This window comes from Malaya genurostris, chromosome 1 (genome assembly GCF_030247185.1).
Source record: "Malaya genurostris strain Urasoe2022 chromosome 1, Malgen_1.1, whole genome shotgun sequence".
Lineage (NCBI taxonomy): Eukaryota > Metazoa > Arthropoda > Insecta > Diptera > Culicidae > Malaya > Malaya genurostris.
In genome coordinates, this window is record NC_080570.1 from 72,755,990 (window position 1) to 72,822,696 (window position 66,707).

The following is a 66,707-nucleotide window of genomic DNA, read 5'->3' on the forward strand; positions in this document are numbered from 1 at the left end:
GCTTTGCTTGACTTTGCTAAATAATTTTGGTTCTCTTGTGGTTTGTATTGGCCAAGTGAAAATTTATATCCAGTTCTCCTTCTTCTTTATATTCTGATTCCGAAGTTGGTTCTGGTGGGGACTCTTCACGATATAGGTTCTTTGTCGTCTCGTGATTGTTTATGGTTCTCTTATTAATGTTTAATCGGCTCCGAGTGGAACCGGTTTCCATAGGTTCCAATTCGTTTAATTGGATTTCTAGTTTAATTTGTTTTTTATTCTGGTTAAATATGTTTGTTCCGGGATTTTGGTAATAGTCTTTGTAAAGGGTGATTTTTTAAGAGCTTGAGAACTTTTTTAAACAATAAAACGCATAAAATTTGCAAAATCTCATCGGTTCTTTATTTTAAACGTTAGATTGGTACATGACATTTACTTTTTGAAGATAATTTCATTTAAATGTTGACCGCGGCTGCGTCTTAGGTGGTCCATTCGGAAAGTCCAATTTTGGGCAACTTTTTCGAGCATTTCGGCCGGAATAGCCCGAATTTCTTCGGAAATGTTGTCTTCCAAAGCTGGAATAGTTACTGGCTTATTTCTGTAGACTTTAGACTTGACGTAGCCCCACAAAAAATAGTCTAAAGGCGTCAAATCGCATGATCTTGGTGGCCAACTTACCGGTCCATTTCTTGAGATGAATTGTTCTCCGAAGTTTTCCCTCAAAATGGCCATAGAATCGCGAGCTGTGTGGCATGTAGCGCCATCTTGTTGAAACCACATGTCTACCAAGTTCAGTTCTTCCATTTTTGGCAACAAAAAGTTTGTTAGCATCGAACGATAGCGATCGCCATTCACTGTAACGTTGCGTCCAACAGCATCTTTGAAAAAATACGGTCCAATGATTCCACCAGCGTACAAACCACACCAAACAGTGCATTTTTCGGGATGCATGGGCAGTTCTTGAACGGCTTCTGGTTGCTCTTCACTCCAAATGCGGCAATTTTGCTTATTTACGTAGCCATTCAACCAGAAATGAGCCTCATCGCTGAACAAAATTTGTCGATAAAAAAGCGGATTTTCCGAATGGACCACCTAAGACGCAGCCGCGGTCAACATTTAAATGAAATTATCTTCAAAAAGTAAATGTCATGTACCAATCTAACGTTTAAAATAAAGAACCGATGAGATTTTGCAAATTTTATGCGTTTTATTGTTTAAAAAAGTTCTCAAGCTCTTAAAAAATCACCCTATATAAGTTTTTTTTGTCGTGATATTCTGTTTGTATTTTGTGTGCTGCGATCTCTTGAGATTTAAGCTTAAAAGGGCGTATTAGGTTTTTTTACCGTCACTGCTAACCTCAATCGGGAGAGCACATTTTGACAATTCAACGGTACTGTTTGTAAACAGAGTTTTTTGTTTTTTTTTGTCTGTTGACAAACGGATGCGAACGTTAACGGTCCATATCGCCTAAATAGAGTTTCAAAACATTTGTTAACGATTCGTTTCAGAGATTTATTGAACAAAAGTGGCTAGTTGTGAAGTGTAAAGATGATTGTTTGATATGTGTTCCTCGATTTTGTTTAAGCTTGTTTGTAAACAGTACCGCTGAACTGTCAAGGATGAATTCTTGTTCATCTGTGATGTCACGATAAAAAATCTAATTCGTCTTCTATTCTGGCGTGGTGTGCATAGCCAAAATAGGGCACGTCATGCCGGATATAAATGCTGTCAGAGCATCTTCGTCGATAACGGCTCCCTGTCACGACGCCATCTTGATGAGATAAAAATCGGAACTTCAAAATCAGCTGATTGCAACGTAAACAAACAAACAGTAATACTTTTGTTTACGCGTTTACCTTGTTTAGTGCACGAAAATTAGTAAATTTTGGGTCGACTCTCTCACAATAACTGGTCGGTTTACCTAAAATACAGCAGACAGTGTTTTGGGATATCAAGTGGAGATAATTTTCACAATTTGAGAGTCGCGATGAATATCAAAACATCGCAATGTTTGGGGCTCGAAACGCGAGGGGCTCGACGTAATCGGTATACTTTCAAGTGGCTGGTGCTCACATACCGGTGTCAGATGGGTGGTCGATAAAGTCGTTTATTGTGTCCCAGCTGTTTTTTGCCGTTTTTCATTGAAAGACACTGGTGACGTGGGTTGGTGTGGTTTTGCACTTTCGAGCAGAAATGCAGTATTCTGACGGTGTTTTATTGCCATTTCTGTTCTAAAGTGCTAAACCAGAACAATCCACGCCACCAATGTTTTTCAATGAATAACGGCATTTGTGTCGTTTGTTTCGATTGCTATCCGAGCAACCAGAAGTTCCACAATTACTTGAAAAAATCCACTATCTTGGTGCTTAAAAGTACAGTGTTCTTGCTGCTTAAAAGTACTTTTGAGAACTTGAAAGTATTAGGTTTTGCACGATGACCACTCGAATGAACTACCAATGAACTGTCGATAAATCAAGTTCACCTTTTGACAGCTATCAGTGGTTTGTTTACATATCTATTAGGTTTTGCACGATGACGACACAAATAAACTGCCGATGAATCAAGTTCATCTTTGACAGTTGAGGTGTATTTGTTTTGTTTTTCGACTGCAAGTTAAAAATTGAAAAATGACGGAAAAGTGCCTGTTAAAATCGTATTCCACAGTGAAAATAACTAAAAAGATTGCGCTGTATGTGTTTCCAGCATCAAGGAGCGATTTATGTATGAATCTGTTGAGTGTGAGGCGACTTGCAATTTTTACATTCCAACGATGAACTTCTGATGAACTTTTAAACTGTAAACAAGTACACCTCGACTGTCAAAAAAAGTTGATTCTGTTCATTTTTGTGAGGTTATGTCACGTTCGTGCAAAACCTAATTAACACGTATTCAAATTAGAATGAACGCAATGAACACATAAACAAACCACTGATAGCTGTCAAAAGGTGAACTTTCATGATTCATTTTGTTCATTTTTGTGAGGTTATGTTATATTAGGTTTTGCACGATGACGACACAAATAAACTGCCGATGAATCAAGTTCATCTTTGACAGTTGAGGTGTATTTGTTTTGTTTTTCGACTGCAAGTTAAAAATTGAAAAATGACGGAAAAGTGCCTGTTAAAATCGTATTCCACAGTGAAAATAACTAAAAAGATTGCGCTGTATGTGTTTCCAGCATCAAGGAGCGATTTATGTATGAATCTGTTGAGTGTGAGGCGACTTGCAATTTTTACATTCCAACGATGAACTTCTGATGAACTTTTAAACTGTAAACAAGTACACCTCGACTGTCAAAAAAAGTTGATTCTGTTCATTTTTGTGAGGTTATGTCACGTTCGTGCAAAACCTTATTCGTGCAAAACCTAATAGATCAAGTTCCGCGTGAACTTTCTAGCTGCTTAAGAAAACACGTGACAATTTTTGACAGTTCGAAGTACAGAACAAGTTCTTCCGAACAAGATGAACAATGTATTCTAGAAGCAGCTAAGAAGTTCGTTCGGTTGCGTCGCCCAACTTTCAAGTGTGGATAATCACTTAAAAAGTGGGCTGCTTAGGGCATATTCAGTAGTGTTCTAGTTCTAGATAAACTGGCAGCCCCAGCAGTGTTTTACTCGTGTTTCAAATATACAAAAAATAGAACGGCGTCGTAGACCAGTTTTAAATTTGACAGAAGAACTGGTCGAATGAATAAAACTAGAACGGCTTGCTGGAGATACGTTTGTTCCAGTTTCTGCTCTATTATAGATCTTCCATATAGAACTTCTAGCTGCTGAATTTGCTCTTAGGGCATGTTCAGGAGTGTTCTAGTTCTAGATGCATAATTTATGTCAGTTACAAAATTTTAATCTGGATTTTATAACAAGAAAAACTGGCAGCCCCAACAGTGTTTTACTCGTGTTTCAAATATACAAAAAAAATAGAACGGCATCGTAGACCAGTTTTAAATTTGACAGAAGAACTGGTCGAATAAATAAAACTAGAACGGCTTGCTGGGGACACGGGACTTCATAAGTTGACATGGAATTCCAATATGCAACGACCAGTGAGGTCATACAACTCTAAGTCCGACAATAAAGTTTCATGATGACATGATTTCCTTGAATATTAGTGCAAATTGGTATCAAATTATAATATAAATGTATTTCAGAGTTTATCATTAAACATCTGCACAAGAGATTTCCATTCAAATTTGTTATTTGTCCATTGATTAATAAACTTTTATCTCGTCATTGTAATCAAATACTAATAGATAGCTCAGACGGAAAGTTTGATTTTTCTATCTTTTTTAAAATCTGTATTAAATTTAGGAAATCTGTATAAAATCTGTACTCTATATTAAATCTGGCCTGACTGTCTCTCTATAAAAGTGGCCCTGCTGCAGACATACTTTTTGTTTTGATTAACCTTTTAACGGACCGGTCCATTCGAGTCCGTAGACATACTTTTGTTGCAAACTTTTTTTTAAATTACTAAAATAAAGTTGCGTCATTTATTTCATTTGCTCGCTAAACCAGTTCCGTGCATCATTCTTTATACAAAACATGAAATCCGCAGGCTCTTTTCTGAGTTTACAGAGATTTACAACCCTGCCTGAAGATATTTGAATTTTCGCCTGGCATCTATAGCGGCCCTTACACGAGCATTAAAAATGTAATTTTAAATTATGACTAAGTAATAGCGGCCCTTACACGAGCATTAAAATTGTCATTTTAAATGATGACTAACTAATGATGTAATTCAAATTTGTTTGAAATTTCGTCATTAGTGCACCATTACACGTTCATTAAAATGATATTATTTTTTATTAATGACATTTTTAATGACTCGTGTAAGGGCCGCTAATGATGTATTTCAAATTTGTTAGAAATCTCGTCATTAGTGCACCATTACACGTTCATTAAAATGATATTTTTTTTAGTAATGACATTTTTAATGACTCGTGTAAGGGCCGCTTATGAATAGAACTGAAACCGATGCGAACCGTTCCCTTGCTTCCGAAGAGAATAGAAAACTTAGGTTAGTGAAAAATATAAATATTATGAGTATTGATGAAATATAAAAAAAATGTACGTAACTTTGGAATCTTTGGAAGATTGGTCGCATCATGAGATATGAAGGGGTATCTTTAGAAATATGATCTAAGTACATCAGTTGGTACGTACATATATTAACACCAGCGTAGTGAAAGTAATGTTAATGTGCGAATGCGCTGCATCTTCTAAGGTGTAGTAACTAGCTTTCAATAGATCCAGCAATGAGCCGGTTAAAAGTTGGTGCACAAGAGGCCGCCGTTTTCGATTGGTCTTTGGATCGGACTGCATCACTTTGACGGCTTTGAACGGCCGAGGTTCCAAATTTTCAATTTAAGTAGCCTCATGTGGCTGTTTTGACTAGCACGTGAAGAAAGTTTCATTGTACTTGCATTGTTGTGTACGGGTAACCGATAACCATCTATTGCTCTTTATAAGCGCAACTTTTACTGAGGTTGCGTTAATACGCAAGCTTCCTCCAGTTTACCAGAGTATAGTTTACTGATGTTTTCAAAGGAAAAAAATTGCTAGAAATTTAGATTTGTGGACATCCCTAGTATCGTGAATTCATTCACTAATACTAATGTTACCATATGAGGCGTTATCATCTTGTGTAGTGTTATTTGGTGTTCATCGCTGTCATAACACACATCATGTCAAAGTAGTCAATAATAAGGATAATCTTTTCTGGCAGAGGTCAAGTTTGAAGTTAGGCTCTATTTGCCTGAATTCTCGACGTTCGCGAGTATTTTTCCCAGTTTAAACTTCAATTCTCTATCATAGCCATGAGTAACTTAGAAACTCGACAATTCGAGGAAAATTTAGAACTAGCTCTCGCAGGTTTAGATAAGCTCGATATCAGGTAACGTTGATATTACTGATTTATGATTTGATTAATGAGAGTCTTCATACCCGGAAGGGTTCCTAATTCACTATTAGAAATAATTCAAAAATGTTATTTTGGACCTAGCGAGATATACCTATGCAAAACAATCGATGTTTGATAAATAAAAGATAACAATATAATTGAAAAGTTCCAAACGACTGTCTATTGTAAACGTATTTTTCTGTATTAATTCAATAACATATTTCAGTACTTCCAACTACCATGACTTCAAAAACCAGTCAGATGAAATACTGCGAATTTTCTTCAGCAACTATAAATCGAATGATGATTCCCAAATAGAAATTAGCCTTAAATGCCTCAAACTGCTGAAACAATCTTGTGCCATGGGTGAATCGTTTCAAAATGAGCTGATGTCAAAGGAAAACCTTCTGGGTAAACTAAAATTAATTCTTCCAGACGAGTCGGTACAAGAAAATATCCGAATAAATTGTCTCCAGTTAGCAGCTAATTTATGTGTTCAGAATAAACCCAACCAAGAGATGGTATTGAAGGAATTGAAAGAATTTCTTCTACAAAGTATTCAATGCAACTCTAGGTTCGCGAATGCATCGACGATGCTTGTTTACAATTCATTCATAACCAAAGCAGAGCACAGCTTAGATGCTCAGGAATCACTGGAAATATTGTTACTCAACGTAGAAAAGGCTCGATTAACACAAAATGATCTACCTGAATTTGTTAGTATATTTATGGAATATTTGATATGTAAGACTGCCGAGATCCTTGAAGGATATGAAAAGATCGATGTCGAAAGACGACTTCAATTTTTACGTTATTTGATAGAATATATTCGTATGGATGATCGGCAAAGTCCACCGATAAACAAAGAACTGTTCCATCATTTGATGATTGATTTCAACAAAAAATGTGACGTACTTTTGAATGCCAAAACTTGCATCGATTTAGATAACTCGGAAGAATTATTCACACTACTGATGCTCTTATCGGACGCAACATGCGTGTATCCATATGGACAATTCTTGCAGTTATACAAAACAGTTTTCCTGAACATGGGTTGTAAGTATGTTAGAGTAAATCGTGATCAGTATTTAGCACCTACCCTTGTTTTGTTTGTAAATGATAAGAAATACTGAACTCAACGAATTAAATTACTTGTAATTTTCTACCGACAGATCTTCTGCGCCAACTGCATGAGTTAGGAAAAAGCGAGAACGTAAACATGTTCACACCAGTTCAGAAGATAGAAGAGATTCTCAAAACAAAACAAGGCAAAAGTCAAATCAAAATCGAAGAGGATATTTCCTTTTCACTAAAATCTTCATTAGTGAAGGCACTAGCAAACTTACTATATCAAAACAAAACCAATCAAGATTTGGCACGAGAGACAGGATTAATACAAATTATTCTCGAATGCACCAATTTAGATGCGAGAAATCCACGTAAGCTAGAACTCATCCTAAACATTCATTATAAGATCCTTGTTTCTCATTTCAGTTATAAAAGAATGGACCATTCTTACCATCCGCAATCTGTGTGAGGAGAATGTGGAGAATCAAAAGTTTATTGCTTCTCTATCGAAAATAGGGGACGCAGATAACACGATTGTTACTGATTACACTTCAGGAGGAGGAACAATTAGAATTACGTCCAGGTCGTCCCAAAAATAGATATAAACATTTTTGTTGTTAAGTTTTTTAATACTTCCTCTGCCTAACACAAATGAACCTTACAAAAACAATTGACTAGGAAACTGTTCGTAGAACAACGCTGGAATAGGCCTGCTAATTGTTTTTCGTTCGAATCTAAAAAATTTATATTTAATGTTTTTTGTTTTGTACTAATATTTCCTACTTACTGATCGTATGGAATTGTTGATAATGTAACATTCATTACGCCTGCTGATATTTCAGTAGGCCTGATGGATCCGAAAAAATCTGTTATTGGTACTTTATAAGGATCCTTCGGGTACAGATCTTTCCGAACACCAACCGTTGAAATACAAACGCGTTTCGGGCAAACGGACAACTTAAATAAACGTATGTATTATACATTTTGGAATGAACTTTAGAACAGATACTACTTACGAATTCTCCCATAGTTTTCTTACTATTAACCTGCACTCCTTCTAAAAATTCCAGTGCGTAGTAGGTGTATCGATCAATTATATAAACCCCGATGGCGGGATCTACATGATGTGATAGTGAATCTTCTCCCACTAGACTACTAGCTACTGCTAAAATATTAGGCGAATAGAATTTTTCATACATTGAGGCCGCTTGACATGTATCAATCATGAAAAATAATTCATTGTATCGTTGCTTCTGCCACATCTGCTCAATTGCATCGGCCAGTTCTTGATTAGTTATCTCTTCCGAGTCTTGAAATTTCAGAAATCCGTCTCCTCCGTGACCGGTTAGATAAATCAATACATTGCTTCCTGCGTCTGTGAGCAATCGTTTCGATCTTGCCGTGCCATTTTCATTTCTACCAGTCAGCAAACGAACAAAATTTTCTACCGTAACTTCGTAACCTCGGTAGTCAACCTCCACATCTGCTCCGTAAACATTAATATGTTGATTAGCATTGTTGAACACCGTAGCTGGACGAGGATTTCGTGGATTGCAAGCCATGTCATCGGCAATCATTAAGAGTATCTGACTATCCGGAATACCAAGCCGTTTGACAGAACGGTAGACAGACAGTACATTTGCGATGTGCCGGTAGTTAAACCAAAATCTGGACGTATCAACCAGTACAGCCCAATTGTTGGTGTGCGAACTGCTTGCAACAAAATCTTTCGGAAGCTATAATTATAAAAAAAATGTCTTCATACAAATTGAAAGTAGTAGTAGAAGATAATTACTTCAATTTCATTGCCAGCACAAAAAGCACAAAAAATTAAAATAGGAATTATCACAGCTAATTTCCAAATATGGCAAATTTCCAGCATTTTGAACTGTCAATAACTCTGATCAGTCTTAGTGACAATTTGTATAATGATAAGTCGACGTGAACTTTTTAAATGGGCCTAAAAGCTCATGACAGCTTCTTTTTGCTTACTATCTTTTCTGTTAATTGTAGACGAACATAAGAAAAGGTCCCAAGTGCGAATGACAGTTTCTCGTTGTTTACTTTCTCATTCGATTATTATATTGATAAAAATTTGCACGGTCGATTCATATGCGAACAGCACTTCAATTTAAAATTCTCTTTCATTTCAATACATAACCAATGCCATTTGTTTTAAGATTTCATGTGCAAATCTATAAAAGATGCAAGATTAGATTATTTTCCACTTAGCTTTGATGTGTTTTTACTTTGGATGTGATGTGTTTTGCTATTGAATCGAACTACATGTGTTAAACACTTAATTTTATAGTGGAAAAGAGTACAGCACAGATGTATGTGTCAAACACTTGATTCGGTCAACCGTGTTTTCTATTGAAAACTGTATGGAAAACAATGTGACATTGATATGAAATTTATCGAGAATCTAGAGATAACGATATATCTTATCGTTTTCATGTGCATTTCAGATAAATTTAACATGATTTTCACTAAATATCAACTGTTTTTACACTCATTTTATCAGTTAAGTGTATATGTTCTTGAATTTCATGTGTTCTACATGTAGTGACAGTTCAAATGCTTTGCACATGATACTAGCGAGCAAATTATTTTCTGTGTACGATCCAATCAGCAATCCTGTCATCTGAAGGTCAATTCGCACTTGGCCGATCAGACCGACTTGATATTCGTTTTTCCCTCTTACCCAGTCAACTATGATCTGGAGTTCGATTTGGAATTCTATATCATTTCCAAATGGATTCTGAGTCTGATACAATAACCGATTCCTCACCGATCATAGCATCTGATTCGGAATCCATTTGGAAATCATACAGAAAACAAACAAGTTTATTTTGCACCGTAGCAACTAGCATAAAGCGTTGCCAGGAACGATCTCCTTCCACATTTTCAAACTATCGCAATGAAAGAGAGTAATTTGCTAGGCTCACTTGTTTAGGCTGTGAACCAAACATTGGCGGTTCGTTTGTATGGGACTTAGGGGTATTATTATTTGTATTTGTTAAAACTCCAAATTCAAGAAAATTTTGAAACCAGCTTTACGATCAACATTAAATTTATTCGGATGAGATGAATTCTGCTATGAATAAACTGTCGTTTTGATAATATTTTTCTTGAATATGTGTTTGTCATGTCTGCTTTGAATGCAGTCAGTAAGAATATATTAGATTTCATTTTCGAGTTTGAGAATTTTTCCGAACGTAGAAACTTCATGCGCTTTTATCGTGAATGTATGAATAAAAACAAGAATTATAACTAATCGCCTTGAAATAAATACGGTTTTTGCGAAAGTCTCCATGATATATGAAAATTATTTTCGGTGATTCATCGTCATTTTTTTATAAAACTATTTCGTGGCGTTAAAACTTGTGCATACGTTCTGAAAATGAATCACGAAAGTCCATCATATTTCCTCGTTTTTGCATTTTGAAGTTTATTTGATGTCAATACAGGCTACGGCAAAGAACATCATAATGGCGGCCATGAAATTTTCTTCAATGCAAATTACACTTAACCTAAGAAGCAATAATTCAAATAGCCCACCACAAATGTGTCATAAATGTACTTTAGAACCCTCAAATTTGTTAGGAGTGCAACGGTTCCCTCGTTCCTATAATGTATTTGTTATACCTGTATATATTACTCACTAATCTGGAAACCCTGTATTGAATTAACTCTGATCAAAACTGTCATTACTAATAAAAGTTGTTCCAAACGTGCCACGGGTTTTTTATACAGTTTTTTCCGTCGTATCCATTAATTCCCCTATCGGTTTCTTTCCTGCGGTCGGCGTAGTCCACTGTAAATCTGCTCTGCTAAACCCACAAAATTTGCTCTTAATGAAACTGTCATCCAATGAACACTCACTCACACACAAAACTAGATTTATGAAAAAATTTAACTGTCAATAATGTTCTGAAGTAAATGTTTTTTATGCAATATTAAACTTATTTTAGTTGTCAAAAAACAGGTAGTGCTTAGTAGTGCTTAACCATAAGGCATTCGAACTGTTACTTGGGATACCCAGTCAAGTCGTTTGGAATTTGATTCAGAATTCAATATGATTTCCGAATGGATTCCGAATGAGATGCAACAACCGGTTCCGACTCGGATCGGTTCGGAATCTGTTGTTGCGTCTGATTCGGAATCCATTGAAAAATCATACAGGATTCCGAATCAAGTTCACACGAGTTGACTGGGTAGTGATAAGCAGCCCTTACACGTGACAATATTATTGTCAATCCAAAGTATTGTCAATACCGTCAATCCAATTGACCTGGTAACTTGAGTCCGCATTTTTCGAGAAAATCAAGCGTTTGGTACTACAAATATTGCAAATGAACATTAGCGACCCTTACACGAGTCATTAAAAATGTCATTACTGAATTATTAATGAACGTGTAATGGTGCAGTAATGACGAGATTTCTAACAAATTTGAAATACATCATTACTTAGTCATCATTTAAAATGACATTTTTAATGCTCGTGTAAGGGCCGCTATTGAAATATTGAGAGATGGGTTCGTTGCACATATTTGACAGTTTCCTCTCTGGAGAGAAAGTATTGTCGGATTGATGAGCAGTTTTGATTTTTTGACAATATTTTCGTCAATCCGATGAAGTTTCGACTACACGATCAAAAGTATTGTCAATACTCCTTGTATTGACAATAATATTGTCTCGTGTAAAGCGGCCAGGTGTTGCGAATAGTCTTAAGCAGCCCTTACACGTGACAATATTATTGTCAATCCAAAGTATTGTCAATACCTTCAATCCAATTGACTTGGTAACTTGATTCCGCATTTTTCGAGAAAATCGAGCGTTTGGAGCTTCAAATATTGCAAATGAACATTGAAATATTGAGAGATGAGTTCATTGCACATATTTGACAGTTTCCTCTATGGAGAGAAAGTATTTTTGGATTGATGAGCAGTTTTGATATTTTGACAATATTTTCGTCAATCCGATGAAGTTTCCACTACGCGATCGAAAGTATTGTCAATACTCCTTGTATTGACAATAATATTGTCTCGTGTAAGGGTCGCTTTATAATCTGTTTTTTTTTTTTTCATCATTCCTGATTTTCCAAAGTAGCTCGTCTGTACCAATATGTCTGTGAGGTTTACAAATGTCAACAAACTTTTCTCTTTATTTTCTTCCTATCGTTTTGTTTCTTCCATTCAATCACCAACACTACGTTGAGCATGCATTCAGTGGAAAGAGTGTGTACGTAAGATAATCGAATTTTGAAGAAGTGGTAGAAGAGTAGCGACTGTCAAGTCAAAAAGTAAAGTTGGAGAAAAAATGACTACCTCTGTCGTTTCGTCGTCGCGTAAAATTTGGTTCTAGATTGACTGATTATCCGGTATCAGACAAGTGAAAAGTGCTTTTGGCTTTTTTAAACAACTGTCTATCGCAAGCATCAACGACCGTGGCGAATATTAGACCGCGAAAGGAAACCAAAATCACAACAGCAAAAGATGTTCGAAGGTGATTTGCGCCCGGAACATAACGAAGGGAAATTCTGTCGACTATGCTTCAACAAATCCAACGATTTGTGTCCGCTATTTCCACCAGCCAGCATTCCGAACAAAGCTCTGCTTCATAAAATTTTTGACTGCACCACCATAACGGTAAGAGTCGTAGAAGTGTTCCGGCAGGGAAACGTAAGAAGTGCAGTGGACATATCAAGTGGGCCTAAGTTTTTTTGGGTGGGGGACAATTGAGAAGGAAGAGACATGATTCCTCAGTGCTGCCAGCATGTCATTGTAACAGGGCAAGTGTAGAGGTGGAGTAGGGGCAGAAGCCCGGAAGTTTACGAGTTTTTGTGAAAAGCTATAATAATTTCTGTACAGGAAAATGAATGCGCTGTGAACTTTTATGTGTCTGTTTTCTAAATTATGCTTGAAGTTTTTACTCCGCAATTTATTCAATATCGATTCAAGCGAGTATTTGTATTAGTAAGTAAAATCGACGTTACTTATGTATGTATTTATGAACTAGTTGGGAAAGAAGTACATATTGATAATTCAAAAAGTTTTATGAAAATGTTCACCTACTAAATACCATTGATATTCGGAACTGCTGCTTAGCTCTGTACACATACGTTAACATGTATTCGTTATGGTTGTCTAAATCATACACGTACTTAGTTCTTTTTTTTTTTATTGGTAAAACCATTGCGACCTTTTTTAATTGAATAATTTAAAATACAAATTCTTTTTCTCGGAAACCATGGCAAACTTGCTGCTGATTCGTTCATCGGCTATTCCGTTTTAAAATTGTATGAAATTGAAGACATGTTGAGCTATATTCATATATGTATCATGCATTTATATATCATACCTATATTTATAATACGTTAAAATAAATCCGCTATCCTACATATATACCGTTTTAATCTTACTAAAGGCTTAATTAGATCTTTTGGTCATTGAAACCCAATATAACGGATATCTCATCACGATGTAGAAGACTATGTTCTCGATCTAGTGGACCGAAATTATCTCTCTAATTTTTCTAATTTATTACGAAATTAGACAAAGCATTTGCAATTAACATATCTTGTAAACATTGTGTAATAATTTACGTCACATTGATTGTTTTTGTAAAAATTCAACTGTTGTGTTTAACTGTTTATCAGTTTGTGATTTGTAGATTTCAATCTCAGCCCGGTGTGAATTATTAAAAATCTATTATAATAAAAGCAGAAAAATTCAGAATTCAGGTGCAAAAAATGTCTGATATGGTTTACTTTGATGCGTCAAAGTCCTGGCATTACATTCCTTTTGTGGTATTTGGCCTTTTTGTTTTAACAGACTTCGCAGCCAATTCTTGGCGTACAGATTCATTGCATGGCTAGTACTTTGAAGCATGCGCTGCCCAATTCACACAATCGTTTGTTCCTAACTAAGGCAAATGTACCAAGCGTTAGGTGTTACATATTTGTATGTAAGAATCCGCCGCTTCCAACTGGTAACCGAGATTGCCTTGTCCTCACAATGAAATTCAATTAAGGATAAAGGAAGGAGAGATTTTGTCTTTACTAGTTCAATTACTGCCTTTACACGTTCAATAAAAATGACCTCGTGTAATGCCCCCTTAAGGCATACCTATTAGCTTTGAGTAAATCGGGCAAACGGGAGTATTACTGGATTGTTTACGAAAGGCCGCTACCTACATTAGCAAGATTTCGGTTACTCAAGCATACTGTGTTAGCCGCTTTTTTTCTTGTGCCCTGATAACGGATAAGTACCAGAATTGGCATAATGTTATAACCAATCTACTTTATGGAGGAACAGAACAAACAAAAAATCAAAAAGAACTGTCTACCCTAGGTCACCTATGTTTTCCGTTTCGAAAGATTTTCTCTGATACTATTATTGTACACAACTCGAAACTAGAGATGGTCGGGTAAGCATTTTATCAAACACGTACCGAAAATTAAAAAAAACTTATCGTTACCCGACCCGAACCCGAGACAAATGTTTCTTCCAAAACTGAGCCTAAACCGCACGAATCTTATAACCCGAACCCGATACATGTTCGTTGAAAATGAAAAATCGACACTCTTCCTCTCACGTATTTTGTTCTCGGTGCTTTTATAGCCAGTCCGATACGTATAGCTTCAGCTTTAAGTCCAATACATATTTCCATCATCTTCTCAAGGGTACGTGTCACAATACTTCGTCAGCGAAGCCAGACAGCTTTACGGACTTTCGGAAGATCGTACCACTCGTGTCGATCCTCGCTCTTCAAATCACACCTTCATTGGCCAAAGAAATACTGTACGAGAGTCAAGAGAGTCCATCACCTTACCGTAGCCCTTTCCGAGATTCGAAGGAACTCGAGAGCATCCTAAATACTCGGTCGCAGCACATCACTCTATCCATCGTTGCTTTGACCAATCGCGTTAGTTTACCGTGCATTACGTGTTTACCGCATTCGTGCATAATCTGCCATAGCTGTTCTCGATCGATTGTGTCGTATGCCGCTTTGAAGTAAATGAATTGGTGATGCATAGGTATGTTGTATTCACGACACCTCTGAAGTACTTGTTTTATCGCGAATATGTGATCCGTAGTGGCCCAGTAAATCCCGCTTGGTTCGGTCCTACGAATTCCTTTGCTTTTGGTGATAGACAACAGCAAAGGATTTGGGACAGTACCTTGTATGCGGCAAATGCACATCGACCTGAAGAAAATTATCGAGATTCAGTTCAACAAAGCGAATAATGCATTACGTTACGTAGTATATGAAAACGTGAAGTACAACATACCGGTGTATGGGGAAGATAGTGCAATCGAAGCGCACGTGCATGATCTCGCACCAGAGGCTGGAGAGAAATTCATTAGAAACAATCTGTCGCAATACGGAGAAATTTTCTCCATCGAAAGTAGACAATGCACAGTGGTCCGAAACGGGAAATTAGCGAGACAAAAATATATTTTAAAGTAGGGTGGCTTCTAAAAAATCAACTAACTTTTTCGTGAGCAGTTTTTCAAGAAAATTGTCTTTCGAAGAGTTGACAGGCTAACTATTGCGCACAATTTTGCCCAGTTGAGTTTTTCAATGTAGGCTACCATTATGAAAATTTTTCAATCAAAAACTAGACAACCTTCCTATATCAATATTCAACAGATGCCAAATCGTTAAAAACTAATCTTATACTTATATTATTATTATCAGGTGAACAACTTTGCTTCCGCCGTTTTCCGATAGGTGGCTGTACCGGCTGAGGCTGGTGATAATACCTTTAAAGTTAGTGTGTACAGTGCCTAACGAATTGTCATCGCCGTTTCAGTGACAGTTGTTCTTGTTTTCGTATTATTCACGCTCAAAAATGTCTGTTTATGTGCCCAATTTTCGCCATTTGCGGGAAGTTTTACTTTTCTGTTACAATTCGGAAAAAAATGCAGCTGAAGCGCATCGAATGCTCTCAGAAACTTACGGTGATGCTGCTCAGAGTGAAAAAACGTGTCGGGAATGGTTTCAACGTTTTAAAAATGGTGATTTCGATGTCGAAGACAAACATGATGATGGAAGAGAAAAAACCTTGAAAGATGAACAACTAGAAGCATTGCTGGATGAAGATTCGTGCCAAACCCAAGAAGAGCTTGCCGAATCGTTGGGAGTGAGTCAGCAAGCCATTTCAAAACTACGAGCTCTTAAAACTGGGTGAAACCATCACAGGAGATCGCTACCGAACGCAGCTGATGCGCCTTAGTCGCGCGCTAAAAGAAAAGCGGCCACAATATCAAAAGCGACATGACAAAGTCATCCTCCAACACGAAAATGCTTGGCCTCACGTCGCAAAAGTTTTCCAAAAAGTACCTGGAAACGCTGGGAAGTCTTGCCCCACCCGCCGTATTCCCCAGATGTCGCCCCTTCTGACTTCCACCTATTCCGTTCGATGGCACACGGCCTGGCTGATCAACATTTTCAATCCTTCGAAGAGTTGGAAAAATGGATTGCTTCATGGATAGCGTCAAAAAAGGACTCCTTTTTTCGAGCCGGGATCCGAAAATTGCCGGAAAGATGGGAGAAAGTTGTCGCTAGCGACGAACAATACTTTAAATAATACATCTGTAAGCACTTTTTCGCAATGAAGCTTTTAATTTTGGAAAAACGGCGGAAGCAAAGTTGTACACCTGATATTGTGCGCAATAATTAGCTCCGGGAGACGATATTCTCGTAAAATTGCTCACAAAAAACTTAAAACAAAAAAAGTGATCTTTCAAGAGCTACCCTATTTTTACTCCGAAAAATTGATGAAACTCAATCAAATGAGGAGCTAGAAAGGTGACTTCTTCAGCAAAGTTGCTCAGAATTGAATGTACGACAATTTTGTTGTGCAGTGCAATAATTTCTTAATTTTTTCCGGGTTTTAACGATATAAAACTAACTAGAGATTATAAGAAAAGAAAGAATATGAAATTATAGAGCCATAGTACTCAAGGAAGAGCAAGGATGTGAAGAATACAGTGCGGAAAAGTGAGACGTGACAAGGGTCATTTTAAGTAAGCAGAAGGCTTCTCGTAACTAAACTTTTACCTTCTACCAGAGGAGTCGAACTTAGGCATCTTAGCGATACGAGTCATCCGAGTCTCTGATATGTCAGAAAGTAAAGGCAAAGGTTGTTTGCACCCTGGGACTCATAGCCATACGTTGTGTGAGAAGCCGTCGTGGGCAGAATGTGACAACTTCTCGTAACTTTACTTTTGCCGGTTCGGATAGTGAATGGCAAACGACCTTTGCCTTTACTTTCTGACATATCAGAGACTCGGATGACTCGTATCGCTAAAATGCCTAAGTTCGACTCCTCTGGTAGAAGGTAAAAGTTTAGTTACGAGATGCCTTCTGCTTACTTAAAATGACCCTTGTCACGTCTCACTTTTCCGCACTGTATTCTTCACATCCTTGCTCTTCCTTGAGTACAATAGCTCTATAATTTCATATTCTTTCTCTTCTTATAATCTCTAGTTAGTTTGATATCGTTAAAAAACCGGAAAAAACTAAAAATTACTGACTGACCAGAAGTCATAAATAAAAAAGTAAAAAAAATAATAATTTCCTAATTCAATGAGGAAAGTTAGATTCCAGATTTCAATCCAAACATGCACCACCCCAATGACTTTTTACATAAGAAAATGCGTCAGCTGATTACAAACAACTTTTGTGAAGACACCAACTACAAAATGTTTTATGTATTGTAAAAACTATTTTACTCTCGCTAATTTACCGCTTCGGACCACTGTGCAATGGAAGAACTTTTTTCCAGGTGTTCTGAATGGTGTACGGGTCTCACGCACGCACTTAACGAAATTCCATCTTATGTGATTTTCGAATTCGTCGGGAGGTGATCATGTAGATCGCTGGTCACGTATGACGGCCAGCAGACCACGCGTCAATATTGTCAGCAAGCCGTTCACTATGGCAAGCCGTGTGAGAAAATGGAAAATCTAAAGACAATAAGACTTTTTTTTTATTCGAACTACAAGTAACCCCAATACACTGAGGTTTTTTTACGCGGTTTCTTTTTACGCGGATTTTCCAAGTTACACGGTTTTCTTGTTTCGTCTTAAAAATGCATGAGACGTCGAGATCTTGTGTTATCCCGAAATTTTGTTTAAGTCAACTCTTTGACATTGATTTTCGATTTAAAAACCTGTTTTAATCCACCTAGTGGTGTAATGATGCCTTTCTCATATCAATCATACTATCATATATAATACTGTGGTATTCTTCAACATTATTTTTCTTCGATTCTTGAAAGAATAACCGAAATAGATTTGTTTGACCGTCTACTGATAAAAACTATCAATTGGAAAAGATTTGAGGTCGATTTAGAAAACTTTTTACGGTTTTTCGCTCTTTTCAGTGATGGTATAAAATTTTTAACACACTTTACCCTATATTTCCGGATCCGAAAGTCGGATCCTGATGAAATTCAGGAATTACGTATGGGACCACAAGACCTTTGATTTGAATCTAAGTTTGTGAAAATCGGTTCAGCCATCTCCGAGAAAAGTTAGTGCAAAAAAGTTACATACACACATACACACACATACACATACATACACATACACATACACACAGACACACAGATATTTTGAGTACTTGACGAACTGAGTCGAATGGTATATGACACTCGGCCCTCCGGGCCTCGGTTCAAAAGTCGGTTTCACAATGATTGCATAACCTTTCTATATGAGAAAGGCAAAAAAATATTTCTTCGATTCTAAAAAAAATAACCGAAATTGGTTTGTTTGACCGTCTACTGATAAAAACCATCAAATTGGAAAAGATTAAAGGTCGATTTAGAAATTTTTTTAAGGTTTTTACCCATTTTCAGTGATGATATACAATTTTTAACACACTTTACCCTATATTTCCGGATCCGAAAGTCGGATCCGCATGAAATTCAGGAATAACGCATGGGACTACAGGACCTTTCATTTGAACCTAAGTTTGTGAAAATCGGTCGCGCCATCTATGAGAAAAGTTAGAACACATTTTTTCTTCTTTTTGCACATTTTACCCCATAACTCCCGAACCGGAAGTCGGATCCAAATAATATTCAGGAATTTTTTATGGGACCACAAGACCTTTCATTTGAATCTAAGTTGGTGGAAATCGATTCAGCCATCTCTGAGAAAAGTTAGTGCACTTATTTTCACAATTTTTTGCACATTTTACCCCATAATTCCGGAACCGAAAGTCGGATCCAAATAATATTCAGGAATTTTGTATGGGACCACAAGACCTTTCATTTGAATCTAAGTTTGTGAAAATCGGTTCAGCCATCTCCGAGAAAACTTAGTGCAAAAAAACGTTACATACACACATACGCACATACACACACACACACACACATACACACACAGACATTTTGCGTACTCGACGAACTGAGTCGAATGGTATATGACACTCGGCCCTCTGGGCCTCGGTTCAAAAGTCGGTTTTCACAGTGATTGCATAACCTTTCTATATGAGAAAGGCAAAAATGTTCAGATTACATCAGATCTCGAGGTTTCATGCATTTATAAGACATTTGGCATAGAACAAATTTCCTTTATTTTGCGGTTTTTTTTTCTACGCGGATTTCCAAAGTTACGCGGTCTCAAGTCCCAAAGTCGATAACTTCGAAAACGACAAAAAGAGCCGCATAAACCTGAAGAATACGCCCTGCGTAATCACTACGTGCAGATCAATCAATTATACAGGAAAACTGTCAAGCGTTGCCATATCAACTACTTGAAAAATGTACAACGGAAATTGAAATCCAATCCGAAGGCTTTTTGGAAATACCTGAACGAGCAAAGGAAGGAGTCTGAGTTGCCTTCTATCATGAAGTTTGGAGAGTTGACTGGTTCGTGTAAGCGGGAAATCTGTCAGATTTTTTCGGAACAATTTTCTTGTGTCTTTAAAAACGAAACCTTAAGCCCGCAACAAATTACACTCGCTGTACTTAACGTTCTAGAGTCTAATAATTCATTAAATTTCATGCATATTGACTAGGATTCTATTCGGACGGCAATCGCTTGCATGAACTCTTCTGCCTCCTCTGGCCCTGATGGCTTACCGGTAGTTATATTGAAGAATTGCTCGATTGGTGTAATTGCTCCCCTTTGTCGACTATTTCGGATGTCACTCTCAAAAGAAGTTTTTCCCAACTTCTTTTATGTTCCCAGTGTATAAGAAAGGTGACAAAAATTGAAAATTGAAAAATTGAACAATTAACGTGGCATCACATGGCTTAGTGCAGTTCCTAAACTGTTTGAAAAGGTTATTCTGACACCGATTTTTAACTACTGCAAGCAATTTAATGTCGACACTCAACATGGTTTTATGCCTAAGCGCTCCACAACCACCAACCTGTTGTCATTCATGTGCTACGTGACTGATGGTATGTCAAAAGGCTTACAAACAGACGCTATTTACACCGATCTCTCTTCTGCCTTTGATATAATAAACCACAACATAACAATTGCTAAATTGAAAAGACTTGGATTCGGCTCTAACATCCTTCGATGGCTGCAATCACATCTTGTGGATCGTCGTTTAGCAGTGAAACTCGGCGATCACGTTTCCAATGAGTTTAATGCTTCGTTCGGAATTTCGCAGGGTAGCCATCTCGGGCCTTTAATATTTTTACTGTACTTCAACGACGTCAACTTTACTCTAGAGGGCCCTCGTCTATCGTTTGCCGATGACGTTAGGATCTACTATTACATTCGAAGTAGATGCAAGTTTTCTACAACGACAGTTGTTGAGCTTCGCCGAGTGGTGTAAAGTAGACCGAATGAAATTGAATCCTGACAAATGCTCGACCATTACGTTCTCGAAGAAGAAAGAGCCATTTCATTGTGATTACTTTCTGGAAGGATCCCCGATATTCAGCACGACGTGTGTTAAAGACCTTGGTGTCTTCCTCGATGAGCAACTGACATTCAAGCAACACATCAGTTATATCGTTTCTAAAGCTTCTCGCAACCTAGGATTTGTAATGAGGATGGCTAAACATTTTACAGACGTGCACTGTTTAAAATCTCTGTTTTGCTCGCTTGTTCCTTCATCCTTGGAGTACTGTTCTGTCGTTTGGAACCCTCACTACATAAACGGAGCTCATAGAATCGAGGGCACAGAAGTTCAATGGCTGTAAAAACCACTGTTTCGTAAAACCATACCTACCCAAAATTGAATACAACGGGTATTACGACATTTTGGGTAAATATGCTTCTCGAAAAAATTGAGTAGATATTACTCCCTTTTGTTGATATTTGTAAATGAGTATAAAGTACCAAAGACATTGGAAATCTATTCATGCTTCACAGTGTATTTATATGTTAACAAGCATTTTAATGTATTTTACTTACCAACTAGAGCCTGATACGGCTCGCTATCTAAAACACTTTATTTTTTCCATCTTGAATTTTGGTAAAATTTTTACTACTCATTCGGGACGGGTACGGGTACAGGTAATTTTCAATCGGGTACGGGTAAATTTTTGTATTTTTTCTCGGGTACGGGTAATTTTTTTTTATTGTTGATCGGGTACGGGTAAATTTTTTTAATTTTTTATCGGGTACGTGTAAATTTTTTTGCTGATCACACGGGTACGGGTCGGGTACGGGTCGGGTACGGGTATAAGAATTTCTATACCCGACCATCTCTAGTTTTGACCGATAAGATTGACTGCCCTTCTTTGCTCCGCGAAATTAATATCAACGTCCGACTCCGTGCTCTTCGCAACAGTGCATTTCTTCGACTTCCTTTACGACGAACTAACTACAGTGCTAACAATGCTATTATAAGCTTGCAGAGATCATTCAATCGCGTTTCATTAGGATTCGACTTCAATCTATCACGCAGTAGGATACTTGGAAATTTTTTGTATATTACTAGAAAGTATCATTAGGACCATATTGTGTCTGTTGATTATGCCTAAATAAATAAATAAATAAATTTCAAGATAAAAAAAATTCAAGATCAGCAAAATGTCTCGCCAGAAGAGCAATTATAAATCCATTTTCATGTATGTTGTTGATGAACTCAATGCTAGAGATGTACTTTAAAGAATATAGAAATACTATCACTTCATTTCAACAAGAGTTTTTAAACGGTTCGGCATATACTGATCAAAATTTGAAATAGCTCAAGGCGGCTCTACGTCTTAATAAGACAAAACACATCATTTAAAGTTAATAAAGACTGTCCCAGAAAGTATGGACGCACTTTGATTTCGCTGTAAATAATTCACAAGTGTTAGATATTCAAATTTTATTCGATATACTGATAATATTAGACTAGAACAACAGAATATTATTCTCAACATTTTCTATTTAGCCATTGTAGACTAGCTGGCGCACCTTCTTGCGAACGTTCCTCATCAAATTCCGTACAGACTTCTTGGCGACAAGCTTTGACACTTTTTTCCAATCTTTTTCGAACTGTTGAATGGTTTCGGCTGCCGAGACATGTTTCCTAAGATGTGCCTTCGTTAATGTCCAAAATTCCTCAATTGGTCGAAGTTGTGAGCCATTTGATTTGATTCATGTCTTTTGGGACGAAAGTGACATTTTTGGTAGTAACATATACCATTCTACCGTTGATTTCGAGTGTTAGTGGCAATAAGCAAGATCTGGCCAGAATACAACAGGATTCTTGTGGCTTCGAATTATGGGTAGAAGTCGTTTTTGTAAACATTCCTTGATGTTTATTTCGCTGTTCATTGAAGCAGTGGTGATGAAGGGTTTCGAAATCTTACCGCGGCTACAAATTGCTTGCCAGACCATAGCTTTCTTACCAAATTTTTCGACTTCAATCGATGTCTCGGACTGGTTTTACACTTGCCCTTCTCGCACCGTATAATATTGTGGTCCCAGCAAGGATTTGTAATCGAGTTTCACGTATCCTCACCGAGCTTTCTGATTGCATTTCGCTCGGCTTTTTCAACTACTTCTTCCATTTTTGCTATCTTTCTCAGTGACAGTCCGCGTTCTGTGCACCATTTGTACACAATTTTTCGACGTTGTTCTGCTGAAAGTCCACGCATTTCGAAACAAACTAATGAAAACGAATAAACAACTGCACAAGTGGTTAGAGAAGAGTTAGAGTGCCTATAACCAGAGTGACGACAGCTGCTCGTTTGGAATGACAGCTTTATTCCAAACGAGCAAACGACCTGTCAAATACAATGTTAATGCTAACGAAACTGCCAACATTTCGAATTAAATATTTTGAATTGTTGCCAACATTAAGAATGAAATGTCGTCACTCTGGTTATAGGCACTCTAAGAAGAGTGTAAACAACAGGACGAAGTCATAAAAATTGAGAGATTCTGAACCGTTGCGAAATGGCAGCGGTTTTTGGTTGCGTCCATACTTTCTGGGACAGTCTTTAGATGTTTGATTTGTCTTTCAATATAAGTGTACGATATCATAATCGTCAACGCTGCGACCATACATCAACTGAGATCATCATATAGATGATGACACTGATGGCAGCAAAAGAGATATCGACAGTCCCACGACAAAACGGCCTAACTGCAAATGACAGTTTCTCTTTGTTTACTTTTTCTTTCACGATTTATCGCATTACTTTTATATTTGACGCCTAACTCTTCGCAAAACTTTCAAGGTAAACCCACAAGCTTTCGATTCATATTGGAAACTTTGGATAAATTGCAGTAATGGCTCCGTAATAACCAAAAGAGAAAGTAAACAAAGAGAGGCTCTCATTTGCAGTTAGGCCCTTTTGTCGTGGGACTATCGATATAAACAAAATCTCAACTCAGTGTATGACGGCAAAGCGGAGAGTGAAAATAGACTTGCGATGCAAACGTGTAATGATTGCTGTCGGAGTGGTTGCCGTGGGGTCATGACTACAACTAAACTGCGTGGCGACCGAGTACGGCTGAACATGTTCGGTTCTTCTGTTCAATTGGGCTATTTCTGGTGTGTTTCACGTGCAGGGTAGTTTCATTGGCGAAAACAATTTGCTCGGATAGGAGCTAGCTCGAGGGTTCGAGTCCTGTATCTGCGGTATCTTTCTCGCAGTTTTATTTTCATAGTTGTATTCGCATGTCATTTTTCACATCGGTTTACTCGTTAGATTCCGGAATTGCAGTACTCGTAGATGAAATTAAAAATTTATATTGCAGATATATTTATTTTACACAATGAAAACTTGTTTTAAAATTAATTCTTATGTTGTTTCATATAATTTCACTTACATGAAACGGCAAGTGCGTAAATGACATAGATGATGTTCAATTGCCATTTAAAATTTTCAACATAAAACGTTTCTGGTGAAATGAAAAGGATTTTTGTTTTGCGTTTTACTTTCTTCATTCTCAGTAAACTGACAGCATTCGAGAAAGGCAGAAGAAAGAAACAGCCTAAATGGTTATTGAAAAAATCAACAGATTGGTTAGTTAAGTCAATAGCGGCCCTTACACGAGAATTTTTTTTGTCATTTTTAATGATGACTAAGTAATGATGTATTTCAAATTTGATAGAAAACTCGTAATTACTGCACCATACACGTTCATTAAAATGATAATATTTTTTAGCAATGACTCTCAACGGGTGAGCACGTTGTATCGTGTTAGTGCGAAGAAATTCTGGGGGTTCTCCTTGTAGTGAGAGGCTCAAAATTGAGAGTAAATAACACAGGACCCATTTCAGAAAATGCTGTAAACCTTTGCTTAAAAAACTGGCACAACGGAAACTTAGATATCTGACGTTAGAGGTACTTTCGTTAGATATCTTAGCTGGTGTTACAGAAGCTTTCTGTACTTGTAGGCAGTGTTGGTGATTGCCGAAAATTTGACAGAAGCTGCTATATTGCTATCTATATTGTATACAACATTTTCAATCCGGTAGAAGATGCTACAAGAACTCGAGTCTCTCAATGCATTAACCGTGAGAGAATTTTGCTACATTTATTCGCTCCACTTTATACTCTGAGTATTTCACGCCCTTAAAAAAATTTACTGTCTGATAATGATCGTTGCTGTGTGGAATTTCCCAAGAGAGAACCGCAAGTTGACAATTATCGCAGAAAACCGAATCGATGATTCGACTTGATGATTCTTATACTAGGTTGCAATATTTCAAAACCCTCGTGTGGAGCATTCACAGACATTTTCATAGACACAACTTATACAAAGGTTATATGCACATACTTAGAATAAGCGGCAATAGTTCTATCGCAATTATCAACTGCCTGTATAGAATCGGATCGTGAAACGAGAATAAGCGATCGTTTGTTGCTTCAGAGAGGATCCCCACAGCAGCGTGCTAACCTTTGATTCTCAGAAATGTCATCGAGAGAAATTCGCTCTCGCACTGGTGTCGATTCTATATTAAATAAGCCATGCCGGGTTTTTGTTGTTGCGATGATATCCGTCTCTCTTTGATGGCACTGATTCAATCGTGTGAAAAGTTGCCAGTGAGCGTTCTTTGATGCGATAAAAGCCATCCTTGCTTGTAGGCTTAGAAACAGCTGTTAGGTATATCGAAAAATAATGTCTACAATAGAACGTAACGGCAACTTCTTACTTCACGTCTATATGAAATGCTGCGATAGTGGCGAATGGACATATATGAAATTAAATTGGTTTTTCTTTTTCAGCTAAGTTTTCGAGATGATCACAATGCCCAAATTTGCTCCAGTTGCATTGTCAGTGTTGAAGCCTTCTTTAAGTACAAAATTAAATGCGTTGAGAATGATAAGTTGTTGCGAAAACGAAGAACTAATTTTTTCTCTGGACTCGGCCTCACCGCGGACCCTGTCTCAGTACGGGCCAGCGGAATATTGGATGATGAGGAAAAACAGCTGACAAAATCGGATTCCAACTCAAAATCAGACGATGGCACTAATAACTTGCAAGTTAAACAGGAAGTGGTCGATGAGGATGATGAAGGCGGATTTTTCAATCCAGATCAATTTCTCTCACAAGAGACCCAAATTGGCGACAAACAAATCGACCAAGCTTCACTGAATGGAAATGATCAACCCAATTTTGGGTCCGGTAATAGTAGTTTTGAACGAGGTTGGAGAACAACAGAATTTTCCCCTCAACCTGGCAGTTCTGGGTTGAAACCGCTTAAAATAACGGACTATTCTAATCTGACAGGCAAACGGGGACGACCTCAAAAATTTATAACGACCGTACCTACGGAGCGACTTCTTGCGCGCCCAGGTATGCATCCCAATCCATTCCACACTTCGTCCCCATTACCACCTCAAGCTCGTGGCTTTGAAAGTGCCTATCGCCAGCACCTGAACATGAGCAATGGCGGAAAACTTTCTATCCATCCACCGATGCCAATAGGAAGCCGTTACGACCCCTTCTTAGTGAATACAGTTGAACAAACGAGGAAAGTTCAAAAATTCCTTGATGATGGTCTACGAGATCTGATACTCAATGCGGGTGCACCAAATCCAAATTTCGTGGTGGTAAGTAAACTGTTTTATATATCCGTTGATTGATTCGTTAGTTGTTCGGAATTTCTGTTTTCCATTATTTTTTAACTAAAACTAATTCGATTTATTCACGCAGGACGGAGGCTATACCAGCTTCAAGGTGGTGAAAGCACGATGCAACTCATACAATCTGATTTTTGAGGCAAATCGTTTTCTGCGACGAAACAAATCCTGCAGTGGATTACCCAAATGGTACTGGGCATGCAGTATTAATGGATGTCCGGTAAAGGTTTGCAGCTATAAAGGGCGACTGTTTAAAACGAACGACAAAATAAACCATATTCATCCTCCAACTGAGACGGATGACAAACAGCATGAGGCAATTCTGCCAGAACATGCGGACGAAGCTGCGTTGCAGCAAGAACACCAATCGCCTACTGTTTCACCGCACCCACAATCGCGACAGCAACCGGCAAGACTTATGAGCAAATCGCCGTTGACGGCGAAAATTGATAGCGTAACCGAGTCTCTTAAGGAAGAGGAATTCCTTGAGGATACGGATGCTTATAAAATTCTGAAAGGCGAAGACGGTGATGAAGAAAGCCTACTGTACAAAAATCACAAGCACAAATTAATAAAGATCGAAAAGAATGCTGTGAAGGTATGGGAGTGTATCAGTAAGACCGAAAATGATGAGAAATGTAAAGATATCATTTATCAACTGCACAATGGAAAAATCAAGCTGGAAAGTAAAATCAAAAAGGAAGGCTTGAGCGAAGAAGAGGATGAGGCTGCAAATGATGATGAGGCTGACGGTGGCAAGCGAAAAAGCAGAGCCCCGAAGGTAGCTCTCTATGAGGGTTATCAATATAAATATTGTCATGCTAGACCGGAGGGATCACTGTACTGGAGATGTATGATGAGGCAGGAAAGCAACTGTCAGGCTTCCTTACATACGAAGGCTACATTTGAATTCATCAATTTCAATGATCAAGCACACAATCATGACCCACCAGATCCAACTGTTCAGATTGAGAATGTAATTATATGCAACGTGATAGCACCACAGAAGGTTCCGTCTACGCCACCAACAGGATCGACGGATTTTCAGCTTGTTAAAAGCGGACAAAAACGAGAATTTCTCATTTATCAGGGCTATCGTTACTATTTCCAATACGAATCTAAAAATGGCAAGCGCTCTTATCGGTGCACCATGTTTCGTAATTGTCCAGCAGGAGCATTTTTAATGCCAGACAACACAATTGCAGAGGCTAAAAATTTTGTTCACACTCATCCTCCGACGGAAAACTTGGAAAAGTACGTCACCAAGGATAGTTTAATAACGAGTCCCATCAAAGACGCCGATGGTCAACCAAGAAGACAGCAGCAAACAGTTGCCGAAAGTGGCCAATTCCCAATGTTATCTGATCCCGTTGTCAGTGCTAGCAGCAATGAGGATGTCGCTCGCGCGAATGGATATAAAATTATACTGAATTACAAAAACAAAGAAATTCTCATATACAATGGTTGGCGATACTTTGTCGATTATAAGAAAAAAAACGGAGGACAAGTCTGGCGCTGTTCATCGCATCGACTCTGTCGTGGTGCTGTACATCTTTTCCCGGATGGGTCGATTAACTTTGCCAAACTTGTCGACCACAATCATATGCCTCCGAAGCGAAGCCTTAGTACACCTAATTCCGCAATGGACTCTAGTAGAATGGGGGATAGTTCAAATAACAGCAGCTTTGGTAGCGGGCTATTGCTCGATACGTCGGCCAACGCGTATGCTCCTCCGTATCATCGGTATATTGTGCACAATGGCCACCGATTCCGGTTTGCGACTCGTAAGCGCGAGGGTACGATTTATTGGCGTTGCGCCATGAGGCTAGATACCAAGTGCCCGGTTTCGTTCCATACGAAGGAAGATACGTACGAATTAGTAAGCATGAGAAACCACGAACACAATCACGAAATACCAGCAGTCTGGCCCGAGGTAGCTGGTGGTCAAATTGAGGAGGAGCTTCCAACAGTGAAGCTACCTCAGGAGGAAATAGGAACATCCGATTACATATTGGCAAAAAATTCAAAAGGGCGGGATGTGATATTGTATCAGAATGGCCGGTACTATCTCGATTATTCGAGGAAGGATGGAAAAATCGTCTTTCGGTGTTCATCAGTTGCGGGTAAGTGTACTGCTGCCAAATTGAATATTTGGTGGCACTGCTTATATAGAAAAATAAAAATATCATTAAAAACATAAACTTTTCCGACTTCTAGGCTGTCGTGCTACTGTCTTTCTACTACCTAATAAGACATTACAAGTCCCCCGCGATCTGGTGCATACTCACGGTGCAACATCGATGATGAATAATCTTTTGAATCGACCCAATGCAAACATGCTCGATCAAAGTGGAGGCTCAAAGTCGGATGATGAAGTCCAATTGATTGCCACTCCGGATCCACTTAGCATAGATTTAGATCAGTCCATGGAACCAACATCCTCTTCATCCGCGTCATCGTCGCTACTACTGCCCAAGTTTATTGTTCACCATGGATATCATTACAAATATGTCTCTAAAAATATGAATGATCAGACGGCATTTTGGCGATGCTCGAATTATGAAGCGAAAATGAATTGCCAGACTTCGTTGTATACAACACTCAGTGGACAAGTGATACGTACTAACAATATTTTACATAATCACAAAGCAGAAGACTACAATAATGCTTCTGCCAACAATAGCTTAGCTAAAAGGAAAAATCTTATTGGATCACGCGATTATAAAATTGTGAAAAATTGGAAAAACCGTGACGTGTTGGTATTCCAACAATGCCGTTACTTTTTGCACTATGTCAGAAAGGATGGTCGGAAAGTGTGGCGTTGCTCTGCGATACGAAGTTGTCACGCGGCAGTGTATCTGGGCGCAGATGGTCGCGTGGACCAGGTTAAAGGAGAACATGTACACGATGTGCGCTTGGAAGGAGAGCCGAGAAGAAGGCGTCCCAGGAAACCACATTTGGAACTCACACCATCAGTTGGTACTCCTGGCGGTAATGGATCAGTTCATCCTGGCAATGGAAACGAATGGATCGACTATAGTGACTATGGCATGCAATTAAATAGCAGTAACGACAACAATTCCCTGTGGGATAACTTTAATCCTCATCAGATGGCAGCCGGATTAGCTGGTGATAATGGAGGAAATTTCGATTTCAGTTATCATTCTGTTTTCGGCAATCAGCCTAACTTTGGAGATAGTTTTGGAATGCTGGCAGATGATGCTGATACAACTGGACTTGATGATGATGATGAGGGTCTTCCTCTGGAACCCGATGTCAGCTTTCACGAGAATGATTCCTATGAAAATTTGCAAAACGAACAAGATCTCGTGCCATTGGTACAGATGGATGGTGTCGAGTAATTATTTCATTTTTAATTGAAACTGTTGTTTTGAAGCGTTAAATATTTAACACTTGTTTTAGAGAAAGAAGCCTAGTTTGTACCTCGTATCGTCCCGCAATTTTACCTGAACAAAAAATTGTTTATTTCGATGAAGCATCTTCTTCGACAAAAATTGCTGAAGAGATTTAACTCATAAACGCAAACAAGTATTGTTTTTTCATAAATGTCAAATGTATAGACTTTTTCAAAGTCGAATGCAAGAGTAAAGATAGCGATAAGCAGGGAAAGATTAGGAAAGAGAATGTTGAGTGATACCACCTGTCGCGCATTTAGCGACCGCTGGAATGCAGCATATATCCAGATAAAGATACTATGTCTCCATGTTTCCCTGTTTGGGTGGCGTAGTGAGCTAAAGAACATATTCCTATATATATTATTTTAATTTGTAAAAGTCGTATCATTTGTTTTTCCAAACTCACAAAAACACACTCGACCTAAAACAGCACATACTAAAAATGGAAAATTAAAAGGAACTGCAATTTTACAAGCCCCTTTCCACGATTAAGTACTACATTATTCATATGATGCAAATATATTAATAAAATTATATATGGTATTTATTATTAGCTAGATCAAAGGACTTTCATATTTCAATTATCACATTCTAACCTAGGTATCAATTCATTTTGAATGAGCTTCAATATTACTCTCTCCAAACAAGTATGTGGAGATAATGCTCGTGAATGTAGCAGCACTGTATGCTCACAAGTAAGTGATACATTTGACACAATATGTTGAATGTCCTGCCGTGCGATGGCGTTGAAAAAATGACGAAGACTTTCGCTCCAAGCTAACCGGGTCTGCCTCTGAACGTATCTTTTTCCAAACAATTATCTTTTCTGTGTTTCACTCATTTGACGTTTCTTCAATCTATGTTTCCTCTCAGTCATTAAGCATTAGCAACCATAATCAGTAAGAAATGTTGAATCGTTGCGGTCTTATGTCCAAAGAATCGTTCAATACGAGACCTGAGAGATATAAACGATTTTTTATTTCGATAATAGAGGGTTTAACCTTAAGGTCATTCACATTTTCGGATCCGAAAAACGCTGATTCAATTTACGGGAGTGGGAAATGGAGCCCAGGCAGCTGCGTGAAAGGTCTCGACCTTCAGATCACGTTATACATAATTTTTTAATTAAACGTACTACATGGAATGAAAAGTCCCGGGTATCTCATAGAAAAGACGTGAATAGTTTCGAACCGTGTATATTTTTTGTTGAGAACAGACCTCTAGATGGTCCGATACCAAATTTCATGGCGAGTGTGTGCATAACAGGTGATCGTGTCAAACGAGTTCTACTTTTCATCAAGCTATGGAAAAAGACGTGTTTGGTGTCCTGATGAATGTTTTGCGGTACGGATTGATCCACCAAACCCCCGTATTCTTCAGACCTGGCCCCCAGCGACTACTATCTATTTCCAAATCTGAGAAGGTTTCTCCAGGAAACAAATTTACGTCGAATGGTGAGGTCATTGCAGGAACGGAAGCTTATTTTGAAGGCCTTGACAAACCTTTTTTTTTTCAAAGGGCGGTTATACAGAAGAATGGCGATGATACTGCAGAATAAAATAACTTTCACGATCAAAAATGGACTTTTTTTGTTAGGCCCGGGACTTCTCATTCCATGTAGTATATCTCATTTCAATCATACTATTATATAATGATGTTGTATTCTTCCGAATAATTTTCTTCGATTCTTGAAGGAATAACCGGAATCAATTTGTTTGGCCGTGTACTGATAATGACAACTAATTGGAGTAGTATTGATGTCGATTTAGTTTTTTTAACGTTTTTGTTTCGCTCCTTTAAGTGATGGCATAAAAATTTGAACACACTTTACCGTATAATTCTAGAACCGGAAGTCGTATCTGGATGAAATTTAGAGATTCCGTATGCGACCAAAGGAATCATTTGAATCCAAGTTTGTGAAAATCGGTCAAACTATCGCTGAGAAAATTTCCGGTACCTCCAGAATCGGAAACTGGGAACCAGGGTAGTTTAGCTATCTACTGATAATGAATATCAAACGAAGTAGTTTTGAGGCCAGTTTATATATTTTATTGAAGTTTTTAGTTTCGGTTCTTCAAGTGGTGGTGGGCCAAAATATATGAAGTGGCTAAAATACCTCTGTTATCCTACTAATCAAGGATTCCAATTCGCAATTTTATGAAATCGTTGTATCTGGAATTGTATCTGGATGTGACAACTTATAATGAAATCCGGTTGAACCGAGCTCCACAAATGTTCAGATTGTGATTCATTTTTCAATCTTGACAATCTGGTATTTAAAGACTGTACCAGAAAGTATGGACGCACTTTGATTTCGCTGTAAATAATTCACAAGTGTTAGATATTCAAATTTTATTCGATATACTGATAATATTACACTACAACAATCGAATATTATTCTCAACATTTGTTACTTAGCCATTGTAGACTGGCTGGCGCACCTTCTTCCGAACGTTCCTCATTAAATTCCGTACAGACTTCTTGGCGACAAGTTTTGACACTTTTTTTCAATCTTTTTCGAACTGTTGAATCTCTCGGCTGCCGAGACATGTTTCCTAAGACGTGCCTTCGTTAATGCCCAAAATTCCTCAATTGGTCGAAGTTGTGGCAATTTGGTGGATTCATGTCTTTTGGGACGAAAGTGACATTTTTGGTAGTATACCATTCTACCGTTGATTTCGAGTAGTGGCAAGAAGCAAGATCGGGCCAGAAGACAACAGGATCCTTGTGGCTTCGAATCATGGGTAGAAGTCGTTTTTGTAAACATTCCTTGATGTATATTTCGCTGTTCATTGAAGCAATGGTGATGAAGGGTTTCGAAATCTTACCACAGCTATAAATTGCTTGCCAGACCATAGCTTTCTTCTTTTTTCAACTTCAATCGATGTCTCGGACTGGTTTAACACTTGCCCTTCTCGCACCGTATAATATTGTGGTCCCGGCAAGGTTTTGTAATCGAGTTTCACGTAGGTTTCGTCGTCCATGATTATGCAGTTCAAATTTCCAACAAGAATAGTATTGTACAGCTTTCGAACCCTCGGCCTGATCGATGCTTCTTGTTTCGGACTACATTTTGGTTGTTTCTGCTTCTTATAGGTTTGAAGATTTAAACGTTCTTCAGCACGAAGAACATTTGACTTTGAAGTGCCCACTTCTTTGGCCACATCCCGAACTGAAACCACTCGAACACCTTCAGTACACGTTTATCCAACTGAGGGTTAGCAGGACCTTTTTTTCAACCCGTTTTCGGTTTATCCTCAAAGGTGTTCTACTCACCGAACTTCCTGATTGCATTTCGCACGACTTTTTCACTTGCTCCTTCCATTTTCGCTATCTTTCTCAGTGACAGTCCGCGTTCTGTGTACCATTTGTACACAATTTTTCGACGTTGTTCTGCTGAAAGTCCACGCATTTCGAAACAAACTAATGAAAACGAATAAACAACTGCACAAGTGGTTAGAGAAGAGTGTAAACAACAGGACGCAGTCATAAAAATTGACAGATTCTGAACCATTGCGAAATGGCAGCGGTTTTTGATTGCGTCCATACTTTCTGGGACAGTCTTTATACCGCGAGAAAGATAATCAAGGAAGAAATAACAATTAGGGTAACAGAGGTATTTTGGCCCACTTTAGGATTGATTTTATTTTGGCCCACTTAGTAAAAATATCCGCCAAATGTTGTAATATCTTTGAAAAACTCTTCCGCAATAGGTAATTTAATGTGATAAGCTTCAAATTAATGCAACATGGGTTACTTAACATCGATAAAATCCGAGAAAACCGATAAAGTTTTTCAGGTGGGCCAAAATATATGAAGTGGCCAAAATACCTCTGTTACCCTAGCAAACCAAAAAGGACTTAAATTGGCAATTTGGTATATGGAGCAGTGAATCGTTCGGCTTTTCATGCTGCGACCAAATACTTCTCGAGTAGCTACGAATTTAATTTAGAAGAAAAAGGAAAGGAAAATGGCAAACGAATGTTATATCTAATAGTAAGTCGATCAAATAAGTAATCAATCGAGGTTAACATTCAGCTAACGACGGATTCCTAGTTTCTAATCTATCAGCGATACGTGATAAGATCGATAAGCTGATGAACCATAGATCTGCTTACAATAATTACATATTAGATGAGATATTTAAATATGAGCATAATTTGCAAGATTTAGGGGGGTAGGTTCTAAACGATGAAAAAAATCATCATTTTTACAATTTTTTCCAGAACTATCGTTCAACAACATAAATTCAAATGTTTTGCATGATAAAAAGCATCATTCGAACAACATATTGTAATTTTTTCGTGGAAAAATATTGAGGAATAAATCGGTAAAGAGGTATTTTTGAGGACGCTTCTAAAAAATCATGATTTGCGGTGTCCACTGTATCTCAGCGCAGACTAAGTAAACAAATGAACACTGCATAGTTAGAGAAGAAGTTTTTTTAGATCCCAACGTTTCTGTTTGATTTTTTTAACTTTTTTAATTTTTGGTGGTTGTTCGAAGTGAAAACTATGATTTTTCACGAAAAAATCCGCCATTTTGTAGCTGTTAAACCTCCCCAAAGTAACAAACAACGAAAAGAAAAACGTTGGGGTCTAGTTTTTTATATGTAGAAAGTGTGTTCAAAATTTGAAAAAAAATTGTGCAGTAATTTTTTATTGACGATGGACACGGACTTTCAAAACCTGCTTTCGAGAAAAACGCGTTTAAAGTTTTTTGTCTATAAAATCAATGGAAACAAATAATTACTCCAGGAAGCTCGTAGGGTCTAACATTTTCAAAAAATCATATTTTTTCTTTTATAATTTATTAAAATGAAACATTTCAAAAATGTTATGACAAGTTTTAAAGTCAATCGAAGTAGAAATCTTGGGCCTGTGCGCCAAGCTCTTGCTTTTTCGTAGAATGAGATAGCCATAGATGAAGGTCCACAACTTCCAGAGTCTCGTTCCAAGAGGCTTGAAAATTTCACAAAAAATTCTTGAAATGTTTTACTATAAGAAAATATAATGAAAATAATAAATGAATTTTCAAAAGTGTTAGACCCTGTTAAAAAAAATATTTGTTTTCAGAAGCAAGTTTTCATGCCTTACTTTCAGAAATCAGATTCTAAAACCTTAGCTTTAGACATTTTTATTCGAAATATGCTCCCAATGAGCAGACAAAGCTGCATAAAATTGTAATGGTGAATATAGGAGTTTACAATTAATAGTAATGAGCAAGATTATTATTTATGATTGTGAAAAACTAACAGTACAATAGAATGCAACTGAGAATGCACGTATAGTTTCACAAAAAATCTATGAGTCAAGCTGCAACACAAATTCATATCCTTCATTTCAAAGTGGAGGATTTTGCTACTGCATTGCAAATTATGTAGGGGAAGGTGTTCGGTTGCCGGCAGTGTTCGGTTGTCGGCACCCCACCGTAACTTTTGACAGAAAGCAGACAGCGTCATTCCGACAAATGTCATGTGTGTGTGTGTGCGTAATAGCTCCGGCTAAGAAAAAACGTGGAAGACCGGCCAAATCAACACCAAAGGCGCCACCATCCAAATCATCGATCAACAGAGCCAAGGCGAAGTCGCTATCAGACAATGAAGACTTTTGTCCAAAACGCCTCCGAAAAGAATAAATTCCGGTTTTTCTTTGAATAATTGCATTCTTTACTTATATTTTTCCGAAATTTCTTAGCGTGCCGGTAACCGAACACCTTTTTTGAAATAGTCAAAATTTATCACTTTACTAAATTGATTTTTTTTTCAATCAAATTAATCAACTTAGTTTCTCAAACAGTTATTAGCTAGGGACTTTAGCTTCCCATTGATGTATAGATGTCCACATAATGTGCACTTAGTCAGACGTTATGAGCTTAAAATAAAAGAGTGCCGGTAACCGAACACTCTCCCTTACAAACAAATGAATACGATGGACACTTAAGAGTTATGGCCCCTTCCGTAGTCGTCACTTGTTTTGATTTTATTTGTATTAACTGCAACATCAGCGAAACATGTATTGCACGCTCTGAGCGTAGCGGTTCTAAAGTATACCTGATTTAATTGTTGAATAACGTTGTAGTATGGACGACTCACGGAGGTGAATATACTCAATAATAACTAATAAAATTTAATCAATCTAATAAAATAATGCGTTATTCTGCTCAACAAAGAATGTCTCTTTCGGCTAACCATGACCTAGTTCGCGAGCATTCCAATGGCACGTTTTGTAGGTTGTGTTTCTCGCAAATATACGAACTGCACCGTATTTTTCCGCCTAACGATCAACCAAATCAACTGTTAGTGAAAAAAATCGGATACTGTACGGATATCAGCATCACGTTTGTAAAGGATAGCAACGCATGTATTTGTACTAAATGCATCGGCTTGGTCGAAGAATTCTTTCGTTTCAAACAACTTTGCAGTGCCAACGAACAGTGGCTAAAGTCGGATTATCATGGTCACGTGGCAACAAGTGCGCACCCAGACCAAGAACTGGTCATCCAAGATGGGGAATTACTAACAAAGTCTCAAAGTTGTAGCTCACTGCTGACCATCGAAACCGAGCAAATTAATACCAGTGAAGATTTTGACGAAGCCACAGAAAACGGCATCAACTGTGAGTATTTTAATTGGTTATATGATCTATATATTATCTTACAACTTGATAGTTTGGTATATGCATGGAAACTGTTCTGGTTTCCTGAACCGAACAGTATACCGAAAGTATAGTGAATATGACGAACACTTACTATTATTTATGATAAATTTTTATCAAAATAATATACAAATTCGTATCTGGAAAATATTAGTGCAGAGAAAACATACACAAGACCCATATAGTTTACCAATGTGTTTTTTTTAGAAAGTTAGCCAATCAAACAAAATATTTAATAATTTTCTAGTACACAAAACTATACCAATTTATTACGATGAAATGTTGTCATTTAGGGTGTCGTAGTGAAAACACCACGATTAGTCTATGGACTAGTGCGAGACTTTTCGAATAATGAAAACAGGCATGTTTTTCACCTTGCATAAAATATTTCTATATTCACATAACAGAACATTTATCGGCGGCTATAGATTCATCGATTGAAAAACAAGCTCATTCACGTTTTAAATAACGTAATTTTTTTTAAATACAAAAAAAAACTCAAAAATGCGGCTCAAAAATTTTTAAATTTGGAAATAAATTTTGAAATGTGTTCTTCTCAACAAGCCGATTTTTCACATGGGATTGAAACGCAAGTATGGGCAGTGCAGAAATGATATAGAATTTCCAGAAACATCGACCAGAGAGACCCTTAATCTTATATACCATTAAACTCAGTTCGATGAGATCAGAAAATGGCTGTATGTGTATGTGTGCATAACCACACATACTTTCAAAGATTTTTATTTCTACCTAAATTTCTCAGTGACAGTTCAACCGACGACGTTCAGCCAATTTCAGCAAAGTTTTTGTTTTTGAAGCCAGTATTGGATCATTCATTCATTGGATTCGAAGAACGAAAGGTTGTTACTTCCGGTTCCTGTTTTATGATAGTATAAGTGACGTAACTGATAAAACGTTCGTTATTTTCTCCGCTAAATTTTCTCGGGAATGCCTGAAGCGGTTCCAATAAACTTTGTTCATTATTTTCGCAAAAAGTTTTATAATTCTGGAATATTTTACGTAACTTAAAATGCCTAACAAATTGAATCTAGAAGCTTGAATCAAATGCTTTTAGCTTGCGTTGTTCATTGTTACTGTAATACATAGAAGTAGCTTCCATCGATGAAACAAAGTTCTGGGAATGTTTACTGGTTCCCCATTAAGCTACGTCTAATACGTAATAGTCAAAAAGATTAATAATTATTAATAATAAATTTTAAGAAGATTAATGTCCTCCTTGGCCACTGATAACAGATATCCAGGCTCCCGTGTTAACTGATATCGTCTCGATCGTCACCATTTTATGTGCGCCAAATTTTTGTTTTAATGTAGGTTAATATCCCATGCAAGAAAATGGAAGTTATGGCCTTTGACTGTCAGCATTCACGTCACGTTTGTTACCATACTCAAATGAAGCTTCTGGGAGCTTCATTGTCAATTGTCAATTGAAGTTTTGCTTACTCAGTTTCAAGCGCCAAGTAGTCTACCTGCTTCATTGTATTTACTGTTGGTAGTGAGCAAGTTGGAATGAATACAAATAACAAACAAAAATCAAAATAATAACAAATTTTACCATCATATCTTGTCCTAATGTTTCTGTGCTGTCATAGTGATGCTTGATTTTTTCTTACCATTTTTTCGAAGAAATCAAGAAATTGTATAATATCTGTATGGCATCAAAATTAGTTATTATATCTTATTTCGTTGTTGATGAACTATTTCAATTTCTTTATGTTCAATTGATCCAGTAGTTCTATCTTCAAATAAAATACTATCAAATAAACCGCATCAGAATTAGATAATCAGATATTCTAAATGCTAGAATATCGAATAACTGAAAATTCGTCTTCCATACATATTTTGTTCTTGTTTTGATATTACAATGACAGAATTTTATATGTTGCTATTTTCTCATGAGGACTTTGTTATGATTTTTGGTATTTTAACCCTCATTCAAAACTAAATAATGTTAATTTCTACCATAGAGATGTTTGGTTTTAATAAAAAATTTTGTTGTTGGTTGCAAATATATTCTACTCGGACAGGCATGTATATCAACTCGATAACCAAAACTCTCTCCGGCCAGGATCATTAAGGTGAAATGAAGCGAAATGCGCGAATCACGTTCTTGATCAATTATTCAAAAACTAGACCGATTTTCGAAAAAACCGTATTTTTTTATTGCTTGCGAACTGCTGTTTCGTATTGAAGTGGCTATGTAATATCATATAATAGGTATTGTTTTAGATTGTAGCAATTTTTATAGCAAAACTTCACCCTTGACAGGCTACTGAATGAAATGAATACAAGCCAAGTATTATCGTTCATGTAGAATATTTGAAAATATAACTTTTATATAACCTGTGATACAAACAATGTGGCCTGGTGAACTACTGGCAAAGATATCGAAAATACTCGAATGTTCTCTTGTCTTCAATAGTTCTTTTGAAGAAGAATCCATGCTTGCTACTAAACTCAGGCATATACATGGTTAGCAAGTTAATCAATACATGTACATATAACCTCATGTTAGTCATTCATAATTACTCATGATTCATAGCTCTAGCATATATAAAAAGTGTGAAGAATTCAAAAATCCATTACGTCCAGTCTTATTTACAAGCCAACATAACGAGAGGTAAGCCCACTGCGCTCAATCACTGAAAAAAGTTCTGGTTTATATGTGTCGGTTTTTCTTGTTATGCTTTGTGCGACGGTTCGTTCAACTGAAGCGGATAAAATTTTGCGCGCATTTTATGACGCTACATTTCACCTTAATAGAGGGTGGCGGTTCTCATTTGAGTTTTAGACTATCACCAGCAAGTTTGAGTCGGTAATTTTAGACTGTTTAAAATGTATTGAGATGTGTTCCAAAGTATTAAAAATGAAAACTGAAAGATTGAACAACCAGTTTATGTTTATTTTGTAAATGATATTTCATCCATCATGACTGGTTTACCTTTCATATATTATCTTGGACCAATTTGAATGTGTAACGTATGTTTCTAGGGGATATTTTTTCTAAGAACGGGTAAAACAAAAAAAAACTGTTGTATTTCATATCTTCTTGCCTTTCTCATATAGAAAGGTTAGGCAATCACTGTGAAAACCGACTTTTGAACTGAGGCCCGGAGGGCCCAATGTCATATACCATTCGACTCAGTTCGTCGAGTACGCAAAATATCTGTGTGTGTGTGTATGTATGTATGTAACATTTTGTTGCACTCACTTTACTCGGAGATGGCTGAACCGATTTTCATGAACTTAGAAGGTCAAATGAAAGGTCTTGTAACCCCACACAAATTTCCTGAATTTTATTCGAATCCGACTTTCGGTTCCGGATTTACAGGGTTATATGTGCAAAATAAATGAAAATAAGTGCACTTACTTTTCTCAGAGACGGCTGAACCGATTTTCACAAACTTAGATGAAAGGTACAATTGTCCTATACAAAGTTCCTGACTTTCATTTTGATCCGACTTCCGGTTCCGGAGTTACAGGGTAATTAGTAAATAACCGATTTCAACAAACTCGAATGAAAGGTCTCATGGTCCCATACAAAACTTCTAAATTTCATACGGATCCGCCTTCCGGTTCCAGAATTATATGGTGAGGTGTGTAAAAAATTGGATTCCGTCACTTGAAAACGCGAAACCAAACATGTAAAAAAAATCTTAACCTACCTCGAAACTATTCCAATCGGTAGTTATTGTCAATAGACAATCATTTTATTTTATTTATTTGTCGTCAATCAAAAGTAGACCATAAAGATAATTACAATAATCGTCTTAAATTAGTAAACTATTCTAAATAGATAACTAAATAATGTATAATTTATTATGAGTTAAATAATTATAATTGGCTTACCGAATAGAACTGAAATATTGCTTTAGTTTGTTTTTTGACATAGTGAAATCGACTGCTTCTGAATGCTTGTTGTATACAGTCATCAATTGATTTATTGGCCCATTTTTTGCATAGTTTGTTCGCTAGTGGTTTGTAATAAAAATATTTCGATTTCTTAAAAGCCGAGATGGTATGTAAAAATTTAGTTTGGACAGGAGTTGACTGGAATCTACGCGATTCGAGACAATGTCATTTACAAATGAGACCATTGAAAATTCTCTGCGTTCTTTTAATGTTTGAATACTGATTAGCATACAGCGGGCTTTATAGGACGGAAGAAGAAGTCTTGTCCAACCTAATTTACGAAGTGCAAATAACAAAAATTGTTTTTGAACTGATTCAGTTCGATCTTCCCATGTGATTCAGTAAGGTGACCAAACTAAGCTACAGTATTCTAGTACTGACCGAACATAGGCAATGTATAATGATTTTAATTGTATACGGATCGTGAAAACAGTAACAAAATCGTTTTATGAATCCTAGCATGTTATTGGCTCTGTTTATGATTGTATTATAATGGTCAACAAAAGTCATTTTAGAATCTAGTATTAGTCCTAAGTCCCTAATTCTTTCGCATTTTTGAACTGTTTGACTTCCAAAAGTAAGTATCAAGTCAGGCGTATTTCGTTTTTTACTGAATGTTATTCTACTGCATTTTTTCACATTTAGTTGAAGAAGACTTTTGTTACACCATGTATAAAAAGAAATAATTTCTTCTTGATAAATCTTGGCATCCTCACTTTTCTCTATTTTTAAAAATAGTTTTATATCGTTTGCGTATATTAGAATTTTTATTTTTTTTAAAAGAAAGGAAATGTCGTTAACAAACAAGATAAATAAAAGAGGACCTAGATGAGATCCCTGGGGGACCCCGGAACTGACGTGGATGGGGCTCGACTTTTTACCCTTAAATTTTACTATTTGTTGACGATTTGTTAGATAAGATTCCAACCATATAAGAAGACCTGGTAAGATTCCCAATTTCTGTAATTTGAACATAAGCATGGGTATGTCAACACGATCGAATGCTTTGCTGAAATCTGTATAAAGAGCTTCAATGTAATTTCCCTTGTCCATAGCGGTCAGGGTATAGTGGACGAATTCAAGCAAATTAGTAGTAGTGGAACGTCCTTTGAAAAATCCATGTTGCATGTGAGTAATTCTATTTTTTATTTGACTAAACAGTTTGTCATTAACGATCGCTTCAAAGAGCTTCGGAATGCAAGAAAGAATAGCAATCCCGCGATAGTTGCATATGTCTGCTTTTTTCCCATTTTTGAAAATTGGTATAAGGAAAGAGTTTTTCCACGTATCTGGAAAAACTCCAGACTGAAGCGAATTATTAAAAAGCCAGCACAAATGGGTCGCAAGATCTAATGCTAATTTTTTCATAAATATGGGTGGAATCCCATCAGGTCCGACACTTTTTGAGACATCCAATTTGTTTAGGGCATCTATTATGTCTAGCACTTCGATTTGATTTACATTAATATCTTCAGTAAACTCTGGGAAGAAAATAAAATATTCACGATCGCGGTCATCTTCAGAAATCTTCGTGTAGATTTGTTGAAAAAATTTAGCGAAAAGATTACAAATTTCTTGTGAGTTATTACCAATGTTTTCCTGTAGATACATTCTTGACGGAAAGTTTTCTGATTTCAATTTGTTTCTAACATAACTAAAGAATTTTTTTGGGCAAGACTTTATTTCCTGTTCAGTTCTTGAGTTATACTCTTTGAATGCAGTATCAATTGCTAAATTTAGTTGGTCACAGATGTGTATGTAATTCGATGAATTGTCACTATTATTTTCTCTTTTGTACTTTTTATGAGCTTTTTGTTTTCGATTTCTTAGGTTTCTAATATGCTCGTTATACCAAACAGGATACTTTGAATTATTTTGTCGCCTAATTTTCTTCAATGGGACATGTTCATTTATTATGTCGTAAAGCCGTGCGTAGAAAATATCGACTGAAATTTCGACATTTCCTTCGTTTCTAAGGAGTTCTTGCCAATCTATTTCTCGTAGCTTACGACTAATACTATCATAATTTGCTGAGTGGTAATCGAAAATCTCCTCATACTCGTAGTCGCCGGGTCTATTAATCTGATGTATGAATATTGAGAATTCGATTGCTGTATGAAAAGCTTTATTTTTCCACAATGGAGTTGGTGATTCTATTACACAAAAATCACCGTGAATATTAGTAAATAAAAAATCTAAATAACAGTTTTGCTGATTTTTTACATGATTAATTTGATTAAGACCTAAACCGGATATTTTGTCGAATAAGTAATGAAGTGTTTCATTCTCCCCAACTAGAGGTAGTAAAATGCTATCATTTTCAGCGTCTTGAATAAAGTCGATATTGCGCTGATTAAAGTCTCCATATATATGAACTTAACTTCCGATGGAAGCTTAGTAATTATTTCATCAGCAACATGCAGAAACTTTTCTTATGTGGCTTTTTGGGCATTGTTAGGAGGAAAATATACTGAAACAAAAATATGTATTTCACCTGCTAAATGAATTCTTACCCATACGTGTTCAAATTCTTTAAATTTCGTAGTGGTTATCATTTCGGCGTCAAATTCTGCTAAAACAGCAATAAGAACACCTCCCCCCGATTTTTTATCAGATGTATGGAGCTCACGATCGTTTCTAAAAACGTTGTAAATGTTTCCGAAGACTTCCGTGCTGTTAACGCTATCATCCCGACTAGTTTCGGTTGCTAGAATAATTCCATTGAACACCCTAAAATATTTTTATGGATTTCATCAATCTTAAGTGCGCTCTTCATACGGTTAAAATTTTGACAATATGCTACGATTTCTGTTGACGACGCTAGATGAGGAGATCTTATTGAACATGATTGTTGACTTATGATAATATTGTCATTATTCTCTTCTTCTGGGTAATGCGTCAAAATTGCCGAAAACACGAATGTTGAGCACGACACGCCACGCACGTATCAGTTGACGAACATTCAGCAGACATTTGATTCGGCATCGTTAGTTGCAGGTTGTGCTCTCGATAAGGATTAATCGTCGGTCCTCTTTGAAAATTAATTGTAGGTCTGTAATTTGTTGGTGGTCCCGAAAATCGATCCTTAGCTGCAGCAAGAAGTATTCTATCAGGTGGAAGATTATTTCGGCTGTTGTTGTAGTTATTGTTATTAAAGTTATTGCAATTATTATTCAAACAACACGATTCCGGATATACCGGTTCTCGTTTTCTGATTCCGAAAGCACCGGAAATAAAAAGTAAAATAATTTCTAAACTTGCCTCAAAACTATTACAATGGGTAGTCATTGTCAGTAGATGGACAAACATTAATGTGGCTTTCCTTGTTCTTGGGTTTTTGATGAATGACCGAAAATTATAGCCATAGACTCTAAAATGGAAGTCACTTTTCTCGAACCAACTTCCGAACTACCGGTTCCCAGATGCGGGTTTCAGTAGTACCTCTTTTCGTTTCCTCAAGTATGGCCTAATCGACCTGAGTACTGTTTCACTCTGTAGGTTATACTAGTTTACGGACAAACATTTTTGTTTTTTAAGAATCAAAGAAAATTATTTTGAAGAGTACCACACATTTATATACGAGAACATGTGAGATATGAGAAAGCCATCATTACACCACTAGGTGGATTATAACAGGTTTTAGTGATAAAACAGATGATTTTATGAAAAAAAAGGATCAGCCCCATGGGGTTGTTCGAGCCATTCATGTAGAACAAGGTAACCAAAATTTCTAATGATCTACAATCAAACCGTTCAATCAATCGTCACACTTTAAATCCGCAATTGCACGAGAGTCTGCTTAGATTGAACTTGATTAGGAATCAACACCGAACATTGTTTGTCTTGATTTGTATTTGTTTTATAGCCGACGAAATTACACCAATATTCCATGCAATTATATCTTTGTACAAATTTTCAATACGGATTTCGATATTTAAGCTTCACTTCGTAAGCACTCAAAATTTACCCTAGGGTAGTTGTCAATTTCTCAGGCGAAACGACATAACATGAAATTTCATCCGAGCTTGCATGATACAAGATCAGAGCATACCAATTAAAACTTTAAATTGTTTCATGGCACTTTTTGCCTTGCTGTCTAGCAACAACCTACCTCTAGCATGCTACGCGTAGGACTGAAACATTAGCTATAATTTCGCTTCTATTTATAGATTCGCGTGCTTCCAACAGCTACGCTTTTGCATCGATTGACCAATCAGAGCGATGCTTTCCTTTTGTTATATCGCTCACTCCTTCAAAACCGTCGTCTATGGCAGGGAAATCCGGTATGCTGGAGATTTTTAGCAGACAATATAGGACACTGCTCGCTACTAATCAAAATTTCAATTATATATAATTGAAAATACGTGGCTTAATACATTCAAATCGAAACTTAGAAATATTTCCAATCAAATGATGAAATAATATTAATAATTGGTACAAAATAGACTTAGCTGTAAGTGTTTAAAACTTGACCACATTTCTACGTGTATTTTCCTTGAGTTTCTGATTTGCACCTCTATATAGAAAATAAAGATGTGTTCTACATCAAAAAATTCCTCGTGTTTTCATTACTTCATTACTCATTTCCTTTTTCATATTATATCCTTACAGCTTTCATGGATTATCCCATCAAAAACAAACATTTGAGCAAGCAATCGTATAACGCAAGTGAGGTGACCTCAAACAGCCGCAGTCTGCGTGCACGTAAGCCAACTACAAGAATACCATCAAAAAATCAGACAAATCAACTAACCACATTATCAGTAAAATCTGAAACTGGATTGAATGTTGAGATACAGGAGAATAATGCATACTCAACAGAAAGTAGTAATGATTCGGCTAATGACCAATGTTCGTCTGGGTCAGATGTATTCCAGCTGGTTCGCGGTTCGAAAAGTCGATCGAATCTTCAGTATCTGGTGTATCATGGTTATCGTTATAGTAATAAAAATAATGATGGAAAGATTTGGCGCTGCACCCACCATGCACCAATCTGTTGCAAAGCAGTTGTAATGTTAGAGAAAAACCGTGTAATTGAACTAAATAATCATTTTCACAATCATTCTCCACCACAAACGAGAAAGAAAAAAGTGCATTCAAACAACGAAGATGATTCAAAACACGACAAAAGTGTCAAAATTTCCTTGGTCTTGAAAAAAGATAAAGATATACTGCAAAGAGTTAATAAAGTGTGCAACTTGTCGAAACAAAGTCAATCCAACAATTGGTTTATTAAAGCCAATCGAAAAACTGTAGATGGATTTACATATACTTTCTGTGGACTTAGAAAAGATGGAGTAATTCGCTTGAAATGTGTTACTAAGAACTGTGCTGGCCGCATTTACGTAAATAGTAATGGTGACTTATTACGGACCAACAAAGTACATTGTCACCCACCACATACCGGACGTCAACGTGATTAAACATCAGTTTGATGAAATGATCGATTGAAAGCTTTCATCGGTTGTAAACTTTAGAATAGCGCTTTCCACAAGTTTCCTAATAATATTTGTTTAGATTTCGTTGCGCTGGTTTCATAGAAGTATGATAACGAGGTATAAAATTATTTTCTATTGTGTCATAGATACTAAAAGGCCTAAGATTTTAGAAAAATTTTACTTAACATTTGAGAGATCATAAAAAATGATGAACACTTCTTCGGATTTCAAGGCTTTAATAAGCCTCTTGTATTACATGAACTATTAAATTTGTAACATAGATAGTTCTATTATATCTCATTGAACCAGGAATACCTGGTTGTTTCATATGTAGGCTCCCGGCCGAGCGGTGGCGGGTGGCAGAATAACGAAGATGACGTTTCTTTTAGTTCTATACGGAGTAATACCACGAAATTCACCTTTTTTCTGAGTTTATAGTTTATCTTTTTATGCTTTTCACTTAACAGCTACTTATTCTCAATAGTGCAGGATTAGGCTGTTTTGGGAGTTCTTTCCCACAATCTAACAAAAGTCACTAACGATTGTTAATAAGGCTAACACTTCACGCAGTCTCACTAAGTTCGGCATATCATTAAGTTTACGCACATATGAACGTATGTCCTACTGCAGTACAATCTAGTGCATACTCCACTAGTTAGAAAATCTATTCACAACACTTCATGGTGATCTTAAACACTACACATGAATCTGTTAAATCTCTATTCATTACAGCAATTTTCACTTCTTTAGATGCCTTCCGAAAACATTATTTCTTGCTTGATTTTGAGGTCACTTGATACTTGACCCTCACAATGCCCACTATGCATACTCCTACGGCTTACTGTATTACACTCCGAACTAGACTTAACTTTTCACTTAATTCTTCAGAAATTGAGTCTGGTCTGTGCTGAACCGAGCTGAACTCTAACTTTTCACTTAATTCTTCAGAAATTGAGTCTGGTCTGTGCTGAACCGAGCTGAACTCTACTGAACTGAACTCTGATTTTTTTCGACTAGTGGGTTTTATGTTCCTAACATTTCACTAGCTGTTCGGCCTAAACCCGAGACCATCGTGAACGTTACCGCGGTTGTCCGTGAAATTTCTTTGTTTACGCAGAGCACCTCAGTGTCGCGTAAACAAAAAACACCTCAGCAACCCCGAGCACATTCCAAGAGCGCGTAAACAAAAACTGCTGCGCCAATGCAAACCAGCAAATTTGCTAAGGACGCTGCATGCCCCCTTACTTACTGAGCTTGATGATACCTTAAGGGTTAGCATCAAGTCGATTGTGATGGTATCGGACTTAGGCGCGAGGATATGGGTATTAAAAAATTTTGTATAGTTTTCATAACTTAATGATAATCTTGGATTGTAAATTTTAGCTCGGCTTATTGACTTTGTGGACAGAAAAATATTCCGATTTTATCTAGTCAGCTGTTATCATCCTTAATTGAAGTATCCTGAAACGGATTGCTTAGGTGTTTTTGATTTCATGTGTTTTCGTTTTGCTCTGTATTTTATTATTCCTTTTGTTTAATAAGGCTAGTATACAATATGCGTTTTTAGTTTTGCTGGGAACAATAAAACGTACAAAGGTTATTTGAAAGTTTAGTATGCTATAATTATAATTTTGAGATACATACACGGCTTGGTTTTCTCCCCTAATAAGTAAAATTTCTAAACAGTCTGATCGGTACTCTAGAAGAAGAAGTTCTCTTTACTTTGTATTATGGGGGGGGCGGGGACTATTTCGAAATAGGATACACGTACGCAAGAGCGGTTCGAAACACACGGCAGAGAAACTTTCAAAATCGTAATATTTATTTAGAGACCTACCTACACACCACGTGCAAATTTACAAGCACACATTTTCGATGCGTTTTGTTATGTTTTGTGAGTGGAACAAAAAACAGTGAATTTATGCTTCGATTCGTCGCTGCTGCTTTAGCTGCCATTCTTTAAATAACGGATATGTTGCGGGTACTTCTTTTTGGTGTTCGTATTGTTTCCGAGCTATTCCCTTTTTTGCTGCCAATTCCTATCTCTCTATTTCTTAATTCTATTATCGTGAACGGTTCCACATACTCATTTTCCGTTTCTGTTTCTCTGTTGGTGCTTTTTTGTCTCGGTTCTACAGAGATTGTCGGTATTGGTTCTTCTTGAGTCTCCGCTATCGGTCGTGCTCTTCCGTTCTTATTCATCAAAATAGGCCCTGATATCATGTCTTTAGTTATGGGTTTTCCTCCCTTACTATTTTCGTTTGTAATCGTTATATCGTACAATTCTATGTCTGAAGTTTTGCTTTTCTTTCTTTCGACGTTTCCGTTGCTTTTTATAACTTTCGTTGTGCTACAGCATGAAATTTTTCCTTTATGACAATAGGCACAACCACTTATTATGCTCAGGCTTATTATGATAATCGTGCTTATGCTTATCCATGGGTATTCCAGTGGTGCCGAAGTCATGTTCTGTAATTCTATTTTTCTTTCCTTTAGTTTCTTCACATCTATTCCTATATCAAAGAGGCGTTTGTTGTTTATAAACGTATAGAGCGTGTTCTTTTTATCCAATACCGGTATATCTGTGTGCTTAGATATCTCCTTTTGTTCTATCGGCTCCTCCAGGATTTTCCTGAGGTATATTGGTTCCTCGGCTTCTTTTTTATCTTGGTGTCTGATGATTACCTCACTAGTTCTCAGCATCGTGCCGTGTTTCAATTCCATAGTCCCCACTCCTAATATTTCTTTTCTTTCAACTCTTTCGCCATTAGTTTGCGTTATATTAATTTCTGTTGATCTTGGCGCCACATACACCCATATATTTGGCCGCGCTGTTTCGAACCACATTGTATGATTTAACCTAAGTGCGCGGGCATCACAGGTCCTTGCCGTTCCTTTAAAAACCATATTTGCGAGGCACTCGCTGCTTGTCTCTAGATTGCTTTCCATATTAGTCATATTACATATCTTCGTCCCAATATAGTCACTGCATCCTTTGTACGTCTTATCATCTATGACATATCCCCATCTCCTGTTTTTCGCTACCATTATTATGTTTCTCTTGAGATGTGTTAGCGTTACTATATTACCATGCATTCGTGGCATAACTATTCCCCTTAGTGTCGTAAACTCTGCTTTTGTAACCAGTGGTATCGCTAGTTTTACTTTCAATATACCTCTTTCATCCATAATGTGTGTGATTCTGGCCATGTTAAATATTTCCAAACTTAAATACCCGTTTTCTGTTCGCGGGAAGTCTGTATTTCCCGTCGATCTTTTCCCCTGTGTCTCCATTTCCTTTAGCAATTGCATGGGTTCTGCTAGCTCCGTTATTATTTCAATTGCTCCCGCCTCCCCGGCTAGTATTTTTAATGCAAGTATTTGTCTATGACGTATTCTCCGTACGATGTTTCGCCATTCCACTACTTTTCTTATTTCTGTCATTTCCATCAACAATAAGTGTCTTGTTGATTCTGTTTGGTTCATGTCCCTGAGAACCTCGTTTTTCATTTCTTCGTCTTTCCGATATGTTTCAATAGCCTTCAGATCTATCTGATGCACTGACTCATTCACCAAGTTATAAATTGAATCGACGGCTGCAGTTTGTTGATACGTTAGCTCTTTTATTTTTTCCTCATTGCCTCTTAGCCTATCTATATCCATATCCATTCTTCTCCTATCTTCGGAGTCCATTAGCCCTATCGCGTTCCACACGCTTCGGCGTTTCCTTCCCCTCGGCGATCTCCTTATCATTTCTCCGAGGTCGTATATTTCTTTGCTATCTTCCTCAAGCATTTTAATTAACTCCCTGCACCGGTTAGGATCTATCGTTCTTGGTGCAGCTTTGCAGTCCTCCACCAGGGACTGTACCCCCTGTCTAGTTCTATCCATAATTGTTAGTAATTCTTCCAAATTTACACTCACCCTAACATCATATGATCCGCTTATCGTTCGCGCTATCCCCAGTTTCTGTAACACGAGATTCCCATCGTAACTTCCGCTGTTTTCTCCTAATATTTCGATAGCCGTCATGATACTGGAATGTATACAAGCAGACACATTCCAAACGTGAAAACTCTTGGATTTGTTAATGAAAGAATTTTTTTCTTAAGATTATAGTACAAAAAAAAACAACTGATACTAATAATCCTTAAAAATATGAAATGTGTTTTCGCTGCCCATGCTTAGTCGCGCGCATTCGTCTGCATGCATATTCATAGGTGCTTCTAAATCGAGTTTAGCCTGTATTTTTTTTTTCGCGATGGTTTCATTTGTTTTTGCCGAGCGCCCATCGTTCTGGCGCATGCAACGCTTGCTTGGTTTTGCTGTGCGCGGCAGAAAGTTGGACTGTTTAATGTTTACAGCTTACTATGCCGCGTAGTTTTGTTTCTCGAGTGCGTCTGTTGTTGAAAAGAAAAAATTCAAGTCCATATCCGTTTAGCCTGATATTGACCTTGGCGCTAAATTTGTGATACTTTATAGCGATTGAATTTGTGATACTTCAATGATTAACCAAAAACTGTTCCAATATAAATTCCCATTAGAAACTTAATCCGTGTACTTCTTCAATCTGTTGTTATGAATCTTTTCTAATCTGTTTCCGTTTTTGATAGTTGTCGTTTGTTCGCTAGGGAGAGCAACTACTTCGTAGGGTCCTCTCCATAGCGACTGTAATTTCTGTCCTGCTCCTGTGGGGTTGGCTTTAACTAGTACCAAGTCTCCCCACATTGGTTGCCATTCATTGGAGCTTCTATCGTACAACTCCTTCCGTTTTTCTTTGGAATTTACTAGATTTTCTCGTGCTTGAGTATGTAATCGCTTGAATGTCGATCGCATTTCGTTCACGTAGTCTTCGTAGTATAAACCATCATTGTCATATTTGTAAATTGAATTCGGAATATTTGCCCGTTTTCCATATAATAACTCAAACGGCGTGTAGCCAGTAGATGAGTTTATGGTCGTGTTATATTCGAACGTGAAGAATGGTAACAACTGATCCCAGGTTGTTGGGTCGCTACCCACGTACTGTCTAAGATAAGTTTTCAATTCCCTATTTGATCTCTCCACGAGGTTTGCTTGTGGGTGGTAGGTACTTGTAGTAATCTTCTTAATTTTTAAAATTTTACATACGTTTTTCATTAGAGAACTTACGAAATTTGTTCCATTGTCGGTTACCAGTTCGGCCGGTGTCCCAAATTTACATATATAATGGTCTACGAATGTTTGAGCAACTGTGGAGCTCTCTTGATTTGTCATGGGTGCTACGATTAAATATCTGGTCAGATCGTCTTGCATAACCAGACCATATCTGTTACCCCAGTCTGATTCTGGGAGTACTACTATGTCCATATATAATTTCTCGAATGGTTCAGAAGATGTTGTAGTTATCTTCATCGGAATTTTGTTTGCCCTGCCAATCTTATTTTTCTGGCACGAGTCGCATTGTTTGACATAATTCTCGATGTCTTGGCGCATATTTTTCCATTGGAACAGCGGGCTCATTCGCATCCGCATACGTTTGCTACCTACATGTCCGCCTAAGGGAGAATCGTGGAATTCTTTTAATACTGTCTCGCGATCCTCCTCTGCTACAAGCATTCGATCCTTCTCTGGGGCGTATAATGTGAATATCTTGCCAAATTTCTTGGCAATAAACCTTAGTGCCGTCGACTCAGGAGCCCTTTTCAAGTTCCTGAATGAAATGATTTGAATGGTTTCCGCATTTCTTACGTATTCGGGGCAGTTTGTAAAGGCATCCATTAGCCCTCCCAAAAGTACGTGTGTATCTGTTAATGATTTCTTGGACCCGTTCAAAATCAACCCCCATAGCTTCCTATTCGGAATTTCAAAGATCCTTCCGTTCAAGTGGTCCTTTAGACCATGAGGTAATTCTACGATTTCCTCCAATTCCTTGTATGCTGATTTGCTGTTTACTATTACGAATGTAGCCTCAGCGTTGTTTTCGTCGATTTTCTTTGTCGAAATTTTTAATCGATTGAATTCAATGTCGTTCTCTCTGGTACATATATCGTACTCCTCGAGGTACGAGAATCCCCCCAAATCTTCCTTCTCATCGCATCCAAAATCGATGTTTTCCAACCCGTCCATGTGTGGGCTCCATTCAGTTTTCTGTTTATTTTCAAATAACGCGAATCGCCCGGATTCATCCCTAACTTGCTTGGGGTTCACTCTACTCTCTGCATCTTTCTGCTTCGCAAGATCTTCTTCTGCTTGCTGGTGTTGGCGTTTTTGTTGTCTCGTTACTACCGATATGGTGTGTGGGGTCTTATCCTGTTCGGGCAATCTCGATAAAAAGTCTGCTACGACATTGTCCTTGCCTTGTTTGTAGCGAATGTCTATTTCCAATCCTTGTAATTTTAATCGTAACCGTGTTAGCGTTGGCGAAGTTTCCTTCAAGTGCCATATTGAAATTAACGGTCTGTGGTCTGTGTAGACGATGAATTTTTGATTATAAATGAAGTGTTTGAACTTGTTTACCGCCCAGACAATGGCCAACAATTCCTTCTCAATCGTATGGTACCTTCTTTCAGCACCTACTAGGCCTCTACTGGCATATGCTATTGGTCTATCGATAGACTTTTCGTTAGATAGTACAGCTCCAATGGCGTACTCGCTAGCATCTGTTGTGATCACGAACGTATCTTTGTAGTTCGGTCTAACTAACAGTGTGTCGGATGTCAGAAAAAATTTTAATTCCTCGAATGCTTTCTGGCATTCGTCTGTCCAAACAAATTTTACATTTTTCCGCAAGAGGTCGTTCAACGGTTTACGTTTCTCTGCTAGTTGCGGTATGAATTTTCCATAGAAGTTTACCGTTCCTAGAAATGAGCGGACGCCTCTGACCGTTCTAGGTGCTGCCATTTCTTTGATAGCCATTATATTGTCCTCCATAGGACGTACTCCATTCTGATCTATCACATGCCCTAGGTATTTTATTTCATCTTTCAATATCTGGCATTTGCCCGGCTCAACTTTCAAATTATGTTGACGCAAAGCCTTCAGCACCTTACTTAAGTTGTTATTGTGTTCCTCCACGGTAGTGCCAAAAACAATTATATCATCTAAGTATACGATTGCTTTGACGTCTTTTATTTCGTATAGGACAGTATTCATTAATCTTTGGAAAGTAGATGGACTATTTCTTAACCCCATAGGCATCCGCGTAAACTCAAAATGCCCTTTTGGAGTGGAAAAGGCTGTCTTTGCAGCATCCTTTGGGTCGATCGGTACTTGATAAAATCCCGATTTTAAATCCAAAGTTGAAAAATATTTACTGTTCCCTAGGTTGTCTAAGATTTCATCGATCAAGGGGATCGGGTATACAAAGGGTTTTGTCACCAAGTTCAATGCTCTGAAGTCTACTACAATTCGATACTTCTTGTTGCCATATTCATCGTCCTTCTTTGGTACGCATAATACTGGAGCATTCCATGGGCTCTTGCTAGGCCTTATGATACCTTGCCTACGCATTTCTTCGATTTCTTCGTTAATATGCTTCTTTGTAGCTTCCGGAAATCTGTATTGCCGTTTGTTGATAGGCACGTTTGACGTGGTCTCAATTTCGTGCACTGCCGCATCAGTGATAGTTAGTTTATCCCCCTTCAGATAGAATACATCGCTATATGATGCCATAATCATCTCTATATCCCTAAAATTTTCTCTTTTTAGATGATTCATATTTAGTGATTCTAATACTTTTTCCGTTCGGTCTCGACCAGTTATTTGACCGTATCTTTTATTTTCCGTAAGAATTACGTCTTGATTTGTATCTAAATCAAGGAACCATTTGTCTTCCTCGTCATACTCTCTGTCAATAAACTCCTTTTCCTCTTCATTAGTAATAGTAGTTCCACAACCGGGGAGCATACTATCTGAACGATCGTCGTTTTTGTATAACTCATGATTGCTCTGATACGATGCATTATTGTTATCATTTTTATTCACGTGCTTTTTATTTATTTCATATTTATTACGCTTTGATAAACTACCCTCTAAGACTTCAGCATTTAGCACTTCGAGAACTTTTTCTATTCTACGTGATCCTTGTAGTGTCTTAAATTTGTTGTTTTCCACTAAGCTAAGGTCATAGTTGTCTTCTGTGAGAATAGGTTTTTGTTGCCCCGATTTGTTTTCGTTGAATTCGTCTACATCCTTGCATATTGTGGTAAACTTTTCCCTTTTAAAAACTGGTTCATTTATCATTTGTTTGTAATCAAAATCGGCTGTGTCATTTTCATTATTATTCTTGTTATGAACATTGTCATGTACACTATTATATATGTCATAGTTATTTGTTTTGATTTCCGTCTTACCTATTATGTCTACGTTTGCTATAATGAACTCGGTTTGGCAGCTTATGTTATTGGTTTTCGTTATACTACGTATATTTTCTTCAGTTTGACACCCTTTCTCGGTTACCATTGGGTATTGATTTTCCTTATATATTAGGTTGTTTGTATTTGACTTGTATTCTATATTATCATGAAGCGAATTCTGTGCTCCTGTAATTTTCTGATTATGGCCTTCTGCTTGTCGCTCCGTATCTCCCATAGCATATTGTAGCCACTTTGGTATCGGCTTTGCTTCCATGCTAAATACAATTTGCTTTTCTTGTAAGATTATCTTGCCATTTTGGATATCTATATTAGTAACGTGCTTATTTATAAAGTTCATTCCAAGGATGCCTGCAAATCCTAATTCCTCGACGACGTCAAATTTTATTCTAAATTTTAGGTTATCTATTAAAAAGTCTGCTTCTGTAGTACCGAGACTAATTCGCGGAATATTCATTACTCCTGTGTAATGAATTTGTTCTTTAATATTTATTCTGTATGCACCTATCTCTTCCGCGCATCTTCTGCTTATTAGGTTCGAACTAGCGCCGGTATCAATTAGGAATTTTTTCTTAATGTTAGGTCTCGTTGTGGTTCTCATTTCAATTTCGAATGCGTTGAACCAATTTCTTGCCAATGAATGGCTTATAGTATTCGCTTCTCGAGTTTTACTCGAACTTCTTTCTCTGTTTGAAAGATCCGTCATTCTTTCCAATTGGTGGTCAATTTGTTCCACCTTGTTTTGTATTTTCTTAATTACATTCCATGTGTTATACTTTTCATGGGGTGTTCGGTTCTCTGTCAACTCATACGCCCCATAATTTAGTTTTTTCGATAGTTGGATTGTTGATTGTTATATCTTCTGCCGTTATTCTGCGTGCTATCTTGGTGTCTAATCTGTTGATCGTAGTTTCTGCCATCGTACCTTCTTGCGGGAGACTGGTCTCTATACATCATTTCTCGATTTCTGTCTTCTCGCCATGTTCTGCCCTCAGCTTGGTTATTCACGCCCTGGTTTCGTACTTGATATCTTTCGTCTTGACGATTATATTGACGTCTGTTATCATCTCGGTTTCCGTAGCTATTCTGATAATTTGGCATCATGCGTCCGGATTCTCTATACTGATTACCGCGGTTTTCAGGTTCTCGATAATACCTCCTATTATCGTTTGATCGACTTCCGCCAGGTCTTTCCTGGTTCCAAGAATTCCCCCAATTTGGTTGTCGTGGAGCTCTGCCGTGAGCCTGTTGATGCTGACCTGAGAATCTATTTCTAACATGGCCCAACTGATCTGCAGTTCTATGTTTGTTCTCTGACATCCGACAGGCTTGTAATCGTTGTACTATGTTTTCCAGATGATCACATTCCGCATGTTCATCCTGCAAAAATTGTATCAAATCTCTAAATGCAATACCCTTTTGACTTTTCGCTGCCTGTTTCAAGCTTGCGTTTCGTAATCCCCCAATGAAATGTATTTTCAAGCTCCTTTCTGCGAAGGAACTTTCGGTGTGTTGATCTCGTTGCATCTCTTCGATGCATTCATAAATTTGCAGTGCTCTATCAGCATAATTTGTAAATGTCTCCGACGGTCCTTGCTCTAATGTCTCTATTTTCTGTAAAATGCCTTCAACGGTTATTCTTATGCTGAATTGTCTTTTCAGATTTTGAAACATTTCTTCCCATGTGTTAGCTCGTATTCTGTTTATGAATGACGCTGCCTTCCCTTTCAATTTCATCAACACCACATTCAATAGTGGTTTTTGATCCTCCCCCAATGGTATTTCGTCTGCGAAATAGCTTATTTGTATTAAAAATGGTTCGAGTTCATCCACTGAACCATGAAACTCTGGAATACATTGTATCGCCGTTTGCATCGGAAACCGATATCTTTCGGCGTTTTCGTTCCTATTTTGGCTCATGTTTGCGGTGTTTGAGCTGTTACCGGCGCGCTTGTTTGTGTCTAAATCCACACTTAATTGTAATATGGGCGATTTTAGTTGCTCGGCCTCGATAATAGTGGATTCGTCTAATATTCTAATTGCCGCGTCGTATTTTGTTTTTACGTTTTCAAACTGGTCTGTTAATGTATTCCAACAATCTACACTGACGCGCGCTTCGTAACCACCAATTAGTCTCTCTAATTCCCTGAATGCGTCGAGAAGGGTCTCTCTTTTTGCAATTATCCCAGCTAATGATCGGGGTCTAGTTTTATTTTTATAGAGATTTTCGTACTCTTTCACAATATATTCGCCAATTTCATTAATTCTACCGAGCTGATCCATTTAAGATAATTTCAAAATTACTCGCTCCGGTATTTCCCATATGTGAAGATTAGTTGTAAATATAAACCAAAAATCACTACATAAAACCATCGAATCGGTTCTTTATAGAACCATCGAAAATCTATTCTAACGGGCTATCAGAAATTTTACTCCTCAACGTAAAAAAAAACAAACTGTGTGATGTAGATAATTTCCAAGCCGTGTATGTAAATAACTCGTCTTTTAGTATCAATGCACGGTCCTGACATTTTACAATTATGCTATCATTAACTTAGGTTTCATTTTTTTTTTTTTTTTTTTTTTTTTCTTTTTGCGAGTTTATAGTACTATATTTGACAACGGCCCGATCAGGCGTGGTTGCCCCAATTCACTGTTGAATGTAGATGTCGAACAAAGCGCACTGAATGTGCATGGATTACTTACTCGATCAACATGATGAACATCCCCCTTCTGCCGATCATCTCCGAATTCTGGTAGTCACTTGGGTTTGCGTTCCGATGATGTCTTCCTTTGCCTCGCAAAGGACCACCGCTGTCACCACTTGTAGGCTCCCGGCCGAGCGGTGGCGGGTGGCAGAATAACGAAGATGACGTTTCTTTTAGTTCTATACGGAGTAATACCACGAAATTCACCTTTTTTCTGAGTTTATAGTTTATCTTTTTATGCTTTTCACTTAACAGCTACTTATTCTCAATAGTGCAGGATTAGGCTGTTTTGGGAGTTCTTTCCCACAATCTAACAAAAGTCACTAACGATTGTTAATAAGGCTAACACTTCACGCAGTCTCACTAAGTTCGGCATATCATTAAGTTTACGCACATATGAACGTATGTCCTACTGCAGTACAATCTAGTGCATACTCCACTAGTTAGAAAATCTATTCACAACACTTCATGGTGATCTTAAACACTACACATGAATCTGTTAAATCTCTATTCATTACAGCAATTTTCACTTCTTTAGATGCCTTCCGAAAACATTATTTCTTGCTTGATTTTGAGGTCACTTGATACTTGACCCTCACAATGCCCACTATGCATACTCCTACGGTTTACTGTATTACACTCCGAACTAGACTTAACTTTTCACTTAATTCTTCAGAAATTGAGTCTGGTCTGTGCTGAACCGAGCTGAACTCTAACTTTTCACTTAATTCTTCAGAAATTGAGTCTGGTCTGTGCTGAACCGAGCTGAACTCTACTGAACTGAACTCTGATTTTTTTTCGACTAGTGGGTTTTATGTTCCTAACATTTCACTAGCTGTTCGGCCTAAACCCGAGACCATCGTGAACGTTACCGCGGTTGTCCGTGAAATTTCTTTGTTTACGCAGAGCACCTCAGTGTCGCGTAAACAAAAAACACCTCAGCAACCCCGAGCACATTCCAAGAGCGCGTAAACAAAAACTGCTGCGCCAATGCAAACCAGCAAATTTGCTAAGGACGCTGCACATACAACTACACGTTATTTTGTATAATCAGAGAAAATTGGTTATTTTGCTGAACAATTCAATATTCAATTTAATTGTAAGCTTATGTTTTATACAAAATATGACACTTATTTGTTAGCCGTGCGTAAGAAGAAATATGTTTGATGCGACCACACATTCGAAGCCCATAAAATACCATCTATACCCTCATAAACTGCGGTATTATTAACGTATACGAGTATTTAGTATTTTATTGGGTTCAAATAAACAAACATGGAAAACACAATAATTCGAAAGTTTATAATACAAAACCAAAATCAACGAAATCTTTCTGGCCGTCTTACATATTTGTTAACAACATTCACTACTTGCTTGAGTAGACTATCGCTTCTTGTACGTTGAAGTCGCGTTTTCTTAACTCGGGGACTACACTCCATATCTGATTCTAATCGTAAATCGTAAAAAACATATTTTTTCAAGAACCAGATAAAAAAAAAGCTGAATGCAAACCGGTTCTTCCAAAACAAATGTTTTATCGGGCATTCAGTTTTTTCCGGTTTTTGCAAAAACGATGTTTTTCAACGATTCTTGCATTGCAAAATCTGTATCCTGTTTTTGAACTCAATGTTTTTATCCGATTTTTGCATATAAAAATATTTAAACGGGTATTTCAAACTAAGTTGTACTTATCCGATTATTGCTTTCAGCCTGTTCTGTTCTATTGCGGAATGGAGACTCAGGGCGAGACTAGTAATTGACCCAAGCATTGGCCGTGCAAATTTGTGCTGTACTCATTCCCACTAGATAAAAAAACCAAAACCCTTGTACTCCTTGTATTAACAATAATATTGTCTCGTGTAAGGGTCGCTGATAACTTGAGTCCGAGTTTTTCGAAAAATTCAAGCGTTTGGCGCGTTAAGCGGCCCTACACGTGATAATATTATTGTCAATCCAAAGTGTTGTCAATACCATTAATCCAATTGGCTTAATAACTTGAGTCCGAGTTTTTCGAAAAATTCAATCGTTTGGCGCTTTAAATATTGCAAATGATTATTAAAATATTGAGAGAAGAGGTCATTGCACATATTTAACAGTTTCTCTCTTGAGAGAAAGTATTGTCGGATTGATGAGCAGTTCTGATTTTTTGACGATTTTCGTCAATCCAATGAAGTTTCCATTATACCATATTCACATTAGCGCTGATATCACTTGATATACCGAGATGATATGCATATCATGTCGAAGTGTTCACATATGATCGAAATGATATCGTTTGACAATCAAGTTGTCATATTGTATGTTCTCATTGGAAATACGATCAATAATATTACCTTTCTCTATTAAAATTAAATCAATAATTGAAGTCTTGCATTTTATGGTCTCCGAACGCCAGTATTCGTTGAAAAATTCGAAATTATAATGATTGTTTATAGTATGTTCGCTGATATCAAGTGATATGTATGTATGTATGTATGTATGTGTGAAGCCACCATCAGTTCAAGGCATTACCAGTGGATGCAGGTAGACTTACAGTAGATCCGAATTTGATTATCAGATAACTTTCATATTACTGCTGTTAAGAAGGCCAAAATGGACTTTGAGGACCCGGCGCCTTCCAGCAATAACATCCGGCCATATAATAAAAGAATTCGCTGTACCAGCTTAAACCTGCCTGATGGTTTGTTTGTTGGAAGGGTGCGTCTTACTCATTTCAGACCTTCTGGGGAAAACACACAGCTTTCCCCTGTGAATCGGGTTGACATTTCACTCCTTCATCCAGTCATTCACTTGTAAGATACCCTGATGCACTCCCATCCCTCTTCCCTTACAATGTACTTGAGCATAGTATTATATAATGTAACATAATACACTTTAATATAATTTCCGGCAGTATAATACAATAAAACACAATATAGTATAAAACGGTGCAAAATCGTATGGTACAGTGTATTATAGTCTACTATATTATTTTATGATGAATATAATAGTATCATAATGTTATGATACTATTATATTCATTATTTCCCGTTCGAGGCGCCATCTGAACCTCAGTGTCAGCATTGTGAGTTTTGTGCACGATGGCTAGTGCTTGTGATCGGTGTGCTAAAACCGTTAAATCAGATGATGATTTCATAGGGTGTTCGGGTTTTTGCAATCATGTAGTCCACATGAAGTGCGCAAAACTAAACAAGCCGTTTTTGAAAGTAATTGACGAGAACCCCAATTTGCTCTGGATTTGTGACGAATGTTGTAAATTGATAAAACTTGCTCGTTTTCGCGAGACAGTTTCCTCCATTGGGTGTGCTGTCTCAGCTATTGCTGAAAAAACTGAGTCAATATGTGCTGAGCTGAAAGCCGAAATAACAAAAAATAGCCAGCAAATATCTCGCCTGTCTCGCATCGTTTCTACTTCGTCATCGGTGCCAGCGAATCCAGTTTCTCGTCCGGCTGCTAAACGTCGTCGCGAAGAGGTATTTGAGACAAGCAGTTCATTGATGGGTGGGCGGAAACCAGCCGAAAACTGCAATATTGCAACGGTTCCGCTAGCTTCCCCTCTTGCATGGATCTACCTCTCTCGCTTTCATCCCAGCGTTAGTAAAGAGATGGTCGAAAAACTAACGAAAGATGGACTGAATTGCAATGACGGAATTTCGGTCATCCCGCTGGTGAAAAAAGGAATGGACGTCAACACCCTGAACTTTATCTCCTTCAAAGTTGGAATTCCTGCTAAGTATCGTGATGTTGCACTTAATCCTGACACATGGCCTCAAGGTGTCCTCTTTCGCGAGTTTGAGGACAACCGGAAGCAGGATGTCTGGTGTCCGCCTATCGATGTTTCTCCGCCTACTCCAGATAAGAATGACCGTAGTACGCCTGTGAGTATGGAACAGCAAGGTACACCTGGATCGCCTTTTTCCCTCTTGACAACACCAATGACGTTATGAGATTGCATGGAAATATACCGGGACGCACTGTTATAGGCATTTTGGAAGCTCCTGAACCCCTCACCACAGTCGAGCCGTTGCAGCCAGCGTCCTCCAGCCGTCCTGGTCCTGTGTGTGGGTGTGATGAAGGAGTCTTCCAAACATTTCTCCACGGCAAGTATTGTCTTTTTTATTTGCATCCAAGTCCTGATCTTGCTCGCGCTTGTAGATGTCTACCCCTCGTTGGAAACCTCTTGCTGCCCAGCACCATTGATGCGCGTGATTTATCGTTTGAGGTTGGACTGGGACGCAACATAGTTAGCATCATGGAAGCCCCCGATACGTTCCCCACAGTCGAGCCACTGCCGCCAGCGATCGTCAGCCGTCCCGGTCCTGTGTGCGGAAACGAAAAGGGGGTCTTCCAAACCACCACAAATGGCAAGTACTCATCTGCATTGAACGGTTCTAGCACTGATCCGATCCCAGTTTCCAGCCTTCCATCGCAAGTCCGATCAAGTAACTCCAATCTGCAGATTTACTACCAAAACGTCGGTGGTATGAACTCATGTGTCGACGAGTATTTGTTAGCAAGTTCAGACGATTGTTTTGACATTATCGCTCTTACCGAAACTTGGCTCCGAGAAAACACGCTGTCTGTCCAGGGGTTTGGTGCCAGTTACGAAGTTTTTCGAACCGATCGCAGTACTCTTAACAGTCCCAAATCTACCGGAGGCGGGGTGCTCGTTGCGGTACATAGACGTTTCGAAGCGCAGTTGATCGAATCAACGCCTGGTAGTCGTGTCGAGCAATTGTGGATCAGTGTCAAGCTAGCCGAGTTCACACTCTTCCTCTGCGTGGTCTATCTTCCACCTGATCGATGTCGCGATCTTGCTCTAATCAATGCTCACTTAGAGTCCCTTCATGAAATTTTTTCAACTCACGCGCGTCCAATCGACGAAATTTTAATTGTTGGAGACTTCAATTTTCCCGGAATCAAATGGCAAGGAACTTCCGGTGGATTCTTTTTCGCTGATCCGACGCTTTCAACATTCCATGTTGGCATTACGACCTTGCTCGACGGTTATAGTGTGAACTTACTTCGCCAATCGAATCCTGTTGCCAACGAAAACGACCGAATGCTGGATCTATGCTTCTCGAGCAGAGCAGATGTTGCACCTATAATTAGTGCCTCACCGTTTCCTTTGGTCAAATCTGTTCGACATCACCCGCCACTTCATATTGTGCTCAACTCTAATCTTCCACCAGATGGCTACAACACGACCGACATCATCAGCTATAATTTTAATAAAGCTGACTACACTAAAATGACCGACTTTCTAATACATATTGACTGGGAGGAAATTCTCGACAATGATGATGTCAACGCTGCTGTACAAACGTTCTCTAACGTCATGAGCTACGCGATTGACTTCTTTGTACCAAAACGATCCAAACGGCTGTCCCTGCATCCACCATGGCAGACCACCGTAGTGAGACAACTGAAAACGACTAAAAGAGCCGTCCTAAAACGGTATTCAAAACATGGCGGATACACACTGCGTAATCAATATGTCCAGATCAATCAATTATATAAGAAAACTGTCAAGCGTTGTCATGTCAGCTACTTGAAAAATGTACAACGGAAATTGAAATCCAATCCGAAGTCTTTTTGGAAACACGTGAACGAGCAAAGGAAGGAGTCTGAGTTACCTTCTATAATGAAGTTTGGAGAGTTTACTGGTTCGTGTAAGCGGGAAATCTGCCAGCTTTTTTCGGAAAAATTATCTCGTGTCTTTACAAACGAAACTTTAAGCCCGCAACAAATTACACTCGCCGCGCTCAACGTTCCAGAATCTAATAATTCTTTAAATCTCATTCATATTGACGAGGATTCGATTCGGACGGCAATCGCTTGCATGAAGTCGTCTACCTCCTCTGGCCCTGACGGTTTACCGGCAGTTATATTGAAAAATTGCTCGACTGGTGTAATTGCTCCCCTTTGTCGACTATTTCGGATGTCACTCTCTAAAGAAGTTTTTCCCAACTTATGGAAATCTTCTTTTATGTTCCCAGTGTATAAGAAAGGTGACAAAAAAGAAGTGAACAATTACCGTGGCATCACATCGCTTAGTGCAGTTCCTAAACTGTTTGAAAAGGTTATTCTGGCACCGATTTTCAACCACTGCAAGCAATATATTGTTGACACTCAACATGGTTTTATGCCCAAGCGCTCCACAACCACCAACCTATTGTCATTCATGTGCTACGTGACTGATGGTATGTCAAAAGGCTTACAAACAGACGCTATTTACACCGATCTCTCTGCTGCCTTTGATATAATAAATCACAATATAACAATTGCTAAATTGGAAAGACTTGGATTCAGCTCTAGCATCCTTCGGTGGCTGCAGTCATATCTTGTAGATCGTCGTTTAGCAGTGAAAATCGGCGATCACGTTTCCAATGAGTTTATCGCTTCGTCCGGAATTCCGCAGGGTAGTCATCTCGGGCCTTTAATATTTTTACTGTATTTCAACGACGTCAACTTTACTCTAGAGGGCCCTCGTCTATCGTTTGCCGATGACGTTAAGATCTACTATTACATTCGAAGCCCAGAAGATGCAGGTTTTCTTCAACGACAGTTGTTGAGCTTCGCCGAGTGGTGTAAAGTAAACCGTATGAAATTGAATCCTGACAAATGCTCGACCATCACATTCTCGAAGAAGAAAGAGCCATTTCATTTTGATTACTTTCTGGAAGGATCCCCGATAGTCAGAACGACGTGTGTTAAAGACCTTGGTGTCTTTCTCGATGAGCAACTGACATTCAAGCAACACATCAGCTATATCGTTTCTAAAGCTTCTCGCAACCTAGGATTTGTTATGAGGATGGCTAAACATTTTACAGACGTGCACTGTTTAAAATCTCTGTTTTGCTCGCTTGTTCGTTCATCCTTGGAGTACTGTTCTGTCGTTTGGAACCCTCACTACATAAACGGAGCTCATAGAATCGAATCGATACAACGCAGATTCATTCGCTTCGCCCTACGGCGCTTACCGTGGAACAATCCTCACCAACTACCAAGCTACGAAAGTCGCGGGTTATTAATCGGTCTCGATACACTACAAGTTCGTCGAGATGTGGCACGTGCTTCACTGATAGCGGATGTTTTGACCGATAGGATTGACTGCCCTGCTTTGCTCCGCGAAATTAATATCAACGTCCGACCCCGGGCTCTTCGCAACAGTGCATTTCTTCGACTTCCTTTACGACGAACTAACTACGGTGCTAACAATGCTATTATTGGCTTGCAGAGATCATTCAACCGCGTTTCATCAGGATTTGACTTCAATCTATCACGCAGTAGGATACTTGGAAATTTTTTATATATTACTAGAAATTATCATTAGGACCATATTGTGTCTGTTGATTATACCTAAATAAATAAATAAATAGTAAAAAATACCATAATATATTATAATATAGTTTGGTCACTATACGACACTGAATATAATAAAATATTATTATGCATAACATATAAAAATGTAATACATCACAATGCAATATAATACACTTATAATTGTGTATTAAAAAATGCATTACAATACTATATAAAACAATACCAAACATTGTACCATAATATAGTATAATATAGTACAATGTAATATAATATAATACCACAAAATATGACGTAATATAATATGATACAATTTAATAATATATGTGTAAAGTGAAATGTTTAGTATGGAAATGAAAATGTAGCTGATAATGATAAAGATTATAATAATGGTAACAATAGTAATAATAATAATAATAATAATAATAATAATAATAATAATAATAATAATAATAATAATAATAATAATAATAATAATAATAATAATAATAATAATAATAATAATAATAATAATAATAATACTAATAATAATAATAATAATAATAATAATAATAATACTTATATACTACAAAATAATATAATATAACATAATATAGTAAAATATATTTTAATTTAATATAATATAATACAATGTCATACAATATAATATATTATAAATCAATATATAAAATAACAGTTACTGTAGAGTGTCAGTTATGCTCTTCTATCTTCGCAGTACTGCAGGAAGTAGAATATTTCTCTTCTAATAAGAATAATAATATCCACATCTATAAAAATAATATATGTTATTATTATTGATGACAAATTAATAATACTAACAATAAATATAATAATGAAAATAATTAAAAAAAACAACATAATATAGTACAATGAATTATATAATAAATAATAGAATGAATAAAACACAACAGGAACCAGTGAGGACCAAGCTCACCTTGTGATAACCTTGATCTTTAGTTAAAATTTACTTTAAAATATTTATATTTTGCGCAGAGGTACGTAGTACTACTCATAATAAACCCTATAATATAATATAATATAATATAATATAATATAATATAATATAATACAACATAATGCAATACAATATAACATAATATAATAGAATACAATATAATATAATATATTATAATATAATACCATATAATATGATATAATGCAATGCAGTATAATACCATACAACATGGTATATAATAACATAAAATAGTGTAAGCCGATAATATGTGAAATTATATGCTATGATACAATATAACAGTTAATGTCGCAGTGTAAGTTACGCTCTTCTAATAATAATAATAATAATAATAATAATAATAATAATAATAATAATAACAATAATAATAATAATAATAATAATAATACATGATGTAATAAACAACAGAATTATATGTTGTAATATACTATGATAAACACTGCACTTTAGGATGGGCTTCAACCTACAAGCCATTTCGCACCCTCTCATTCTGCTACTAACGCAGAAGGCGATAGCACCCAGTCGACGCCGTTCTATTGATCAAATGTCATCATAGACGCTCGGGGAGGCATGAGATAGGGACTTGTGAGGACTTAGTTATCTCACCATTTGACGACCCCTTCGCTGATATCAAGTGATATACGGATATACTTGATATCACCTGATATCCCATTCTATTTGATGTCAACGCGTTTCACCATTTTAGCATGATATCCGGGATATCATGTACGATATCATGTCGAGTTGTCGAAAATCGCAACTAGCAACATGGATAATGGCATTGAACGAACTCATTTATGAGCGTCACTTTGAGAGTGACAACAAACAATCATTATGATTTCGATTTTTTCAACGAATACTGGCGTTCGGAGACCATTAAATGTAAGACTTCAATCATTGATTTTATTTTAATAGAGAAAGGTAATATTATTGATCTTATTTCTAATGAGAACATTCAATATGACAACTTGATTGTCAAACGATATCATTTCGATCATATATGAACACTTCGACATGATATGCATATCATCTCGGTATATCAAGTGATATCAGCGCTAATGTGAACATGGTATTATTGTCACTCTCAAAGTGACGTTCATAAATGAGTGCGTTCAATGCCATTATCCGTGTTGCTAGTTGCGATTTTTGACAACTCATGCCAAAATGATAATACGCGTTGACATCAAATTATCTGGGATATCAAGTGATATCGCACATGATATCATCGGATATCAAGTATATCCGTATATCACTTGATAACATACTATTATACGATCAAAAGTATTGTCAATACTCCTTGTATTGACAATAATATTGTCTCGTGTAAGAGCCACTTTAAATATTGCAAATGAATAATAAAATATTGAGAGAAGTCATTGCACATATTTACCAGTGTCTCTCTGGAAAGAAAGTATTGTCGGATTGATGAGTAGTTTTGCTTTTCT

The 66,707-nt window shown here is 37.4% G+C and overlaps 4 protein-coding genes across 8 annotated transcripts; 3 read left to right on the plus strand and 1 right to left on the minus strand.

The window, feature by feature from the left end:
- The first annotated feature begins 5,659 nt into the window (after positions 1-5,659).
- LOC131440450 (ataxin-10) lies at positions 5,660-7,967 on the plus strand. 3 transcript variants are annotated; one of them, XM_058611735.1, is made up of 4 exons: positions 5,660-5,874; positions 6,107-6,936; positions 7,053-7,319; positions 7,384-7,967. In XM_058611735.1, the coding sequence occupies exons 1-4, from the start codon at positions 5,798-5,800 to the stop codon at positions 7,545-7,547; spliced, it is 1,338 nt and encodes a 445-aa protein (XP_058467718.1). In that variant the 5' UTR covers positions 5,660-5,797; the 3' UTR covers positions 7,548-7,967. The 3 variants fall into 3 exon arrangements, with proteins under 3 accessions (XP_058467718.1, XP_058467717.1, XP_058467719.1); XM_058611734.1 differs by having other exon boundaries at positions 5,662-5,874; positions 7,375-7,967; XM_058611736.1 differs by lacking the exon at positions 5,660-5,874 and adding an exon at positions 5,952-6,045 and having other exon boundaries at positions 7,375-7,967.
- LOC131440451 (putative GPI-anchor transamidase) lies at positions 7,557-8,895 on the minus strand. Its single transcript, XM_058611737.1, has 4 exons — positions 8,744-8,895; positions 7,965-8,684; positions 7,736-7,905; positions 7,557-7,682 (listed from the first exon to the last, which is right to left on the minus strand). Exons 1-4 carry the CDS (start codon positions 8,828-8,830, stop codon positions 7,607-7,609), a joined length of 1,053 nt encoding a protein of 350 aa, XP_058467720.1. The 5' UTR covers positions 8,831-8,895; the 3' UTR covers positions 7,557-7,606.
- Positions 8,896-12,181: 3,286 nt separating this feature from the next.
- LOC131440453 (uncharacterized) lies at positions 12,182-30,444 on the plus strand. 3 transcript variants are annotated; one of them, XM_058611738.1, is made up of 5 exons: positions 12,182-12,599; positions 25,607-26,434; positions 26,538-28,587; positions 28,682-29,822; positions 29,888-30,444. In XM_058611738.1, the coding sequence occupies exons 1-5, from the start codon at positions 12,447-12,449 to the stop codon at positions 29,994-29,996; spliced, it is 4,281 nt and encodes a 1,426-aa protein (XP_058467721.1). In that variant the 5' UTR covers positions 12,182-12,446; the 3' UTR covers positions 29,997-30,444. The 3 variants fall into 3 exon arrangements, with proteins under 3 accessions (XP_058467721.1, XP_058467723.1, XP_058467722.1); XM_058611739.1 differs by lacking the exon at positions 12,182-12,599 and adding an exon at positions 12,654-12,926; XM_058611740.1 differs by having other exon boundaries at positions 28,682-30,444.
- Positions 30,445-35,883: 5,439 nt separating this feature from the next.
- Positions 35,884-49,781, plus strand: LOC131440454 (uncharacterized). Its single transcript, XM_058611742.1, has 3 exons — positions 35,884-35,978; positions 36,052-36,497; positions 45,078-49,781. The coding sequence occupies exons 1-3, from the start codon at positions 35,962-35,964 to the stop codon at positions 45,887-45,889; spliced, it is 1,275 nt and encodes a 424-aa protein (XP_058467725.1). The 5' UTR covers positions 35,884-35,961; the 3' UTR covers positions 45,890-49,781.
- The last annotated feature ends 16,926 nt before the right edge of the window (positions 49,782-66,707 follow it).

Coding starts and splice junctions, on each gene's coding strand:
- LOC131440450 (XM_058611734.1), top strand. CDS start 5,798: ATGAGTAACTTAGAAACTCGACAATTCGAGGAAAATTTAGAACTAGCT. Junction 5,875..6,106: donor TTAGATAAGCTCGATATCAG/GTAACGTTGATA, acceptor AACATATTTCAG/TACTTCCAACTACCATGACT. Junction 7,320..7,374: donor TTTAGATGCGAGAAATCCAC/GTAAGCTAGAAC, acceptor TTCTCATTTCAG/TTATAAAAGAATGGACCATT.
- LOC131440451 (XM_058611737.1), bottom strand. CDS start 8,830: ATGCTGGAAATTTGCCATATTTGGAAATTAGCTGTGATAATTCCTATT. Junction 8,685..8,743: donor GTGCTGGCAATGAAATTGAA/GTAATTATCTTC, acceptor TTATAATTATAG/CTTCCGAAAGATTTTGTTGC. Junction 7,906..7,964: donor AGAAAACTATGGGAGAATTC/GTAAGTAGTATC, acceptor CGTTTATTTAAG/TTGTCCGTTTGCCCGAAACG.
- LOC131440453 (XM_058611738.1), top strand. CDS start 12,447: ATGTTCGAAGGTGATTTGCGCCCGGAACATAACGAAGGGAAATTCTGT. Junction 12,600..25,606: donor TTGACTGCACCACCATAACG/GTAAGAGTCGTA, acceptor TTTCTTTTTCAG/CTAAGTTTTCGAGATGATCA. Junction 29,823..29,887: donor GTACAGATGGATGGTGTCGA/GTAATTATTTCA, acceptor CACTTGTTTTAG/AGAAAGAAGCCTAGTTTGTA.
- LOC131440454 (XM_058611742.1), top strand. Junction 36,498..45,077: donor CACAGAAAACGGCATCAACT/GTGAGTATTTTA, acceptor ATATCCTTACAG/CTTTCATGGATTATCCCATC.